The sequence below is a fragment of the Tetrao urogallus genome (genome assembly GCF_951394365.1).
Source record: "Tetrao urogallus genome assembly, chromosome: 2".
In the NCBI taxonomy this organism is placed as follows: Eukaryota; Metazoa; Chordata; class Aves; order Galliformes; family Phasianidae; genus Tetrao; species Tetrao urogallus.
Genome location: NC_136814.1, coordinates 7717614 through 7789702, shown reverse-complemented (window position 1 = coordinate 7789702; position 72089 = coordinate 7717614). Strand labels below are relative to the sequence as shown.

Below are 72089 nucleotides of genomic sequence, written 5' to 3'. Positions count from 1 at the left end.
TGGCTGCAGTAGCTTAGTGCAGCTCTCAGATTTTTCATGACCTGTACGGTCTTGGCACAGCCCAGAGTGTAGGCCGAGGATGCTGAGATGAACTCTACAGAGGTCTCTGTCAGCAGCAAAGACCTGGTGATAACCATCCTGCCTACTTTCCCACCTGCTGTACCAGGCACACTAGTTGGTTCCTGCTCCAGTAGTTACCTGGCTCAGCAAAATGCTATTTGGAACCTCGTTCTTGTTTTGCCTAACTCAACTGACTGTGGCACCCACCACCTGCTTCTGCCCTGTCGTGGTTTCTGAGCAGGGCTTAGAGGCAAAAAGAGCTGTAAATCCACTTTTGCTGGGCCGTGGTTTGGCTGAGAGCTCAAGAAAGGGCAGAAAGTCACATTTAGAGTTTCCACATCTATTTGTGTGTTTAACAGAATGTTGGAAGCCTTTTTCTTTTGCTCTTAGGCAGTACCAGGAAGGATGATGGCTCTGTAACCAAGGGCTGTCCCACGTGTGCTTGGTTTACTGCATTCAGAAGCTGGTGCAGTGCAGGTCAAAGAAAACTTGGGCCTTAAATGTTTCTGTTCAGTTAGACTTTGAGTTAAACCCAAATGTTTAAGATGGGAGACTGCTGTAAAATTTATATCTGAATTCTGTCTCCAGAATTTAGGGATTACGCATGTTCGTTTGGGGTATAGGCCCTACTAGACATGAAATCAGACTGTTTCCAAACTGGGACAGTCATTGGGTTTTCAAAATGCTTTTCAGTAGGCAGTAGTAGTCTGTGAACTACTTGGAAGCTGCAGTTCCTCAGGAGCAAGTGTGTGTGTTAGCCCACTTTTGAGATCTTCTGTTAGAATCTATGAGCTAAATATTTCTGCAGTTTCCTCTAAATGAGGAGATTATTTCTGAAATGAAAGAAGTCTTGAATGGGTAAAAGGTTTGGAGTGTAATCCCTCAACTTAGCATAGCTTTATTATTTTTTCCAAAAAGGAAAAAAACAAAAAAAATACCAAAAATATCCATCCCTGAATTACACAGTTAAATTTGGAATTGGCTGTGATAAAGCTGATGGTTATTTCTCTCCTCTCCTCTCCTCTCCTCTCCTCTCCTCTCCTCTCCTCTCCTCTCCTCTCCTCTCCTCTCCTCTCCTCTCCTCTCCTCTCCTCTCCTCTCCTCTCCTCTCCTCTCCTCTCCTCTCCTCTCCTCTCCTCTCCTCTCCTCTCCTCTCCTCTCCTCTCCTCTCCTCTCCTCTCCTCTCCTCTCCTCTCCATTTCCTCAAGAAATATGAGTTCATTGACTACTCAGAAAGAGCCTTGAAATATGCTGGGTGATGTGAGGCAGTCTGTCTAAACATATTTCACATAAATGCTTTTTCACAGTCAAGTTGTAAAAATGTTACAAAACACCTTCTTTTCGTGGCACAACTAGAAATGGCTGCCCCACCTTGAAAGAACATTTTGTCCTAAATATTCATGTGTTGTCTCTGTGAACTTGCACTAACATATATTATATTCTCCCTCCCCTCCTTGACTAGCTTGAGAAAAAATAGGCGTAATATTGCTAAACCGGTTGAATGTAACATCTGCTTGAGGCACAGCATCTTTCTCAAGGGCTGTTTTGAGTAAACAGCCTGAAAACCAAAGAGAGAGCCTGATTCACCATAATGCTGTGCCAGCTTTCCACCCTTGTCACTCTCCTGAAGTGAGGCTGAGACTGAAACCCTGAGATTTTCATGTGAGAGCACCACTGAGATTTTATCTTCTGGATTTAAAAACATTCACTATGAAGGAAATGAGAACAGAGTAGCCACAGCACTTCCAAGCTTGCTACTGGTGGTGTTGTAGCATGATGTACTGTAGTCCTAATGGAACATGAGTTTAGAGAGAGGTAGTGGGCATTTCAGAGGCCACCAAGGGCCCAGTTCTGCAGAGCCAGTAGTGGAGGCTCTGAGCAGCCTTCCAGCACCCTAGAATGGAGATGACAGTGTGAGCAGGCAGAGTCAAGCTGAGGGCAGACCTAAATGCGCACCATGACAAGCGCAGAAGTTTCAAAGAAAAGCTTTTTATATGTCCACCAAAGTCTAGGACTATGTAGTGTAGTGCTGAAATCTGTGGTCAGTCATTCTAGGCTTTGTTCTGATTTTCTCACCTGGATCAGAAAATGTACAGGTAAAAGCTGCTATACGGTGCGTGGGGTTAAAATGAAGGCCAACCCAAATGGGGAGAAAAAATGAGCTACTGACGCTTTATCTGGCTTTGATACACCCTCCCAGCTCCTCCCAGCAATCACTGCTGTTACAAATATGCACAATTACTATAACAAGGAGATTCAGCAGCATGTGCAAGATCAAAATAATAAACTCATGCTTTGCCGTGGGACTTCCTTAGCTTCTGTTGCTAGGCCTTTCCATCTGTCTGTCAACAAATAGCTAAATCCTGCTGCCTTTAATGTTCATGGCAAAACGCCTTTTGACTTCCATGAGAATATGTCTGTAAGAAAAGGGGTAATTCCAGCCCTCTCAGCTGGGGAATACTCTAACAATCTGTTCTTTCCTTTTCCTGAATTTAAGCATCAATAGAGGACTATTTCTGTCTGCGTTATTTGCTCGAGTAGAATCAATAGAAAGCACGGTCTCTCCCAGCTGCAGAAACACCGGCTTCGCAGTTGGCTGATGAAATGTTTTATGTTCATTATCTTCTGATTTTAAAAAGTGAGGATGTGCACGAAATGACGTGGCAATAATGTAATGTGTACCGTTCACCACAGATCTATTTTTATGTGTTGTGCCAATTTCATAATGAACTTTTAATAACAATAAAATGTAAAATCTTCACTGCGGTTTTATTTGGTCTTTTATAACAATTGTTAATACTTGTTACACGCCCAATTTACTTCTTTTGCCTTCTGAGTGTTTTTCAGACATAGCTAATTCTTCCTCTAATAAAGCTGTAGTGTGGCAGTTTGGAATTAGAAGTGTTTCTTTGGTAGCAGCTTGTGTAAAACTCCTTCAAAATTTAAACAGTCTATATAGAATAATGAAATAACTATTTTAGAGGAAAGAATAACTTGCTTACTTATGCAAAACACTCACTGACATCACTGAGCAGTGTAAACTGCAGGAGTTAACAGGCATGTCTCAGAACAGGACAGGACATGAGACTCAGACAGCTGATGACTTTTGATGGCATAAAAGCCTCCCTCTGCAGCATAACTGCAGACAAGATTGGTGGATATGTGGTGAGCAAAACCACAACATCAGCTCCAGAAAGGTGGTATTATGGGATCCAGTGTTTCACTTGTTGATGTGATCCTAGATGAAGCTCACGTTAAAATCATTAAGTGCAAGAGGAAGCTTCAAGGTCTCAGCTTCTTCAAGTTAAAGCTTTTGGGAAAACTAGAATCATCCAAGGGAAAGATTATGCCTTCCATCAAGTTGTGACTGTAAGAAATAAGCTAGATTTCTGAGAGAGATCTCAATATCCAAAGAGCACTGAAGTAGCAGATGAGCAACATTTGACTACCACCAGCTGCATTTTTTTTTCCCAATAAAATGATAAGGAATCAGAGGTTCGCCAAGAACTTGGATCTGTGGCCATCCTTGCTCACAGGCAGCCTGATATTGGCCCTTTGTTGTTACACACGATCCTAAAAAGAGGTATGTTAAGAACTCTAGAGAAACAAGATTCAAATAGTATTAAATACAAACCAGAAATAAGGAGAACAGACAGAAATACAACAGGCAGAAATCTGTATGGCATCAAAAAGGAACACTGACTTGGTTCTGAGCCAGCAGGAATTTCCCAGTAAGCATGATGAACTTAAGACAAGATTTTACATTAGCAAGTGTCTCCAATAGCCCCACTATAGTCTCAGACTTCATCTTTCCTTCACAGGAGTGGGGGTGGCAATGCTGCAAATACATACATTCACCTTGCCTTCCCTCAGACCCCCTCTGTGTCAGGAGTCTTGGCAGGATCCATGCTCTGTGACTCCAGCCAGCCCATGGCAGGGGGGTTGGAACTGGGTAGGTTTTAATGTCCCTTCCAACCCATGACTTTCTATGATGATTCTATGTCCCAAAGAGTTCTGGTATAGGTTGAGTGCGAGCCCCAAGCCTCCACTGCTACATAAGTTCACACCCATTTGATATCTTAAGGCATGGGTATGTTAGAAAGGCCTCTGCACAAGAGGAGACTTGGCAGAGCACCCATCTCGTGTAAAGGCAGCATTGAGTCCCTGCCAGACAGCAGAACAGCAGCAAAGTATCTGGGCGAATTTCCAAAAGGGGTGTACATATACCAGTGTCACCGCTTGCATTGGCTAACCCTTACAGAGACCCTTGAAAAGCTCTCTCCTTGATCTGTAATACTGAGTAAACTCCAAGCATGAGCTCTGAGTACCTGTTGCAACAAATGCCATGGGCACTTCTCTCCCATTCAGATCTGCACTGTGTATAAATCACAGTTGGGCCTTATTTTGGTAGAGTGTTTCTGATCTTGAAGCCAAGTCAATTTGTGCTGAGGGATTTACTCACAGGAATACCACAAATACAACTCTGCTAGCACTGCAGTGTATTTTATTTTTAAATGATGACATTCGCCATTCTTCTAAGAATAGAGACTGGCTCCAAATCATCTCGTCAGCTTCAGCATGCTCCAAGGGTTACGTATTTCTCATCCTGTTCAGGTTTTAAAGCTTCAGTTTCCACACTGCTGCCTTCCTAGACCAGGGCTGTGATGCAAGATGGGCCATTTTGTGAAAAACACTGAGAAGGATGTGTCTTTCAACAGCTCTCTATGCAGCCAGCTGCAGGAGATGCACAAGTCAGCCTTGGCCCTCTGAAGAGATGGTGAAACAGAGCTGTGTTGATACGTGGCTTGCAGAACAGGGCTTCCTCATGACTCAGAAAGATATGAACAAAAGCCAGGTAAATTTAGAAAAAACATCACAGAAGCAGAAGAGCAAAGAGGAGGATTTTAGTACTAAACAATCTGATATTAACAGCAGAGAGATTCTCCCTTGGTGCTCCAGAGGCTGTGGGCTGGTGTAGCTCCAACTGAGCAGAGCCAAAGCTCCGTGCAGTGGAGCAGGCAGCCACCAAGTGCTGATGGAGATACCAGAAGTTTTTGAGATGTGCTTTGTCTGGCCCCAAAAGCCCTTGTGTAAGGAAAAAAAGCCAATGCTGACAGTACTGTTATGTATGACAAGCTACAATAGCTGTTCTAGCTCTGCGAGACTGGAGAGGCAAAGAGGATTCTTTCTTGGCTGCTCTCTCAGAAATTTTGTTTAATGGGAAAAATAATCACTTTCTAGAAAAGAGTCAGACCAGAACTAAGGATAGAATATGGTTATTGGTAGAAGAAACATTCTTTGGTAAGTAGCAGATTAATTACAATCTCCTGAGGAAAACAAAATATTTGAATTTAAAAGTAGAAGGGCCACATCAACAACAACATAATTCCTTTCATGCTCCAGCTTTATAAGAAAGACACAAAGAGCTTCAACAACTAAAATACAGACCCTGAGGGGCAAAGCTGGGAGAAACTCTGGATTACTGAATGGATGTGGAACACAGCTTCCACATCCATTCCCCATCATTTTCACTGCCTTTTCTCAGAGGTGGCAGTTCCTCTCCGTGAGAACCATTGCTGGAAACCTCACAGCCATAGCATAGAACTGCAGATCCTTACTGCACAGCTTTATGCATCCTTTACAGACACCAATGTGTTTATTTAGCAACACTGACTGAAGAACTTCAAAGAGCTGACAGACTTGACAATTCACATTAATTCCTGAATGCTCCTTGCCATTTCTAGTATTACTGCTGTCATTCTCTCGGCACGGAGACTTAACAGACTTCCTCAGAGATCAGTGCTGTAACTTGAAATACGTGGATCTGTACATACCTAATGTTACATTGCTTTGATTTCTGGCTACAACAGGGAAGTATTGCTCCCAGGTCCTCTCTTCACCCATCAGACAGACACACTCTTTTGTGCCAAATACACAACAGTAAGGTGAATAATGCCATACACAACTTCTGAGATGAGATGGGTTATCCGTAATGCAAAATCTTTCCAAAACTTGGGGTTTTTTTTAATGGTAAAGATTGAGTGGCATTATACTATTTTTTGCAGTCTGCACTGCCTCACAGTGCTTTTGCCTGCCATTTAAATAATGCAGAAGAGAGACTGCAACATGATGAAGATCAGGTTTCTTAGCAGGCAGTTGTTCGCTGAACCTTGAGCTCAAAAAATGATGTGCAGACATTTTTCCCTACACAAAACACAGCATCACATCCTGTGATGCAAGCAGGTATTTCTCTTACTGATTCTGGTGGAAGTGTACACTGATTCATGGCAACTGAGCACCTACTAAAGAATAAACTTGTATAGGATTCCACAATCAACCTGTCTTCTTCAAACAGTGCTCTCAGAAAAGATAACAGGATTCTAATTAGCATATGCAAAGAGAAGTGCATAATCATTTTAATGCATTGTACAGCTGAAGCTGTGATAATGCAGGCTAAAAGATGATGCTTTTCAGTGAAGGGAATCAGTTGTAATTTTGCTTTTATGTATTGATTACCTTCCTCCTGTCACCGGTAGCTAGGGAACATGACACATTATCTCGTGCTGCATATTGGAGAGCAGAAGAGATTGTATTCTGTATTTTGTATGTTGCACTTTTTATAAATCGATTCCTACAGTGTGATGGTGCCAATTGGAAGATCATACCTGTGCATATTAAAATGTCAGCACATTAATTACTGGATAGTGCCAGCAGTCATTTCACTGTCTGGGGTGGGAGGAAGGGGCAGAAATGAACAGCTCCAAAGTTTAGCAACTGACAAGAGCAATGTTTTTACCTCTAAGGGTATCCTCTGAAAGCTGCATGGCTCATACTGGCTTGTGTGGAAAGGAAGCCAGTAAGAAGAAAAACTTCACTTTCCAGGATGAAGAGCTGATGCATTTACAGACCAAAGTGTCCATCTCTCTCCTGCCTTGCCTGGTCCTGTAATGCATGGAATTACATCTCTGTCAGTAAAGAGAACAGGTAGCCATCTACAGACATTCTTCAGGGGTTCAGTCCTAAGTCTCTGCTGCTGGTGGACAGTGTTTGCAGTGCCAGTGCTGCCCAACTGCTCACTTAATCCCAATCACCAAATCGAGACTGGGAGGTAATCAGGAGCTGCCTGTGCAAAGTAGGTGTGCAGCAGCATCTGTTAGGAATTTATGTGTCCTGTAAAGCATTTATATGTCTTGTAAAACAGAAGAGATTGTTTAAGACTATCTTGAAACAATATCAGCTGGGTTAATAGTCCTCTCATCAGGCTCGTTTAGGCAGAACTTGCATAGGACTGACCAAAGTCTGAACGTTTCTAGTAAAAATCAACCCAAGTGTCTCTAAGTAGAGCACAGCCCAGGTTCACTTGCAGAAGAAATAACTAATGCATACTTGAAGCATTCAGCAGTCAATTCAGGTAGGTGACAGAATGCCAGAAATTTCCTTCTACATTCAAATATCCACCCTCTGTTAGTTTTCAGCCACATCACGACCCGTGTCCATGGTCAGGTCATAGACTGTCACACAAATTCAACACAAATAGACCAGGGATCACAGACCATCACAGGAAGACAGTGACTATTCCTCTTGATACAGCTGGTAGCTCAAACAGTTCACAATCATTTGGCTACATTAACTGGAATGAGGATGCTATCACAGAGTTATAGCACAACTTCTGGCAAACAGATTTTGCTTTCAATTCCTTTTAAGTAGAGTTGGTTTAAAACCTATTTGGTACTCTTGAATTTTATATATTTATTGTTGCAATAGGACAACAGGTGTTGGGGGCTATGAGATGCTTGGTCTTTTCCAAAATCCTAAATTGACATATGCTGGTACTGCTCAAGAATGGCAAAGAAAACTCTGCCCAACTAGTGTACTGCCATTCTTTCATCTTTCAATAGGTGGGTGAGTAAACAGAAGACTCTAAGCTACCTTTACAGTAGCATTTAGCTTTCCCTACACTTTCACCATGTTTATTACCACCTTCCTGAAGGTACATAGCTCTTTTCAGCCTAATAACCAAATATCAGACGGGAAATTCTCTAAATTGTTTTAGCATGTTGCTTCAATCCACACTTTGAGAATTAGCAGTCACCATATCTCAAGTACATTGTAGGTGGTGGCATATTGCCTAACATCCTGATGTGAATGTGAGATAAAGGCCTATTCCAGGGGGTATAGTGCAACATGAAACCCAAGTGTACAGACTTTGTAGATCAAGTTTTATCTTAATTTCAAAAAGCCTCTAATTATGCTCAAATATGTTCTTTCAGGCATTCCAACATCTGGCCTTCAGGAAACCCCACAGGTAACTGCAGTCAATGATTCTATGTCATTCTCTCTTTGCAAGGGATTTTAGATACTGAATCTATACAGCCATGGCACCTAACCAAATGGACTTCCACCTCAGGCTGTTTCCAGGCTTTTGGTTTCCTCTATGTTCAAGCTGCCTGTCTTATTTTACCTGCAGTGCTGGAAGGGAGGAAGAAGATTTGGCCTCTAAGAGCATACTGATTCACAAGGAACATGCTGTTCTAGGGAGGGCACAACAGGAAGAAATGTCCTTCATGGCTTTCAGGGTTTTGTCATCTAGGTTTCAAATATGAGGCCACAGTTCTTACTTCCAGAGACTGTCACCTATTGCCAGCACGTAGGAGCTCCACTTGGTTAAGAACTCAAGCAGCTCCAAAGGAAAATTCTGAACACCTTCACAGGTGAACTTCCTTATACGGCCACGAAGCCATGGGTTGTGATGGTTGGCATGCAGATACATATCAGCATGCCAAAACTTCCACAGCAACATGTAACTAGTATACACAAACACAATTACACATACATTTATTGGGAGAAGGTAGTAGAGTGATTCAAACATGTGTCAACAGCTTCCCAGGGTGAGGATTTAAAAGAGCTATTTGGTGCAATAAAGACTGATGCTTAATACACAGTTTTCCACAGGCTGCTTTTTTGCTTAGGCCAGCTGACTGGCTACATTAGTGGGAAAACTGGAAGCCTTTTAATGGGTGAGTAGTAGCTGAAACTACGGGGGCATTCACGCCACCTTCTGCAGCGTCTAACTTCAGCTGCAGTAAGTGAGTCTGGTCTCTGTGGATTTCCTATACATGCAGTGGAAAGAGAGGCACTCCTCCAGAGGATGATTTGTCAGTGATTATTCCAATGCCCTGAATGGTCTTCCAGAGGATTTAGCTCTAGTGTGTACAAAGGGCTCCCGAAGACGTTTGCCTTCACTTCATTACTACACTTCAAGTGTAGATACCTGCCTGATCTCCGTTCACAAGCACACATATCCCGTGTTTGAGGTCTAAAAAAAAAAAAGAAAAAGATAGGAAAGCAACATAAGACAGATACAAGACTTCTTCAGCATCTGTTAATAGGAAGGAAACTACCACCCTGAGAGAGAGAACAACAACAAAGGCTTTCAGTGCTGAAGGCAGAGGGGTTTGCATCACTCACACCATAAAGAAGACATTTGCAATTCTGCTTCCAGAGGGGTTCACCTGTCCTGCCAGGCTTAGTAAGAGCTCTAAATAAAAAGCTATAGTGGTGGAGGTGCTTGGGGCAGCATCTGCACTACATCCCTCTTCAACATCCCATGAGTAATGCAAGCATCTTCTACATGTAGGAATAGGAAGCACAATACACTCCAACAACTGGGAATGCTAAATAATGTGAAAAGTGCTCTATAAACATGTAACCCTTTTTTGTTTTCGTAACTTTCCATATTGCTTAAAGCAGAGTTTCCTACTAGCTAGATCCAAAGTAATTAATGGTTACCAGAGCTTTCAGAGGCTTTCAACAAGGTCCTTCCTGGATTGCCAAAAATAGGTCACAATAAGAAAAAACTGCGTGCCTCTCCTTCCATTGAAAGTAAAATCAGATAAAGCAGAATTGTATTTCAAGAGGGCAGATTTTTGCTCTGATTGAACAGGGAAATTTTTTATCCCAGTCATTTTTGAGTTTTCAGCAGCAGCACCTTCTCAGAAAGGGAGCTATTCAGAAGCCTTTGGCTGATGGGTTGCAAGCAGCACAGGGAATGTTGACGTCGTAGCATTCAGCCCTCATTTCTGGGTGGTCTCCTATTCCTAAACAAGAAGAAAAAAAATGTAGAGATCTGGATTCAACCTTCCTGGTGCTTTACTGATGTCAAGGAAGTTACAGTAGCGGACAAATCTGACCTGAACAGTTTGGGACCAGCAGTTTTATTCGTAGTTTGACTTCTATCACTGCAAAATGTCTGAATGCCAGAGATGGTTGAGTGATCACTGGCTGCACCAATCTGTAAGTCTGATGGACACGTGTTTTGGAGTGCTTTATCAAAAGGTATGAACTCAAGGTACTGAGTGCCCTCCTCCATCTGTGGGAATGAGACAGAAATAATTTGCTTGGCTCAGCCTCAGCTAGCACCAACGCTATGATGTATGTGAACATGCTCACCCTCCCATAAAGTTGCAGCCTCTACAAAGGAGAGAGAACGGGCAGACTGCCTGGAAACAGAAAAGGGAACAGGCCCGTGCCGCTACACAGAGATAACAGCCCTCCAGCTGCTTATTCAGCCTCAGTCAGAATACATTCAATTCTGTGAATCTGCCAGCAGCCAGGGAAAAACCATGGGCATGAAAGCCCTTGCTCAGCAGATGCAGGACACATGCTTTTTGTTTTCTAAGACAATATTATTTTTTATATGCAGTCTCAGGCAAACTCAGGAGTCCTGACGTGTCCTTACGCTCTTCAAATTCCTCGTCTGCTCTGCCTAGCTAAAGACTGAGCAAGGCTTCAGGATTATCCTGTGAAGGAGTTTTATACAAGGGCAGCCCATTAACTTTATGAGACCATACACCAAAAGCCTCAGAGAAAGCAATCTTCATGCAGACAAAAATATTAATCACCACAGAACAGGCATCACATCATTATTACTTTTTTTTTTTTTTTTGCCCTTTACAAGAAAAGTGTAAATGCATGCAGGATGCAAACACTTCAGCTTTCACTACTGTTTCTCCATTTTGCCAAAAGAGCAATTTGCTCCACACAGTCCTTCAGGAGATCCCTCCCTTCTAACAATCTTGGCAAAACAGCGGTTCTGTTTCTTCATACTTGAGTGATACCAGTGCAATGGGAAACAGGAACAGCACTGTTGTGCACTGGAGGAGGCCACGTGGTGGTGGTGATGTTTGATTTCTGGGACGTGAAATGGTTGGATTCAAAATCAAGGTATTCAATCATCTAGAAAGAATGATGGGAACAAAACAAGTACTCAAAAGCTCACATAAATGCTGTCCATTTCCCATACAGTATCTGCTACAGCTGCAGAGATCATATTCTGTTCTTCCCGGGATTCACATTCACTACCAGAATCACTGCCTATGACTCTCAAGGGAAACTTGGAGGCTGCAGTGGAGCCTTACTTTGGGCCTACGCTAGACTGAGGCCTAACACAGCTCTGACCTACTGCCATCTGCCTCCTTGCATCGGTCCCTGTGTAGGAAAAGGTCCAGCCTGTCCCAAGGGCCCGACACTTTCCATACATGAAGCTTTTCCATAGGCAGAATGAATGTCAAGAAACTGCAGATGTAAATTTGTAATGCTGCTCTGTCTACACAATCAGAAGTGAAAACCTTACCACATATACTGCATGGGGCCCCGAGGCACACTTGTAGCTGTGTAATGCTGGCATAATGCACAATAACAGGGCAACAATAAGGTGGTAATTGTGAAGGGAGAAAAAAAAACTATCTGATCCACTCTTAACTGAATTGAAGGCACCACAATAGCTTGCACATAACAGAATCTGACTCAGGAGAAACTGGTCCAGCTCTGTAAAAGCAAACAGCCTTAAAGCAAACCTAAGAATACAGTGACTCCTTGTCACACTTAACAGAGGGCTAGTGTCCTGGGCTTTCTAGGTAGCACAGAGGTGTAGTTCTGTCTGCCCTCATCTCTATCAGATTGAGAGGCTCTCCAGAGAAGTGGCCCAGCTATATAAATAGTCAGCCAAAGCCAGAGATGTGCGAGTAACATGGATCTCTCTAATGCATAGCCTGTAGGGTAATTTAAGAGTCGTCATGGCGTAGAACTGCAGAGTGGAAAAATCTCGGTGTAACGTGCTGTCAGACCGCATCTGACGATGTTTATATAGAGGAAAAAAGATCAGAAGACTCATAACTTTGCAGCCAGGAAACAGACGCCCCATCCACCTTAGAGTGGCTGGCTACAGACAAGAGGTTAACAAGTCAGTTTGTAACAGCTACCCCAGCAGGTTCAGTTTACATGTTCCTCATCCCTACAGCGACCCCGCATAAGGACATCTGATAGCAATTGAGCCACATCAGCACAGCTCAGATTAAGTGATCCCAGAAGGTACAAGAGGACGTGCTAGAGGGGGAGCAGTCACGTGCTGAAATGTCTATGTTATTTTTGAACGAAAGCTTCCTACCACCTCTTCAAACAAGCAAAGGCAGCATCTGACTGGCAGGAGAGCTCTGCTGTACCCCTGAAACTCCTTTCTGCTCCACCACATGAGGAACTAGTTGCTCAAAGAAGTGCAAATGATCTCACAAGATACAACATTTCGTAAGTGAGCTAGACTGCTGAGAAGACAGAAGTTTGACTTTTGGAGATAGCTGCATTACTAACAAGGGTCATGCATCTTGGCTTCTCCACAGAGGAGGTTTTATTGGAAATTCCACCCAATATGGAATAAACAGTGAGACGCTGAGATATGCTCTTGCCCAGGGGATTTCTTGGCAAAGGAGACAAGCCCCTCTGCAGCAGAATATGGATAAATATGGATAAAATATGGATTGTAGCCAAATTTGGATATAATTATATCTGCACTGATCATATAACATTCCTCAACTGGGCAACTGGATCAATGCCATTTGCATGCAAACTGATTGTGTGTCGCCATCAGTCTTTCATGTAAATCCACTGAACTGCTGACTTACATCTGACCAAGTAGACAACAAATACCCTGTGGCCTACGTTATAAACAGTTCCATAAATGTAAGAAAATTGAGACAAAATTGCTCCTTTGGAATATTTCACAATCAGCGTGCATTAGGAAGACAAATTTTGGCTCTTCATGCTGTTTGGAGCCACATTTCCAACTCAGTAGCAGTGGATATGCAGAAGAACAGAGGCATGAGAATTCCTCAACATCTACATTGGATATGTCAGATCCCAGTTAGGCCAGATGAAGGCACAGAGCCCAGTCTACTACTCTGAAAATAGCTCTCTTTCGGCTACAGTGGGAATCTAGCCTCTTTCCAACAAAGGATAGACCATATAAATTTATAGAATTATTATGCTTGTTAAAATATTTTTAGTTCATTGCTTACAAAACGAAAACCATGAGCCAAATTCACCAGTAACTCAAATCTCTTGGCTACAATAGCATTAGAGAAGGGGTGGCTGTAGCTCATTGCTCTAAGATGCACATACATCTCCCCTGAAATAACGTAGGCTGCACTTAGATTGAGTGGTGGTGCAGAGATGAGGGGAAGCACATTCTGGCAAGGATGCCTCCAGAGCACATCAGTGACACCATTTAAGCCTGCTGGGATTGTATTTGTTTACTAGAACCAAGGAACTAGCTCTGAGAAAGCACCCTTTTCCCAGGGCTGAAATGCAGTTATCATAATTTAAGAGAAAGTTCCTACATAAGAGCCTGGTGAATGTTAAGATGACTCAGGCACTTATTCTCATCTTCCACAGCTCTTCTTGCAGCAAGAGCTGGTCCAGCCACTCTCCAGAGGTCTCCCTGTCATGCTGCATATTGAAGGCTGCAGGGGCTGGGCTTCTCATCTCCCGGCTGTTTTTGTGCTTGCCTTTGTCACCGCGCTGTTCCCTTCACACACCAGCTCTCAGTGCACTCTTCTGCCTGTAACTTCCCACAGTCTGCTCCCACTATTGACCTTGTTTGTGCCCTTTTCTTGCCACAGATATGTAGAATTCAATTTCACTTTTTTTCTGTTTGTGAAAAAATGATGGGACATCATAGAGATCAACATTCCCCTCTGGGTGAATCTTGTAAGCAATTTAAGGAGCTGCCTGACTCTCACTACTTAAGGCCACTTGATCTAGAACAAGCTGGAAGACTGACTGCAACACTTGGCTCTTCCCTGCCATGGCACATTATTTTAAGTCACCAGCAAAGAGGGCTTTTTGCAAACACATTCTGCATTGGAGTCATCGAGACACAGGAACCACTTCTGCCTCCACAGAGGAGCAATAAAATCAACTAAAAACATCCCAAACTACCATGACACACCCCAAAGACACATGCTAGGGTCTCAGTCTTGCAGAGCAAGTCTCACTATAACTGCTGGTGCAGCCTAAGGCCCTTATTTGCAGTACTCCAACAAAACTGGGGCAGACAAACTTCTTGTTAGCATTCAAAAGCAGACTGGCTGATTGGAACATGGCATATTCTTTTAAGTTTTGTCTTGCTATTCATTATTTCCCTATGACAAAAATTCTGACAGTTAAGATCACCTTTCACAAATCTCATGTATTTCTCTGCATGAAATTCCCAGCAAACAATCCTGTTATTATGAGATCTGCCCCTGCTACGTGCCAACCTTCCAGATGTGTTGCAACTCAATGCACAGCGATCAAAAAAGCAAACCCACTGCATAAAGGTACAAGGATAGAGTTAACATATGTGATACTGGAAACAAACATCAGACTTGAGCCTGACAGTGAGGAAGATTTTGACAAATATTTGGAGGACCTGCTCTTCTTCCATGGAAACTGAATTTTTGAGATAGCAGTTCTGATTAACCCAGAGAAAATTTGGTCACTTCCATTTTAATAGCTGGAATGTAATCCTGTTTCCACTTACACTAATGGACACGATGGACTTCCAGGGACACAACATTGGTTCATGGAGAAAACTTGTCCAAAGCATCTGAATTTCACTAACTGAATTGATATGCATCTGAAAAGACCTTGTGCAATTATGGAAAGATATTACAGGTGGTCTTATTAAGTACAGGAACAGCAATATATTTTTTAAAAGCAGCTGCAGAGGTATATTTCAATATTCCTAAATATTTAAGGAAAGGTAAAATGCCTTTGGAAATGAAGAGGTCTGAAAATAGATGTTAAGAGATTATAGGCATGAGTTGCACTACTCCAAACAGCTCAGTGTGCAAGAGAGCACTGTAACAGTGCTCATCACAAACACAGGCTTGGTAATTTGTAGCTTAGAATTTTCTATCAGCTTATCTGTGAGGGAATTTGATGACCCTTCACTCCTGTCATCAGAGAGATGCTAGCACACAAGGAAAGAGGGTGGCTATGGAAATCAACTCGCTTTTATCCAATAAATAAATTGAATCACTAAAACAGAGTAATGATCTCCAATCATTTCAGCATTTTTTTCAACTTAAATTGTACAAAATTCACAAGCCAGGCCTCTTAAAGACAAAGTACTGCTGTTCAGTGAATAATTTTGAATTCTCTTCTGAGAATTCTGTTTTTTTCCTACTGACTCTCTTCAGAAACCTTAATGAACTGAAATTGAAATGCATAAAAATATGTTTTGTTTATACTGCTAATGAATTACATATATAACTAGGTAGAGACCAGGTGCATAGTATGACCTCACTAGTACCACTAATTTCTGCTACTTTGAGGATATAGTGTAAACCACGGCAGGAAGAATGAGGCTGGTTTGACATTCATGAGCTGGTTAATCCACTGGATAGCATTCATGTGGAAAGAACGTGATTCTCAGAGTTCACTGAAGGCTCCAAAACAGCTGAAAACATGATTGAGACCTAGAATTGAGCTCCTTGAGAGACAAAAACCAACAAAACACACACAAAAAAAACCAACACAAAACCCCATACTTCCCAAAACCAGTATTGAGTGTCCTCAATGCTATCGTTGCTCAAAGAAGCCTGAGATAAAAATGAAAGAACCTACAGGCCCTTTGGATATGGGAGATTTCTAAGGCCCACCTGATATAACTGCCATTTCTTCTTCCACCCCCCCCTTTCTGTACACAGGGTTCCTTGTATTTAACACATTTAGAATTGTTTAAAGACAATTTTGGGATTTTTAATGGCTTGTGAGCCACAAGAGATCGGGCTGCTAATGTAGCAATGCTGTCTAGCTTTTGTAACTATGACTCCAGTAAAGACAGCTAGGGAGATCTGTGTGATTTGTATGAAACAGTAACAAACGCACTCCACAGTCTTTGTGTGTTGCATGTAAAGCAACAGTGATATGCTCTGTATTTTATGCCATTAAATCTAGAACAAATGGAGGCAGTCCCTCGCAGATCTGGAAAAACCCGAGGCACCTGTGGAATACCTAAAACAAACTAAATGAGTGCCTAATTATTTTACTTGCCCACAGGTCAATGCTAACAGAATTAGTAGTGATACAGAAGATGCAGGCATTCAAAACATTCTGAAGAGTCCCTCAGAAATCTCTAAAGAGATTTGAGAAGTATTACAGCCCCGGAAGAAACAGGGATTGCCACACAGGAGTAGTTGTAATAGCTAACTCCCAGCATGGAGAGGCCAGGCTCAGCAAATTCTTTTCTCCGTTAGAAGGGAGGCAAGACAACACAGAGCAAGAATTGAGACACTGTCTGAAGTGCAGGGCACATGGATCCTCAAATTCCTTGCTGCAGAGCCAGCTCACAGACAAATAGGGTACAGCTGCTGGGCTCTTCACAAGGGGATCCCCATTGTAGTTGAGAGATGCCCTGGGACCAAGAAGTACTACTGGCTTCCTGAATACAGAGAAGAGGCTTGCACTGTCATGTGGAAGAGCCAGGAAATTCGCACTGATTCTGGATGGATCTCAGGGCACCAACCACTGTGTAAGGTAAAAAGCAACAACTGCACACAGGTCTGTTTCACCACCTTTTGATGCTGAAGGACAGATTAGCAGTGCAGTTCAGTAACAGCTGCTAAGTGCATCCTCATACACAGCTTTGTTTAAGTTAGCTATCAGTGACAGTTTTTCTGTCACTAACTCTTGCCTACACAGAAGCCAGAGGAAAAGACTCATTATTCACTCAGACAGCTTTGATAATATCCACCTTAGGAAACCACAGCCACAAACAATTTTCACGTAAAGCTTTCAAGGCTGATTGGTGAATTCAATCAGACAAGGTTTTTCTTCTTGATAATGTAGTAGCAGTGGTTATTTCAGCTATAAACGCAGCTTTGCTAAATTAAAAGCATTTCACAGCCTATTCAGTTTCAAATCGGGATGGAAAAAAAAAATCAAAACATTCTGTGAGGACAAAATGCAATGCCTTCATTTCCTGTTTTCAATCTGCTTGATTTTCTACTTTTTAAAATCATTTCCACAGGAAAAAAATATTAAATTAGTTAGCATTATACTAACAATAGCACAGATGAAAGACATTAGTGAAATGAAATCATTCCTGCAGGTGAATAACATTTTAAATTCATTCTGTAGATAACCTCAAATCTTCAAGTGTCTGATTTAATTGTGAATTAAAAAAAAATAAAGAAAAAAATCAAGCACCACATTTTCTCAGGAAACAGAACGTCTGCTTTCTGATCTACAGCACTGCCAGCCTCAGCAAAGAAGGAAGCATGCTGTCTGAAGTTTAAAGACTTGAATAAGTCTTTGATTAGAGCAAGCCGCTTCCCCATACACTAGGCAGTGAAATCAGAAAAAGCTTTCACTGCCAGGAGCCATGTTGTACTGTACATATTTTGCAAATAAGAAAATAGTACTAAGTTATTAGAGAAAAAAAAAAAAAAAAAAAGACAACACTGCTAGCAAAGCAACATCTTTCAACTAGAATCATAGAATCACTAAGGTTGGAAAAGACCTAAAAGATCACCCAGTCCAACCGTTCACCTATTCCCAATAGCTCCTACTAAACCATGTCCCTCAACGCAACATCCAGTCTTTCCTTGAACACCTCCAGGGTCGGTGATTCCACCACCTCCCTGGGCAGTCCATTCCAGTGCCTGACCACCCTTTCTGAAAAGTAATACTTCCTCATGTCCAGCCTGAATTTCCCCTGGCGTAGCTTGAAACCATTCCCCCTGGTCCTATCACTAATGACACGAGAGAAGAGGCCGACCCCCAGCTCACTACAACCTCCCTTCAGGAAGTTATAGAGAGCAATAAGGTCTCCCCTGAGCCTCCTCTTCTCCAGGCTGAACATTCCCAGCTCCTTCAGCCTCTCCTCATATGGCCTGTGTTCCAGACCCCTCACCAGCTTCGTTGCCCTTCTTTGAACACGTTCCAGGGCCTCAATATCTTTCTTGCAGTGAGGGGCCCAAAACTGGACACAGTACTCGAGGTGCGGCCTGACGAGTGCTGAATATAGGGGAACAATCACCTCTCTGCTCCTGCTTGCAACACTGTTTCTGATGCAAGCCAGGATGCCATTGGCCTTCTTGGCCACCTGGGCACACTGTCGGCTCATGTTCAGCCGAGCATCAATCAATACCCCCAGGTCCATTTCCTCTATGCAGTCCTCCAGCCACACCACCCCAAGCCTGTAGCGTCGCCTGGGGTTGTTGTGGCCGAAGTGCAGGACCCGGCATTTGGCCTTGTTGAAACTCATCCCATTGGCTCCAGCCCAGCTCTCCAGCCTGTCCAGATCCCTCTGTAGGGCGTCGCTACCCCCAGGCAGATCCACGCTTCCAGCCAATTTGGTGTCATCTGCGAATTTACTGAGGGTGCAACTAAAACCAAAAGACAGTTAGGAATTACATACTAAACTCCAAAATGAAAAATAGAAAGCTACATGACTTCCCAACAAACATTCAATTTTCTTCAGAATTGCTAACAACCGAGTTTTATGAAGAATGTGGCTGCAGATCATAAGTCCTCCCTGTTATCCTCAATTCCCGAACCAGTCTGTTGAACATAATGGTTTCTGGGAGAGTCTTCCTGAATCACCTTGGCGCACCAAGAGTCCCTTTTCCATCTAAGACTTGTAGTAGTGCTGCGCCCTCTGCTGACAGTTTAGGATTCAGCAGCAGTACATGATAAAGCTGCTTTGCTCCTGCTGCTAAGACCAGACCTTGGAGTTTACAAGGTTAGTCCCACCTGACTTAAACCTTCTATTGCACTATGTAAAAGAAGCTTCACATTGAGACGAACATCTCAAGATTACGTTTCCTTTCTATGCTGAAAAAAAATTATATGAAAGACTAAAGATAAGACTAAAAAAAAAAAACAACAAAACAACTCTTTAAAATATTTGAAGATTTATAGAACATCACTCAAGACTAACATTCAAATAGCATAGTGTCCATAATCCATACAGTTCTGTAAAGAAAGCTTTCTTACATGGAAAACATGACCTTGAAATTAGTGTTGTAATTAATGGATTTCACTTCATAGCAAACACTTAACATGGCTAATGCTATTATAAAGAGTCAGTCTGCCTTCGTCAGTAAATGTAATCTCCCTCAATCGGCAAAGCTTATGCAGGAGTGACTAAAAAAATCCCACACACCTTGCCAATCATTCACTCTATGCCTAAGTGAAGATCACCTTCACTTTTTCATGTGGAACACTTACCTCCCATCTGATCCTGGGTTCAAGTTAAATGAATTGTACAGAAGCAAAACTGCACACCCATTAAAGCTTCTAATCCTGGGAACTACTGAATACCACCAAGAAACAGAAGGAAGCTTCCCTCTGGTCAAACTGGCAAAGACCATTTGGACAGATTTTCTGCCTTTCCTTGTAGCTTAGGATATGATTCACTTCCTCAAATCTTCTGGGAATTTTACTTAACCATTTTCCTTCTATTCTAGGACTTCATTTACTGACACTGCCAATCTTTCTAGCTCTCTTCCTGTCATGCAATTAGGCTCGTGGGTTTGGATTTTTCCACAAAAGGGCTTTACATTTGTTTTAGGGTGCTGGGGCTCAGGTTGCTGTTTAGGTTTTCACAGGGCACAGTGTTTATCTAGTATACTCATTCACACCAGTTGTAGAAGAGAATTATAAAATTAACTCCCCTAATTATGTTATTTACAAGGTTGCTGTAAAGGTGGTGAACACTCACAGCCAATGGCCACTAACCAAACACAACTGGTATGGAAAACTGAAATATACTTTGGGCCCTTGCAACTTAAAGCCTGCTGCCCGATGTGGAACTGACCTAGTTTATCTGGTGCTTAACGAGCATTCTTCTTTTACAGATTCTTCTCTCCACCCTTACAATTGTATACCACGGTGCTATATATTGGCTGAAGGTCAAAGTTCTTTGACTGCTACACTGCTTACTTCCCAGCTCCCTTGTTGCTTTTTCCTGTCCTGCCAGGTCAGCACAGACTTTACACCGTTTCGGATGCTAAGCTGAAAAAAAGCTGAAAAAACAGCCACCAGGTGGCAAAATAGAAGTCACACAGTCTCTTTTAACAGTCACCTATGATTGTTTTCAGCTATTGTACCAGGATTCCTAATGCAACTGAAGTAGCGTATTAACAATATAGTTCTCCCATGCTTCTTAGAGGACTCATGTGACTTATTAAATTAGCATATTAATTATAATTACTCTTTGGAGTATTCAAGGCATTTTTATTCACAAACCTATCTCAAACATGAAACATCCTATGTATAACCCCTTTTTACGCCTCCCTCAGGAAAACTGCCTAAATACATGCTCAAACCTCCATAGGAACAAGTTATATTTATACACTACTTAAATATCATAATCTGTTAGTATGCTTTAACCACTGCAGTGTTCAGTAAATGTAGCAGGCATTGCACTTTATTTAAAGCAATATTATTCATTTTAAATACTTGATGTGTTTGCAGTTCTAATGCTTTTCACCAATACCATGTAAACAGGTCATAGAAAACAACAATAACACACTTGAGGAATAGAAGCATGAATGTATTATTTCTTGTGATTTCACTGAGTGTTTTTGCTGTCAGTGTTCTTTCATCTGTGAGGTCAAACCACTGTCTACTTGGGAGAAAAAAAAAAAAGCATATAAAGAAAGTATAAAGAACACAGTATTTCCCTGCATGCTTTATTTATCGTGTTTCTACTACTTTCTACAGAGCTTGCACAACCCACAAGCTAACAAAACCATGAAAACACAAGCTTGAGAAAGCCAGTTCAGCTACAGCACGATTTGGCTGATGTTGCACGTATCCTTGCCACCAGATGTACGCACTTAAAAATCTCATTTTCCAGAAACAAGTTTCTACCAACCTACTCTTTGAAGGAGGGAACTCTGGCAGATCCCGACGCTTAAGAACTGAGGTTTCAGCTGTACGCAGACAGGCCCTGGGGACTCCCCCGGGATCAGGTGGCTTGCAGACTCTGAAGTTCAAGATGTTTACCCTCTGGTCACACAGAGACGTGAAAGGTGGAACGGTGATCGCCCCGTCTGTTCCAGAGACGGATTTGAAAACAGGATTGTGGGATCATAAATACAGGATCAGACTGCTTCCCCGTAAACTTCAAAGGAGCAAAATCTTACGATAAACAATTTCCTATGCAAAAAAGCGTTACCCTAGCCCTCAAGAATTAGAAGTCGAACCACCTCATAAGGCGGCACCACCGAGATCCTGTCGGGCTGCCCTCACTCAACATGGCAGCCGTAGCCTCACCTTCCTGCCAGCCGCCTCACCCCTCGTCCAAGATGGCCGACCTACAGCGAGCGAGGCAGTTTGCCATCACTCAAGATGGCGGCCGCTTCCTGTAGCGGGGCAGCCATTCCCGCGGCAGCGTTCCTCGCTTATTTATTTCTTCGCGATCTCGCGGCCGTTGCTGGGAGTGACGCCGGTTCCAAGGGCGGTGGCAGCGCGGGGGCTGACGGGAGGAGCGGGGCCAAGTGGGCGGTGGCGGCGGGGCGGGAGGCGGTGGCCGCCGGGAGGGGGCCGGGCCGCCGCGACGCGGTTCCTGTCGCCGTGACATGGGTTCCCCCTCGATGGCGGCTGCCGCGGGAGGCCTCAGGTAACCGGCCGCGTCCCCGCGCCTCTTCCCCGCCGCCGCCATGCCCGCCGGGGCCCCGCCGCCCGTCGCGCAGCCCTCAGGTAGGACGCGAGGCCACTGCCGCGTTCTGCGGGTCGCCGCGCCGGAGCGGCTCGCCGCCTGCGGGCCTGGCCGGGAAGGTACCCCCGTGCCTCGCGGAAGCGGACGGGGCTTTTTCTGGTGCCTGGCCCCGTGAGGGCATCGCCTCTTCGTCCTTCTTTCCCGCGTCCGGGAGGAGGGCGAGGAGAAAATCTCCACGGTGCTGCCCCGTCCTTCGCTCCCCTCGGGGGACGGGACCGCCTCGGAGCAGGCGGCCGCCTCGGGGCTTTGCCCTTCGCCGAGCCCCGCGGGTGCGGAGCCGCCGGGCCGGGCCCGTCGTGAGGCGGCTCCCGGCCGTGTAGGGTGTGTAGCTGGGCGCCGGGGACCTGCCTTCAGCCACTAAGGTCACTTTTTGGAGTGTCAGTCGCTGAAGAGGATGTGCTGGAGGGAAGTTATCTCGTAAGATTTTTATTTTTATTGTAGTGCTGTTTTAAAATGGGGCAAAATTGGTGAAGCTCCAGTGCTGATGCTTCGGTTTGCTGCTGTAAGTGGCTCCCTAATAGACCGCGGTGTTCTCAGAGGGGACGATTCCTTAAAACAGGGATTACACCTTCAGGCGTTCCTTCAGGGTGTCACCGAGGTGGCAGCCCTCCATCCAGCTTCAGCACTGCGTAGAAACTGAAACTTTAGCGAGTTTAATGCTCCTTGTGAAGTGAACCTCCGCTCATTAGGTAGTAGGAGATGCTTCATCAACAAGAGCTGTGCTGTGGTGGTCGTGTAAGTTCTGATTTTGTACGTGGCTTACAGCATGCTGTGCCTCATCACAGCAGATTTCTTCAGCTGTGAAGTTTGTGGCAAAGTGAGTGTGATGGATGTTGCTTTTTAAACTGGGCTCGTCCTCAGAGGTTGAGCACAATTAGAAGTACCTCCATCTTGGTTTGTTCTCTGGATGCATCAGCCAGACTTGGAAAGCCAATTAGTCTGTTTTAAGCCTAAAATCATTTTGTTGGTGGTGCACCCAGAAGTCTGTATGCACACTCCCATGCCTAACACTGTTGGAGGCATATGTGGAGGAATGTAATGCGAGCTGGGGGAACAAATGAAGTACCTATGACAGCTAAGGGGGTTGGTGTGCTTTGTTTTTGTTTTTCTTTTTTTTTTTTTTAAGAAAGCATCCCTTTCACGTAAGTGAAAACAACTAGCACAAATTTGAGGGTAGGAGGACTTAAATATGAATTTACTGTATAAAAAACAGACTTCAGAAAAAGTAACGTGCTACGTTGGCTCCACTTCACATGATATTTGTATAAAGTATGTGCTACGTGACCTTCTAAGGTCATGTGAAAGTATGGCCTCTTCTCTTGACTTCCTTAATTTGTTTATTAGTAAGCAGCTAAAGGATCTCAGCCTGAACGTAAATGCTGTCTAATTCTTTTCTTTTAATTTTATTGTTGCTGTGATCATGGTTTCGCTTAGCAAAAGATTTCATGAATCTATGTGACTTAAAATAATTCACGGTGAATTGATATCTGTGATATGTATTTCTGTTGATTAAGGCAGGACATGATTTTATATTTGTAAGTAGGTGTCAAACTAGTGAAGCAATTTTTAAGTTAATGGCAGCATTTTAACGCCTTAGTTACATCAAAATAACTCGTTCTGAAGCTCTCAAGTACTTTCAAAAGACTTGTCTTTCAGAGCAGAAATAATAAACCAGCTTAGACAGACTTCAGTCAACTCTTTGCCCTTTCCTTCTGAAATATTCATAGAGCTGTCCTTGCAGAAAGGTAGCAGTATCAGTTGGAAAACCTGTGGTAAAGAAACTAATGCTAGATCTGGTTTTCACTATACTCTGCAGCATAATCATCTTTCAGATACTTATTATCTTTTCCTACAAAATGTTCATTTCTTTCTGTGCCATTGTATTATCTGACAACTTAAACTATGTCTTTGTGAATGTTTCACTGTGATGGCATGCTAACCTTTTCACAGGGATTCAAAACACTCATTTATGACTTTTCTGGATAGTCCTCTTCAGAGAATTGCCTTCCTCAGATCCCACTTACCATCAAGTTTCCTGCTATTTTGTCTGTTAATTTCATTTTTCCTTTTTATAGAAAACACAATGCAAGCAGCTCCTTATGCACAAAAAGAAAACCAACCGAAAAAACCTTGAAATGTGCCTTGTTTGAAAATTCACAGTCTTGTTTGCAGTAGACTTTTTCCATTAGACTCTCTTCTATGCTTATGTCTTCATCAGTTAAAGCTTTAGATTCACATGCAAACGTCTCTAGTGGGACTGGTTGCAAAATGACTTAACGAGTCTGCTTCTGTACAGCAAATAATTTTGGGTTTTCTAAGTCCAAGAGTCCTGTTCTGGAAGAGCCACAAGGAAGGCAAATCCTCTTTTCTCTTTGCTATGTTACAAAGTTATGAGGAAAGGAAATGTGAAACCATAAGTTCATTTATCTGTTGAAACATGATGGAAAATAGATCTTATTCTTTTGGAGTATTAGATGCCCTTCATGTATTGTATTCTTAATATACCATAATATCAGTGGGTGGGATAAATGACTGATAATGTCAGTTCTTCATAAGTGCATTTAACTTTTTTGCCTGTTTTTCTCACTACTTATGCTATTTGTGTTGAAGAAAACAAGCAGAAGTTAATAGTAATGGAGGGGAGAACAGTGGTTGATCCGCTTGTGCTGGCGTGTTCCCCCTGCTGAGCTTTGTGAGACCCTTTTCTGTAAGAGTGCACCTCTGGGCTGTAGTAATCTGCTCTTTATTGTAGTATCGATGAAGTGTGAAGGTTTTAGATGTAATGGAGAACGTATTGCTCTGTAAATAAACCTCTAGGAAGAGTTGAGCTTAGGTAATTTACTTTTAATACTTCTTAATCCAGTGTCTTTTGATCTTGATTTGGAACAGGTTCCCAAAGAACATATTACAGGGTAACATCCAGAAACACATTTTCTCACAGAGTTGAACGCTGTTAAATGAATTTGAGAAATGATAAGAATGAAAACATCCCAGTTATGTGTGACTTAGGCAATCTGTCTCACTTTACACATTCTATGGATGTGTACAGTACATTGTGCACAAATGCAGTGTTCCCACAGCACCAGATTTTAAATTTGATTGACTTTCCCAGCCAGGCATGTTTGCTTACATGAATTGAAAGCATGTCTGTTCTTAGAACATCTTCCCCAATGCATGTTTGCAGATTTAGATTCAGACAGTGTCTTTATCTGCAGCTGTTGAAGCAAAATCAGTTGATTTTGAGTGGAAACATTACATGGTTTTCTTGTGTATTGTAATTTATAAATGATAACCTGGTCTTTTTGTTTTGGGGAAGCAATGCTGTTCTTGGTTAAGAGGAATGTCATGAACGAACTCCATGTTCATATTTTTCAAATGTTTCTTGGATTCCATAGTTAAGTCTAGATGGAATATGGAGAAGTGAAACAGCACAGCTAACGAAAGCTGTTTTTTAATCATTTCTTAATAAGTCTTCAGCATCTGCCTTATTTACATTTCATATCTGTATCACCTTCCCTGTTCTTATCATCTGTGACGAGGAGCAGTGGCCAAGAGGTTTGATTCTGATAGAGGCTGAACTGTCTGAGGATGCCTTGTTTTCACTGCCTGCTCGGGGAAGGCAGGAGGTCAGGAAGATTGAGATGAGTGCCTGAATCCTGATGGAAGCCTCCTGAGTTTTGCTACTTCAATGCTGTTCTTACATACAGTGCTTTCTAATAGAAGGTGTCTGGCGTATTCAGTGTTTGTTGAAACTGCAGTAATGCATAACGGTATTGATTAATTCCAAATGTTGGGTGATGAGAAATAAGGCTTATATTTAGATATCCAGGATGGTTTGGAGGTGGAGAGCGTTGTTTTCTCAACTTATATATGTCCGAGCAAAAACAGAGTCCTGAAACTCTTGTGCTGGATAATGGACCTTTTGGCTGTAACAACATCGGATTCAAAATTGAAAGCATTGATTTCTAGAGGCTTTATGAAGTAAACATTTTCTTTCTGTATGTTATTTGCTGGTAAGTTATTCCAAAAAGAAATGTAAACTTAATAAACCAATTTAGGAACATATTGACCGCAGCTTGGAAAATGACTCTAGATTGGATTCTGTTTGTAGGAATGCTAGTTTAACAGATTTCCCTCATTTACAGCTGCCCTTCTAGAAATGAGTTCTCAGGTGCATTACAGAAAGACCGGAAATCCATTTTCCATTGTTAACAAGGCAATGAAAAGGCAAAGTTATAAAAGAAGACAGCTTTTCCTACTGCAAGGCAACATCTTGCAAAGTCTAAATCTAGTCTTTACCAAGATAGTTTTGATATTTGTTTGAGGAATTCCCTTGCAGAAAGGAGCTGAATGTTCTTGGAAAGAACAGATTCTAACAGCTGATGACTTGAACCCACCTCCTTGGCATTGCAAGCTTTTTACTGCCAGGCATTTCAAGTGATGTTGTTTCTGTCATGAGGATCTTGCTCACGCCATCTCTTGTTATTTTATGTTTCTTTATGGGTTTTGATGGGTTGCTTAACTCAGCTTTGCTTTCAGAATAAACCACAATTGAGTGGTTATTCATTGTGTTGCTAATGTGCCCCTTAAGTTCAAGGAAACATTCTAATCTATGATGACCTTATTGAAATTTTACAAATCTCAGTTATTTCTTTACTTAGCAATATTCTTTGTGGTCTCTCTTTTTCTTTTTTTTTTTTCTTTTTTTTTTTTTTTTTTTTTTTTTGGTTCTATAAAAGAACCAAACATGCTATTTCAAATTTTGCCTTAGAAAGTACACAGACAATGAGCTATTTAAACCTGCTTTGGTGTAGTGTAATTACGTTGTGCTTTTTGCTGCTGTTTCTTTGTTAGACTCTCTATTAATCTACAGAAAGGTAATGAACAGTGATGTGGCTCAGTGTGAGGGAAGCAGATATTGTTCCCTATTTCCTACAAGAAAATAATGGGATACCCTGGTTTGACAGCATTTTGAAAACCGAATTAATGACTTGAGGTAAAAGCAGCGTGTGAATTTTCTTCTTATAAATCCAAGCACTATCAAAGCTTAGATCAACTACTACTGTAATCTTTTTCAGCTTTACAGAGTTCTCTTTTCTCCCTTCTATTGCATTGTTTTAAATTAAGTCAAATTACGTGCTGAAATGCTTATGTCCTTGGTTTTAAACCAAGAGCTGCTGTAACAGAAATTAATCTGACCAAATTGATTAGTGTTGTCTTTTCTTTAAAATAAAATATTGATATGCCATTATAAGTATATTGATAAATTACATTGACAGCATGACTCTAACAGTGAAATGCTAAAACTTGTGAAATTGCTTCATAATGAGTTCTCAAAATATGAAGAAACACATAAAATTAAGGAGTTGTGTTTCCAAGCAGGTGGGTGGGTTTTTTTTGTTTGTTTCTTGGTACAAAGTAAAAGATAACAGAAAATGGAGAAGACGATTCTTTATGATGTTGGGCAAAGTATGGCATGAGAAATTGATGGCAATCCATTATCACTCCAAGAATGTAAACTGTATGATTCAGAGAAACTTGCTGACACTTGTCAACACTGACTGGGAGTAAATGAATCCCATCTAAACAGGAACAGCTGGATGTGTTCTGATTCTTTGCTTCTGTCTGTGGGGTCTGCTGGCTAAAATCTGGATTGTTGCATGTTACAAACAGGAGAAATATAGCTGCTCTCTTATGTGTAGATAAAAGCTGTTCCAATTTCCCTCAAAGGATAATCCTTACTATGTCGCATGTTGGAAAAGTTGGTGTATCCATCCAGGTAAATACTGAAGTGCACATTAACTACTTAGCTGACTTTCAGATCTGGGAGCCAGTTCCCTCAGAAATATGGAGAAAATAATGTGTCACAGTCGTTGGGATTGTTGTCATTGTTTCAAATTCTGCTTCTTGAGTAAAACACTTTTGCAAGTGAACGGGTTAATCACTTGAAATACTGGTTTTACAAAATGCTACAGCCTAGCAGCACCACTGATAGAGGTCTAAGTTGGGTGCAGAGTTCTGCACTACAAAAGATGAAGCCACAGTTCCAGCTTTTAGCCCTCAATTGAGATGCCAGACAAAGCAGGGATTAACATAGGGAATTAAGGAACAAAGTCATTGTTCTATGAGACCTATGGTTTATCACCAAGTTAATGTTTCGGTGAATGGTGATGAATTGGATTCATCAGTCTGTGGTTGGTGGGTGGAACACTTTAGAAAGTCAAGAAAGGGGATCATAATTAAATCCTTTCTGAAGGAAACTACATGAAGGCTAAGAATTCCTGTGCTGTTTTTTTTATGTTGTGTGGAGAATTGGGAGTATACCCCCATATAAAAAAAATCATCAGTAATTAGTCAGCCCGAGGGCGGGGGAAGACTGGTCTGACTCTTCTTCCTTCTGATAAGCATGTAGTTTGATAGTTGTTCAGGTGCAGTAAACATCAATTAAATTGTATCAACGTAACCTTATGCTCGTGCATAATACAGATTCATACAGACTCTTGAACATGAACTTTTAGAATGCATCTGCAGCATCATGGCAAGGAGATGGCTTTCAAAAAGCATTTGATAAGCAAGGCCATGCAAGTGGTTGATCATTTGGTTCATAGGGGTTAAACTGATTGAACTAACAGAGGATGTGGATTTGAAAATCTCAGAGCTTTGATGGTTTAACATTAACATTAACACTCCTTGCAGATCCTGTTTTGGCAACTGCTCCTCAAATGTGTGGAGCAGAGTGCTGTGCAATGAGACTGCTGTTGTGTAAATGATGCCCGTGATGTTTTCAAAGTGCTTTGAAATGAAAAATTGAAGGAATTGTCTTCTATGTGGCAGAAGGTGCAGAAGGGAAAATGTTTGGGTGATCGGAAGTCTTCCTGCAAGTTTAATTGGCCTCTGGCAGTCTGCTTCAGCCCCAGGTCACCTCAGCTGTGCTTTCCCCTGGTATTGCTCTTCTTTTCCTACTTTTTTTTTTTTTTTTGTCATTTTAACTTCTTAACTTTCTATGTCTTGTAGGTAAATTCCTGTCAGTGGTGGTGCTTGTTGCCCCCATGTTACTCATTTTGTTTCCTGAATGTTGACATGTTTTTTTGTTTTTTTTTTTTTTGTTTTTTCTTAAAGTTTATCCTCTTCCTTAAGGATTTTCTGAACTCTTTTATGATTTATGTCTAGGTGAGGTGAACAGAGTAATAAAGTAAACCATCAACAAAAGAACATGGGTAGAGTTGTTACAACAGATAATGCATGGAATTAGTTCCAGTACAGGCATGAGAACTTGTGATGTCAGATGGTGAAGCAGTAACTAACACAGAATTGACCGTGATATTTCAAATAACACAAGTGACAAGCAACTTGTATATGCCTATAAATGTAAAAAGGCTTTAGAAGAAGAAGAAGGAAAAAAAAAAAAAAAGTAAACTTACATTGATACAAATTGTGATACCTTCTCTTTTTAATGGGTAAGCTCCAAAGTAGTTTTTCAAGGTCTCTGACTCACTGTGTTATGATACGACTTTAAGCTTCAGTTGTCCAGGCTTCATCCTGTACATCCTTTAGCCTTGGGTTATGATTGGTGCTATTTAAGTGGGAGGGAAGGGGGGAAGATATCGGCCAACCTTTTTATGCATAATTTAGGAGGTTTCTCAGCATCTTGCCCATCTAATTCCTATACATCAAGCTACAGTAATCTGGGTTGGCCGCTGAGCTACTGACATCTCTTAGCTAAGCAGATGAACTGCAGCTGAACCAGGTCTCTTCGGAGATTTCTGAGATCTTTAATCCATGACAATACAATGTGAATTTGTTTTATTACTGAACCAACAAAACTGTACGTTGGCATCACTGTCTATGAGCTCTAAATGCGTGTGTTTGGTAGCTGGAAGCAAATTCCTATTTGTATTGTGTACTTTCTCCTGCCCTACTTGTGACTTCTCATCAGTAAAAGTAAGAGCTCTGGGACTGGGAAAGCTGGCCTGCCTGGATTTATGTCCTTTTTACTTAGATGTAACTGCTTGTGTGATTTGGTTATTCTAAAACTACTTCAAATGAAGGAAAGTCTGGGATTGTATCCATTTGGAGTTCTTTAATGTGTATGATACTTGGTCTTTATTGCTCCTACCACACTGAAAACTTCAACATTGGGTCTTGCAGACTTCAGGAATCTGGTTTCTAAATCAAGTGAGTTGTCTTTCTAACTTCAGCTTGTGTTAACACAAGCATCTGACCTTTTAAAACACGTTATCTTTTATAGACTACCTGTTTGAGAGTAATTGAAACATCTAGAGATTTTGTTTGGGTTTCTGCTTACATTCCTGTGGATTTAGTTGCACACATAAATCTTTATTTCCAGTATAAATCAGTGGTCTGTAGAACACTCATCTTCTGTTTTAAAATCTGTTCTATCTTAACAAAAAGCTTTAGAGATGTCTTTTGGAGGGCTGGTGAATCTGCCTAATAAAAAATAAGACACGTGACGATGTGATAAAATTTAGTGGTGAGGCTGCATTAGCTTTAGTGACACTAATTGGTCTTGGACATGGAGCTCAGAAGCAGATTTCTTTTTTTTGTTTTTCTTTTTTTTCTTCTCTCTGTTTGTTTGTTTGACAGAACTGTTATTTTCACCTTCCTTTATTTCAACCATTTCGTGGCTTCTCTGCTTCTCTTCCAGCTCCTTTTTCTTTTGGTTTATATCTCATCAGCACCATCCCTGGAATAACATTGAGGATTTTTTTCATTTCAGTAAGTGTTTTCCTGCTTTTGTAGTGTCTTCAGCTTTGTGTAGAATAATAAATGCTATGTCAACTGAGTTTTCCAAATAACTGTAAATACTCTTGTTAAATTCCAGGAGGTTTGATAATGAATTTCTACTGAGATTAAGCTGGATGCTTGCTAGCTGAGAGTTATGAAAGATGATTTCACATATTCCTATACACTTGTGTGTGTATATAACCAAATCAATCTACTTTTTTTAGTTTAAAAAAAAAACCCAAACCCTCCTTTTTCCAGGACCAGTGGCAGGAATTGGGATGAGGGAATTCCATTCCAGATGGACGCCATTTTCTGTCCCTTCCTGTTATTGTCATTGTGTTACTGAAGAGCTACTGATTTGTGACCCCAGGAGTTGCAAGCTCCCAATGCAGTGCTGGTGCACTGTGTCCCCTGCAGCCCTGAAGAGCATTTTCCCCAAAATCTGGTGCCTTGAGATGAGTACAGCTGGTAAACCCCCACATCTTTTGCCTACAATAGAACAGTCAGCACTTCCACTGCCCAGGACATTTCTTTGTGTGTAACTGACAGCTCTTCCTCTGCAGTAAAATATTCAGGATACAGTCGTAGTCTGGGTACACTGGGTGTTTAATCTTGGGGCTAATGACTGACTGCACTGCGGTTTGGAAATGTGGAAGTAAAGAGGGAATGACTGCTTGGATAGTTGCAAAGAATAAACGCTGTTATGGTATTTAGTGGATGGGAAACCCAGAAGTTTTAGAAGTAAGCAGGTTAGAGCAATCTCAATGTGAACTCAAACTCATGTTCCACAGGCATCTTGGAATGGATCTTTATGTTCACGTGTGACACTGAACAGCAATTGCTAAAGCTTGATGTAAAACACAGTGCTTTTGGCTGCTGGAGCCTCTGAGATGTGAGTGAAGCTCCTCACAAATACCTTGTTGAGCAGCTGGTGCTGAGTAAGCCTATGTGGGAGCTTGTTGACAACTTAAGCTTTATTCCAAACAACACTTCTCTGCAGTCTTCAGTTTCCATGTTATGTTACAAATTACTTCTTGGTTTCGTTTTGATAAGCAGGCTGTTTTATAACTTAAGAGAAAAAAAAAAAAAAAAAAAAAAAAAAGGAAGACAAAACACAAAGATAGGATAGATAACCTTAAAGTTATCGGGCCTCCTTGACAAATGCACAGAATTGTTGGGCTGAAGTGCTGTGGCTTGTTGTACTTGAAAAGAACTGCAGAGCTTAATTTGTTGTTGTTATGCCCTTGGCTTGCTGTTGTTTAGGTTCTGTGCTAAGTCCTTGGCCAAATACTTTGGTATTGAGGATTCTTGTTTTATTTTCACTTCAGGAGTGCTGTGAAGTCTGCACTTTAGTAATCAGAAATTCAATTACTTGCTATTTATAACTGTTTCATTTTCTTATTTTTCTATAGGTATTCCTTAGTATGTTGTTGCAATTTATTTATATGAATGTCATTTGAAATGGAAAGAACCCAGTTGCAGATCTCCCTCTATGGGCTCTACCTTATAAACCACTTAAGTGGTGTGTACAGCTGGAAATATGTAGATGATGTTACTTAGTCATTAATCATGTGCAATAGTGGAATAAGTCCAGCCTATTTTTTGGAGGCTGGGGGAAAACAGTTCATATCTTGACTGTGCCTGGAGTAGTTTGCAATGTTGAGTCTCCATCTGTCTATCTAGGCCACGGGAATGCTTTCATACTTTGTTTTTCCTTTTGCATTTAAATATTTTATGGGAAATCTTGCTCCATTCTGCTTTGGAGAATAAACTTTGCTGGAGAAGTTAGCTTTGCTCTGGGCTTGGAAGGTGCTTATTGTGGCTTTTTCCAACTGGGGGTTTGTAGGACAAAAGCAGGCGGGCGGCAGCAGTTAGGGGGCAGCACGCTTTGGCTTGGAGTTATGAAATCCAAAGAACCTGATAGAAATCCATGAACAGGTAGAGACTTAAACAGTCAAAATCACAGCTAGCAATTATAATGGTAGCTTCTCCCAGTGTTCCTACATTGTTTCATTGCTTGTGGAAATAGCTTTAGGAATCTTTGAAGCTGCTGTCTGAAGGTGTCTTAAGTACGTGATTGTTGGCTGTCCATCAGGTAGTTTAATTACTGTCACACAGTCAACTGAGGGCACAACTGTGTGTGGGAGAAAGTGGACCAGGGCAAGTGGCTATTTCATGAATTGCTGGTGACAACAAGTTGGCAACTGGTGGATTAAAGCTCAACTTGGTTGCATTATTATACTGCACAACAGTTTAAGATAAATATATTTCATGTTATGGTGTTTCAGTGCTGTCTGCCGAGAAGTGCAGTCATGTAGTTGTTTACAAGAGTCTTGAAACATCCTCGGTAGTTTCCTTGTGGCTTCTAAAACAGGAAAATTGCTTAAAAATGAGTCTGAGGAATTCTTGGCACCACCTTTATAATGTGCTTTATGTATCCTGTAGAACTGCTGCTGAAAGATAGTTGTCCTAGGCTTGAGCTGAGGCTGCCATCCTCTTTTTTTTTGCCTGTCTTATGTTGTAAGCCTTGCTTGGCTTCTTTGTAGAGAAGGAAAACAGTATCTTCAAATATTGCAAGTTATGCATAAACATTCTGCAGATATTTTACATAGTGGTATCTTATCTTCCTTTCTTGTCAAATATGAATGACATTTACCTACACATGAACTTCTAAAATGTGAAACATTTAACAAAAAAAAAAAAAAAAAAAAAAAAAAACCACATCAGAATTCCAACAGTTTTTTTTTCTTTTACAGAAATATATTGACTTTGGACTGGAACTAAACAATGGAACCAGATATTATTCGAATGTACTCCTCATCCCCTCCACCGCTTGACAATGGAGCTGATGATGATGATGAAGACGAATTTGGAGAATTTGGAGGATTTTCTGGTGTGAGCACTGCTGGTGTAGCTTTTGCTGATTTTGATGCAGCAGACTACAGCCATCCAAAGGAGGAATTTATACCCACAAATCATTTTATACCCCTTCATGATTATTCTGACAATGTAGCTAGCATTGCAACTTTCACATCTGTTAAAAATGTTAAAGACTGCATTGCAGAGCTTCCTACTTCTCCTAAGGAACTTTCTGATGCGTTAGCTACTAGTACCAGCAAAGAAAAATCTAAGTTTAGAACTTCAGGTACTGCTTTTGATGTAAGTTTAGAAGACGTAAACAAGAAAGGGGAACAAAGAGAGAACACTGGGAAGTCAGAGGGGTTTTCTTCTGATGTTAGAACTGATATAACAGTTGAAAGCCAAGATGAGCAAATAGATGCTTGTAATGGTGAAAAACTTTCATGTCTAGAGATTCTAACAAATGGATTTGCAGCATTGGACCCTGTAAATCCTCAGGGAACAGAAGATCTAGACAACATCAGTGATTCAAAGGGACTAAAAACTGTTAGCAGCTATAGTACTGAGCTAAGTTTGAACTCAGTTCCTAGCTCAGGTGAAGGTTTTGCAGATTTTGCTACATTCTCAAACAGAAAAACAATCAATGTAGGGGGAACAGGGCCTACAATATGCACCGTTCTTAGTGAAAGAGACTCTCTGAACATTCAGGAAAACAACAGAATAAACAGAGCAATTCATACTGAAGAAGAGACTTGTACTGCAGAAGTTAGCTGTGAACAGGATTCCTCAGCACTGGAAAGTAATCAATTTACTATTTCTAGTACGTTTCAAACAACTGGAAGTTCAATATGCACTACTGAAAATGGAGAAAACAATGGAAGGAGAAAACAACGTGATGAGGAAAATGGCAAAGATTTTTCTCAGCTTGATGGTTTTTCAGGAACAGAGGACATCAAAATTGGTGAGGCTGAAACCTTAAGCACTGATCTCCAAGGAGAAAACGTGGGCGATTCTGAAGAAGTTAAGAATGGTGGAAGCAGTGCTGAAGTTGTAGCTTGCTGCATCACACACGATGATGACTTTGGTGATTTTGGTTCAGTCAGCAGTGCGTCTTCTGCTTTCATTAATGCTCAAGAATCAACAAATGCTTCAGCTTTAGAGGGAACTTCAGAACAGCCTGCACTTGTTAGCCAACGTAATGATGCATTTGGTGAATTCAGGGATATAAGTACTGTTTCTCAGCTGCCAGTGGAGTTGGATCAAGCTAACCTAAATCAGACTGCTGACACTTTAGAATGTGATGCTACCAGTAAAACTTCTGGCTTAGACTTCCAGCATACTACTGAGGTAGAAAATGGCGATGATAGTGAATTTGGAGACTTTGATTCCGTGCCAAAATCTCAAGATGAGAGCCTTGCTTTTCAGGACTCTGACGACTTTGCGGACTTCAGTTCAGCAGGTTGTAACCAGGCTACCGATTGGAATGCTTTTGAAGATGAAGAAAAGGACAGCTGTTCTTGGGCTGCCTTTGGAGATGAGCAAGCTGGCGAGTCTCATCACAGAAAAGAGACGTGGCAGTCGCATAGGACAGATACATCTGCAAGGAGTGATGGCCCGGTATTGCACAAGACTGACAGTTTTGCTTCAGTGTCTTTCCAGGGAACTACCAGTAAGCAATCTCAAGAACCAGCACCTTCAGTTCAGGTAAGGGTGTTTCTGATTTTGCTTGCTCAGAATTATTCTGCTTTTCTGCATAAAGCTCTTCCTGGTTCCTGCTTCTGCAGAGAACAGATGTTTGGATAGTCCTTATTTGTCTTGTGGGAGAGTTTTAATTTGGTTGGTGAGAAAGGCTGGCACGTAATAGTATGCTGCATTTACTTCTTTTATCTTCTGCACTATTACTTCCTGCAGGAAAAAAGAGCTGGGTCTGTTGAAATTTGTATGCATTTGTTCTGAAAATTATACGCAGTCCTTATATAAACTGATCAAAGTAATAAGCCATCATAAGCATTTCAGAGTCTGCGATAGCTCTTCCTTTGCTTCATAGTTTATGGCTTTTTTGGGAGTTCTCTGATGTTTCCTTCTCATTAAACAGACATAAAATAAGCGTCTGAAAGCTGGGGCAACTAGTTCCCAACTTTTTTTCAGCACCCTTCTGTACTGTGTTTGCAAGTATCTGATTAAAAATGATGATTCAATTTCTTAATAGTTGTGCTTATTTGCTTAGAGAGCATGATCAGAAGGCATCTGACTTTGCAGGCCAGCACTGTTGCTATTTGTTTCAAAATAGTGAGGTGATCATCAAATATGGCCTCCTGTTCTGTCCCTAATAGTCCAACTCCTGGGAGACTCTGTTATGTCAGTTATGGTGAGCTCCACAACACTGCAAATCGATAACTTCTTGAAGATGCTGCTGAATCCAGAAGTGAAGTAGGATCATTTCTTACCTCCTAGGTTTTCTGCCTTAGCTGCTAAATGTGTATTAATTCCTTCTTAGGTCTTTTCACAAGTCGTCTTTGAGATCTGTGCCTGTTCACTGATAGATACATTTTTATAAGGATTTAATACTACCTTATACAAAATTTAAGGCAACTTGGCTTTAAAATTCTGGTTCTTTTTAATTAAGTCAATCCAGGTGAGTAGTTTAGAATATATTCTCTTTCTGAAACATGTAGCAGCACCAGCAGTAAGGGGCTGGTGATAGTAAGTATCTAAGTTTTGAAACTTCTCTGACAACAGGAGAAAATGAGCTAAGTCCCTGTAAGGCTCCTGTAGACTTGATGACAGCCCTCTCTCTTTAGGTTTCTTACCAATGACAGACAAAATGGGTTTTCAAAGGAAGGCTGTGACAGCCAGAGCTTTGCAAACATAAGCAAGTAAAACAGCTTCTAGGGCTAATCCCTGAGTTCTTGTCACTTTAAAAGGTATGAGTCTCAGCTCCTGGCACTTCCTGCTTCCTGTTTTGTTCAGTGACTAAGACTCCAAATTTCAGATTGAGTTTGAGACACTAAAAAAGGGTCTCAAATGAACCTGCAGATGGATTCTTGTGTCTGTACAAAACTTTCCTCATTGCAGGGGGCTACCTGAGTGAGGAGGTCCCGTTCTCAAGACACAAACCTATTGTTACCTGCTCTGTTGTTCATTCACCTATTGTAATTGTATTGTAATTGAAATTGTAGAGTGCATGTGTCATTAGTGCACAATTAATCTAACTTGTTCCTGTTTCCACTTGAAATAAGTCGTTCTGAATCTGACAAGGGGTGGGAATGTTATTCTACTATCATGCTTTCAAGAACTAATCAGAAAGTTTCCAACATTTATTTTTTCTTACAGTTTTCCATACTTTTATGATAGAGTTTCAGTTGAAAACACTTCTGAATGCTGATGCTTATGAAAAAGGAATCTTCAGAGATTCTGTAGTGTTTTTTTCCCTTCCCCACATCTATGTTAGCAACAAACAAGCTCAGCTGCAGTGGGAGCTCTTGGGTGGGCTGTCATGAAGTCATACAGGAATTTGGTTGGACTGTAAACCAACTAAAGATTTTTCTCATTCTTCCTCTGGGCAGCCTGGTCTAGTGGTTGGCAGAACACAGCCCACAGAAGGGGGGTTGAAAGTAGAATAATCTTTGAAGTCTCTTTCAACCCAGACTATTGTATGATTTATACTTTAGTCAGCAGAGACTATTTGGTTATGAAGTGATATTCTGTCTTTCCTGCAAGTGAGGCAGTACAACCCAGAGCTTACTGACTTGCTCTAGCAAGCTGCAGAGGAAGTTGAGCTGGATGAGTTTTCAGTGATGCAACAGTTACCTCAGCCTTGCAACAAATCTTAGTTGCTACATTATTTATGCATTAACTCTAAAAAGCAATAGTTAAATGTTTTGAAAGCTCATTTTGTGTTCTGCGATCTCTTCAGGTTTTCAAAAGGCCTTTCCAAATCTGCCTATGTTAAATGCTCTATTTTAATCCAAAGAGCTGCAGTTTGGTACTTTGGAACTAGAAACACTGCCTTGCGTGTTCTGGCTATTGGAATGAATTGAGTCAACATGAGCCAACATGCAGCCCCAGTATTTGGAGTGAGGAATAATAGAAAAGTGATCAAAATCTGAGTTTAATTTTTCTTTCTAATGATTAAAAGATGTCATTGAGGTCAAACCACAAAACAGAGCCATTCTGAACTGCTTGCTAAGAGAGAGAAATAGTGCATGTGCTGGATACTGGAGATAGATGTGAAAATTGAAACTTTGGCATATGCTGCAGGTGAACTGGGATCATTTACAAGATACTGTATACACTTAATCTGTAATGCTGAGGCTAAAAGGCTCGTTGTGGTGTGGTAGTGTAATAGTGCTAAACAGTGTATAAACAGAATGACAGACCTTTGCAAAAGCAGAAAACTGAAAAGTATGCTTAATCAGCAACATTGCTGTATAAATGTGGAAGTGATGTACACAGCAGTGTTCATCCTTCCAGAGAGCAAATGAAAAGAGTTTACCAGTAGCTGAAGTTTCCTCATCGTTTGTCTCCACTTATTTTCTTTTCTGTTTATGCATGGCTTTTTTGCTGGATATGAAGGATAGAGCAGAATGTTGTGTTTTCTGATAATAAGGTTCATGTTAGTCCAGCTGTTTTAAAAACTGTAGATTTTGAATAATGTTTAATTAATAAAGTAGACTTTGCTTGAATTCAGCTAATTAACCTAGTTTTTCCTCATAAAATATAGAAAATAAAAGAAGAAAGTAAGGGGAAAAGGTCACAAGTAACAACCTAATGTAGTAACTTCTAGTGGCAAAGAGATCATTAGTCTTTTCTCCTTTGCCTTTGGACTTAGAGGCTCTCAGAAACCTCCGTATGATTGGAAATGTGTTGTATGTAGTGTGCTGAGCTGCTCTTTTCCATAGCGTTAGGTAATGGTAGGGTAAGTAATAGTATAGGGTCATAGAATGGCTTGGGTTGGAGTTCCAGACAAGTTCCAGTTCTCCTGCCACAGGCAGGGTTGCTGGCTGCCAGATCAAGTACTAAATTGGTTTGCTCAGCGCCCTATCCAACATGGCCTTCAACACTCCAGGGATGGACATCCACCACCTCTCTGAACAAATGGGGTTATCACATTTAGTTAGAATTACAGAAATATGTAATCCATTAGATTTCAGCTTCTGTGGCTGGAGAACACAGATATTGCAGTCTGTTGTTTGAAGCCATCTTAATACTACTGTGTACCTACTCACACAGTGTTTTTCTTCAGCTGAAGATAAACATTAGTATGTTCCAGTATAGCTGCAGGCTTGAGTTTAGTCTAGGCCTGCTATTGAGTTTGTTAAGACTGATTTAGGATGTAGCTGTGGGTGAATTGGTTGATGCTAACGAGTTTTGAGCAAACCTATACTGTACTTTATGCATTAATCTCCTTTATGTGACCACGTAGCATGTGTTTGCAGGGAACATAAAGCTCACAGTGCAGCTTCTTGCATGAGATAGTGCTGAGCATTAGTCAGCTGAGGGGGTTATTCTGCAGTACTGTGTTAACAGTATATATAGGATTAAGCAAAGCACAAGAACAGTTTTTACCTACAGTAGTCATGGGGGTGGGAGAAACGACTGCACAGCTATGTTCAAGGAGTACAAACATTTCTAGTGGAGGAGGAGATGAGCAATGGGTTCGTTGGAAGACTGAAAGTCTTCCCCGATTCAGCTGAGAGTTAACAAATCTAGAAGAGAGAGAAAAGGAAACGGCCCTTAAGTGAGGTTTGAGAGCCTGTGTGCTGGAGCTCTTCCTCTTCAGGTTGATCAGTGTGGGTGATGTACAGTTACTAAGCCACAAATGTACTTCAAGATGAAGCAAACTTTGGATCGCTGTCGTGTTGAGATTACTTTGTGTTGGCCAGTGAGTGGAGGGTCGTCCTCTTGGAGAAAAGTAACTTCAGGGCAACTCCAAGCCTGGTTGAAAAATGATGCTGCCACTGGATCAGAATAGCAGGACTGACTGAAATAAGGAGTGAGTTTTATGCAGTCTAGTGAGAGAACCATTAAGCATTTTCTGCATTCATGGAAAATGCAGGGCTTGCTCCATTCCTCAGCTGAGGGAGAGGCCTTTCAGCCAGGGGAAGGAGACAGATTCACATTTCTACACTTAACTTCCCTGTGGTGTATAACTCTTGCATCAAACAGTAAAAGAGCTGAGAAGTCTTATTCTTCCCAAGGCCACTAAAATTTTACATTAGCTTTGTAGCCAGGCGAGGAGCTTTATAGTTACTGATTAAACATGTTTTTTGGGGAGTTACTTAGAACTGCCACTCTTATAACAATATAGTTACAATATAGTTAACAATTTACTCCTTTGTTGGTGAGTTTGTTTGTTTAGCTCTTGTGGCAATATACTTGATTGAATAACTAAGTAGCATTCTCATGCTGACTTGTAAATCTTAGCTTAGGACCTCTATTTCCATTATAAATTATCTAGTAATAAATGAATAATATAAATGAATAGAAATACAAATGAAAATAATTCCCTTTGGTTTTTACCTTGTAAGAAATTTCTGGCATTATCTTAAACGTAAGTGCTTTTCGAGGGGAGGAGAGAGAGAGCAGCCACCTCCTTGGAATCGTGAGAAGTTAAGCTGGTGTTCTCTGTAAACTTTGCGTCTCGTGGCTCAGGACTTTTTATGCCTGCAGCTCTTCTCCTGCTGCTCTGTGAAGGTGCTCTGTTTGCTAAGCAGATCCTTCACGTTAGAGAAATGAATGTGACACTTCATCTGGAGAAGTATTCAAGTAGTTGTGTGGTGAAAGCTTTGATTCATGTTGACTGTTTATGTAGCATAACCCAAATATATTGTCTTTACAGTAAGCTGCAGCATCTCTTTGCACAGCTGTTATCACTGCTGAGTTCATGTGCAGAGCTGGGGGGGATTTATGTTGCTCTGTGGCCATGTTAGCCTTAGTATGTTAAGGAATGCATTGGTTTCATAGTCTTGGAGAGGAAAAACAAATTCTGTAAACCGTGTACTTTGGTCTTCCAGCTCAGAGGTCTGGATCTTATTTCTTCTGTTTACACAGCATAGAAGATAAGTTCTAACCCTGTGGCTATAGCTTTCACCTGAAAGTTTGTTATGTCTGTGATATTTTGATTGTTTCAGGTGTCGGCTACCAAATAGCTTACATATTTCTCAAGAACTTTTGTGCAGTCACAGAAACTATGGATTTTTATATTTGTCACTGGAGAATCACAGTTAATTTTTAGAATGGCTGCTCTGGCCTTCATTTACACCTTTAGTAGGTGCCTGTAAGAATTATTCCTGTCAAACTGCAGTGCAGAATTCTCAAGTATCAAATATTTCAGTACCTCAGAAAGTGCAAGAAAGCTTTTTCTTACAAGACTATGACTATATCAGCCTAGGGAGAGTGCTCTTTCCCTAGTTAAGAAAGCATATCTGGAGAGTTAGTTGGTGATATGGTGTGTGGGTACTGGAAGTTAGAAGTTTCCTCAAAGTACACTGAATTCTTACAAGATTTTTCTTGCTGAATGTCCCGTTCCTGCTGTCCATGACACCAATTACATTTTCTTAGTTTGCTTTACGCAAACAAGAGAATGAGGTTTGTAGAAGAGAAATGTTTAAATTAATTTCAAAATCTTGCCAATGCTGTCTGTAGCTGGGCACTGTCAGCACAGTATTCCCTTAACAATTAGAAGAAAAACTTCCTTGAAGGACACTGCCACTGCTGGAGATACGTGCGTACGTACACCCATCCCTCTGTCTATTTGCACACATAGAAGTAATTATTCTGGTTTGCTATGGAAACAGTTCTTCTCTACTATATATAAGTAAGGGCCAAGTACTTCTGGAGACTTAGAAAAGATGAAGGGAAGTGCAGAGAATGCTATAATTAAACTGCTTGAAATTGTGGCACAATTTTTGAGCTCAAATTTGAGATTGAGTTCTGAGTTGGTTCATGGAGACTTTCTCTTAGTTCTTTCATTATCTAAGTCTGTTCTTGGTCACTAGTGTGTTCTCAAATGTCTCTCCTTTTCAAGAAACCTGATGCCTTGCTTTTGTCATGATACAGTGCCTTTCTTCTGACTCTTCCCTGTCTCTAGGAATATATGTCTCTGCTGTATTATTAAATGAAAGGAACTTCACCCATTCATGTGCATGAATAGCAACTGACTCATTGCAGACAGTTATAAAGAATAACTTAAGGAGAGCGTGCTTTTGTATGCTGAAGCATTGAGATAGAATCCAGAATGATGTTTAGTTATACTAAATTACTGTCTTTGTTTTGATCAATAAATGCAAAACAGTCTAAGGGTATTGTAACAGATAATGTGACTTGTACTGTATGGCCAAAGTGGCTGGGCATTAAGGCATGACTACACTTAAAAGGAACGTGCTACACTGTGGAATGTGACTCACTACAGTCAGAAAATACCAGTGGGATAATGAAGAGGAGGGGAAAAAAATGAGTCAGGAATGCTGTGTAATTCAGATCATTTGATAATATGTTAATAGTGGCATTTTGGTGTAATGCTTTGCAGATGTCTTATAACTGATCTGCTGGCTGTCCCTGTATGTCAGGCATATGCACATGTATATGATACGAAAACTGATGAGGTGGTAAGCAAGTTAACTGTCCTGCTTTCTGTGGAAAGCTGGATAGGGAGCTGGATAGGGAGAACAGACTTCTGAGACCTCATCTTACTGCAGCACAAAGAATCACCATGTTCTGATTGTTAAATCTTTGCACCTGTATTGTTTGCTGCTGTATGTGCTCAGTGGTTTGCTGCTTTGAGACGAGATGAGGTAAAAAAAAAAACAAAAATTCTGATGGGAAATACTGTAGATGCTCACTGTGAAGCTGATGTTCTGTGTGCCTGAACGTGTGTCCCAGCTGTATTGGTTGGTCTAGTCAAAATACGTAACTTCCTCCTGCAGCCTTCTCATCTCTGAACCTTAAAGAAGTTCAGTTGTTAGAGGAAACCTCACTGAGGTCTGTTAGCAAATGTGGCACTACTGCTGGAATATGCTGTGTGTCCACGGGAGGGCTCTGCAGGCACAGCTCTGCTGGCACGTGCTGAAGGATGGATGCCCGTGGGATTGCTGCCTCCTCTGCTCCTCGTCCACATCCCCAGCAGAGCAGCAGGGCGTTGGAGCTGCTGGGTGCTGCCCATTATACAGGGCAGCAGATTATCACAGAGTGCCTGTTGAGGAGCTCCAGGTGAGAGTGAACAAGAGAGGGAGATGCCAAGCTTGCATCCTAGCTAGAAGAGCGATTCGTGTTATTCTGTTAAAAGTAAGTACGTTAAACAAGAGGCTTAGGGTTCATTTTAGAAGCATACGTTGCAGTTGGTACTTTTTCTTAAATGATGTCCTGAAGACATTACTGGTTACCTGTTTCTAACTGGTAGAACAGGGCTGAAAAAAACATGTGCTGTTTTAGTGCTCCATCTGCCGTCAGTTCACACAGCTGTAATGAAGTTGAAGTTCTGAACTTAAAAAGAAAAGCAGCTTACTGTGCTTGCCAAAAAAAGAGGGCTTTTAAAAGTGTTTTTTATTGGGAGATTTTTGTCATGGTGAGAAGTGCAGGGGAGATGCTTCTTGTACTGGGAACAGTTTCTGTCTTCCTTGTATCCTGGAGCTTCCTTCCCCCAAACAGGCACTGAAATGATGGTGATATCAGGACACAGTTACAACTACTTTTACAAGTACATTGTGCAAACCATGTGCTGCTTTCTAGCTGGCTTCTTACTTGGCTGAAATACAACTAAATGGGCTTTTCTGTTGGGGGTGGTTTGTTTTTTGTTCGTTTAAAGTTATTTGGCTGGGACAGAAACATTCACAAAGTTGGTTTTTAAGCCCTGCCGGATTGCAGCATTCAGCATCGACTGTCTGAATTGTGAACACGAGGAAAGGGAAACTGCTGGGAGAAAAGTGATTCTACATGCAAATGATTGATATTAACACATTTTTAGGAAGCATGCAGTCTTTGCATTATCAATGTTCTTGGTCATTATTTTCAAGCTACATTTTGTGAGGCTTTCAACTACATACTTCTTGTAACAAGTGAGATTGTCTTCTGAATCCCCATTACGTATCAAGTTTGGATGGAAAGGCACCGACTTTAAATGAAATGATCTGTTTTCCAATTTGCATTTCAGGTAACACTGAGTACCAAAAATGTGTTTAGTAAAACTCTTAGAGTGCATAGAATTTGAGATTTTTGCATATTTTAAGTAAATACAGCTTAATACTTTTTGCATCTATATTTTTTGCTAACTTATAACAAAGAGTAACTCTAGCAAGATCTGTTCTGAACTCTTCTGTAAGAGCTCATTGTAGAGAGGATAAGACCCTTTCTCAGTAGCTAACAGCTTGTATTTAGTGGTAAGAAAGTCCTGTGGTTCACTGGTGTCTCTATAGCTTGAGGTAAGTGAAGCTTTGCATCAGCTACCAATTGTTTTCTGTTGTAATTTTGTAATTTCAGACTAGCTTTCTTAATAACAGTTAACAAAAGTCCATGTAAATATCTTTCTCTTTGATATAGACAACGTTGTTATGTCGTCTGGAACGAATATTTGAAGTCTGTTTTCCTTCCATGCCTGTTCTTGAAATTGAAAAAGAAATAACTTCCTTGAATCGTTTGCTGGAAGCAGGTGAAAAGCAGACAGCAACTGAGGAGACCTTAGCAAATACTGGGTAAGAAACTGCTAACACAGCTTATTTGAAGTGAATTAGAAATATGTCTTCTGTGGGAGCTTAAAACACGCAGTAGTAATTCGAAACGAGTGGTTTCCATTGATTATTTTGAAAAAGTATTGAGTAAGATTAGCCATCCAGCAGAATGGTTGTTTGCTGTGATTACACTATAGCAGGGTGTTTTACTTAGTCAGCAGCATCTCTTCTAAGTGATGTCTCTGTTAATCAGAAGATATCTTATTAGTTACACTTGCTGTAAAGTGCTGTATTTATTTGTATGATGGTGAAATCTAAGTAGGCCTTGTTCTGCCAGCTGTGGACATCATTTTCCAATTAGAAGTCTGAAATATAATTGTTACAAGAGCTCTGTACAGCTCTGGTTCCCCAGAGTGCCATGCTTGGGTATAAGTTTAATTGGAATGTACATTAAGATGCTTGTCTTAAAAATGAGAATCCAAGCTAAAAGCTGGTAAGGTGCTGTTCCTGTTGGTGACATTTGATTTCTGATGGGCCGTGTAGGGAACTGAGGGATGTGTGGACAGAGCTGCAGGATATCCACGATGCGTATGGACTGCGATACCAGTGGGGAGGCTCCCACAGCAACAAAAAGCTTCTGTGCTCCTTGGGAATCGACACAAGAAATATTGTGAGTCTGTCAGTAAGGCTTTTGAAATAACCGACCTGCTTTGAAGGCAGTGTTAAATTGAAGTGGTTCTGTATCTTAATCTTCTGTTTCTTAATTGGATAGCTGCACTACGCATGGCTTTTCATGGCATACTGTCTTACAACTTAAAGTTCTTATGCTTCCTGTTAATATTAAAAGCTTTATTTGTTTTAACCATTGTGTTTAACAATGTCTGTTCTCTTATGCTAGTCTCAAGTAAGTTTGAAACAACATTGAAACAATATTATGATCACTGAAACAGCATGGCAAAACCTCTTAAGAAAATTTTCTTGTTGTTTTCTCAGCTCTTTACAGGCAACAAGAAACAACCTGTCATAGTACCCATGTATGCAGCAGGACTGGTAAGCTTTCTTGGTGTTATGCTTTTTTTATAATTGCCACAGCACTATATAGTCAAATACATTAAATAGCACTAAGCAAAAAGTAATTATGGAAACTGTCTGTAAGTCCAGTTATGGTTTAAGCATCAGTTGAAATTGTACAAAAGGATAATTAAATGCACAATTTTTGTGATGCATGCAAGCACATATTTTAAATTTTGAAATGAAAAAATATTGATTTACTTCATAAAGCAAACTATCTAACATGGTAGGCTAGCTATTCTAAGGGTTTTATAAAAAGAAAAATTGATCAAAGTAGTATACTAATGTGTAAGTGGCAATAAGTTCTTAACTATTGAATACAAAGGGGAGATGTAAAAGATGTCAGTTGAAACTTGATGCAGGAAACTAGAGGGTTAAAGAGTAGCTAGAAATAATGAATGAGCATGACAATAAATCAAGATGTCAATTCAGAGCAGCAGTTGTGGGGAGCCCTGGCACTGAGACCAGATGCTTTAAAGAAAGGTTAAGAATGGGTAGGTAGCTACAGTATTGCATTGCTTGTGTAATGGAAGGAAATGTTCTCAACTCTCTGTAGCATTCCTCTTCATGCAGCTGTTTCTCTGTGAGACTGTTTATTAATTACTTGATTGCATCTTAATGCCCCCCGATCAAAAGAGAGGCATGGTAATGCTTTACAGTGTTACTGACATATTAATAAAGGTCCTACACACGTGTTAATAAGGGACCCACATATGGATGTGTATATAAAAAAAAAATTTGCAGGGATGGAGTCTGCAGTTCCTAAGAATTCCAGTTCTTCTAAATTATGTTTTTCTTCTGCTTTTCCTACCTTTTCCACTTCTTCCCTTTTCCCTTCCTGCCCCTAAACTCTGCTCCAAGCCAATAGACTGTTTAGGCAGGAAGACATATCATATGGAAAGTGTTGTATTGCCCCTAGTGTTAAATAAAAATAGCAAGTGTAATTTACATTTGTGTAGACTGAAGGAAAGCCAAGTAACCTGCTGTAGTAGAAACAGCTGTTTGCACTGAAGTTGTTGCTCTGCAGTTCTTGCTTGGCATTTCAGTAACAGCAAAATTATTCAGAAGATAAGATTTGCATTTTTTGCTTGTTTGTTTAGTACTACCTATATATTTTATATATGTATGTTTGTGTAGCTTTTCAGAAAAAAAGTGTGTGTTCTTTTTAATATGATCATTCACAAATTGAATATAAAAGGATTAGTTTTCTTTGGCTTAGTACAATTTAATCCATGGGTCAATTTTCTAGAGTGACTTCTGTACTTAATTCCTAGAGCAGTTGTTTTCTGATGTATCAAGGTCACCTCATGCACTTCTTTGGATGTAAGCACGGTATCCTGTTAAAGCAGGAGATAACACATCTCTGAGCAACTGCTGTTCTTTTCATGTAACTGCTTGAATGTGACATGCAATTTTTTTTTTGCAATGGATTGTTGTTGCTGTTGAATTATCTCCTTTAAAATATGCTATTAACAAATGCAGTGGTTTTATTTTCTCATACTTCCTTGTTCAGAGGTGCTTTGCCTATCCTGGGGTGGACCTTTGTCCATCTATAGATCATCTTTGCTTTTTTCAATATAGATCTTCTTTATTCAGGAAGATCAAAGATCAGTCACCATCTGTATAGCTCTTCTTCAGCTTCTGGACAAAAACCTGAAGTTTGAACCACTTAAAGCAAACAAAAGAAGTTGTATTTGTTTATTTTCTTAATGCTTTTGAAGGCATTTTGTCTATGTCAATAATTACAGTTCTTAGGATCATTCTCCAAACTGATAATTTGACTGGTTTCTTCTGAATTACTTAATTGTTGAACCAGAATGAATGCATTCCTTTCCAGTGTCTGCAGTTCCTGGAATCTACATGTGTGTGCGTATTCATGCCTGCAGGCATCTGAGCTTCTATTTTATTTTATTTTTAGGGTATGCTTGAGCCTACCAAGGAACCTTTGAAACCAATATCTGCAGCAGAAAAGATAGCTTCCATAGGACAGACACCTCCTGTATCACCAGAGATGAACACATGTCCATCTGATCAGTTCCAGGTAAAAACCAGAGAGGGAGGGAGAGAGAAAAAGAATGAATGAGGGGAATAATGGAATGCCTTGCCTCTTCCTTCATGTTTTAATGAAGTTTTCAAAGGCACCTGTATCAAAGGCAGGTGTTCCTTGCATCAGATTGAAGACATTGTGTTGGATCTACTCCTCATGTGTGACTGGAAGGGAGTCCCCATGATAAGACTACAGCATTTGGTGGCCAAAATTTAAGAGTCCTGATGATATCTACTGGTATATAGCAAGTTAGTTTAAAAGTCTTTCCTCTGGCTGATGTTCTGTCTTTCCTTTATCTTAAGCTTATCATAGTTTGGCAGTATTTGCAGGTACACTGTTTATGTGTTTCTTTTTCTGTTCACTTTCAGAGAGACATAAAAAGCCCAGTTGCCTGGAAAAGGGATTCTGGGTACAATCATTACAAGCACCTTGATTGTACCTTGAGTACCTGATTATATATATATTTCTCATTCTCTGAGTTCTGTGTCAGATTTTTGTGAACAATTATCCGTTGAACAGCTCAAAGTACTTCTCTTGTTTCTGTTGTCTGAGCTTGATACAGAATGAGTTCAGGGAAGCTTAGGAGTAAGTTTTGAATCCTCTGAATTCAAAATTTTGTGGCTGTTTTTTTTGTTGCTGTTGTTTTTCTGGTATTCTAATATTAGAAGACCTTTTCTGTGGTGTGTTGTAGTGTGCCTGGTTGGCAGCGAGCTAGCAAGATGCGCAGAGACATTTGATTATTTTTTTTTCCATGTTGCTACAATCATGCTTGGCATATATTCAGAGAAAGTCAGCTGTGTCTGTCCTTAGCACAGGTTTTGTTTAATCTGCCCACCATTTGGTTACTTGCTGTGCTTGTGACTTCTGTTTGAGGGCATTCTAGAACGAGTTATCTACCTAACCTTAATTCTGGGTAGAGTCATTTCCTTGCACTTGCTTTGCTGTAGTGCAGAGCTCTAACTTAGATGCTTGTAATGGTGGAAAAATCTTTTTCGTTGTGGAATAGCAGTGTGTCAGTGGGCTCAGTACTGAGGTTGTTTATAATCAAGTGCATGTTTGGTGACACTTCATGACCCACATGAATTCTGTAATTGAACTGAGCAGCTGAAGTATATATTTAAAAAAGATAAGATTATTGCAACCACTCTGAGCTGAAGGAATCACATCTAGCTTCTATATTGGAATGGATTTAGAAAATTTCACTGGCTCTTTACAAAGTTCAAGTTTTTACTGGGAAAAGCATAGATTAAACCCTATAACATAGAGAGCTGCAAGAGCCTGGGAGATAGCAGTATCTCTGAGTATCCCATCTTCTTCATTGCCTGGCAGTCCTTGTGCTGAGTGCTGAAAACATGAACCTCTGCTTATCAAAGTCCATATTTTCCTTAGTCGTGAGTGTTTTGTACTTTTGGATACTTCTGTAGCAGATTGTCCAGATACTTGTCACAGCTGCTTGATTTTCTTGTCCCTTAGCTTACTGTTCTGACAAGTACATTTCAGTTCAATAGTTGTGACCCATCAATACATATAAAAAGCTTTCATGGCATCTGTCTCCATTGCTGGCCTTAAATTATTTTCCTTCATCAGAGACAAATACTAAAAAAAAGCTTCTGGAAAAGAGAAGATTTAAAGCTCTAACCTTTAAGAACACCAAGAGGCTGCAGTTAAGTGGCATTAAGCTTCTTGGTGTGGACAATCAGCAGTGATCTCAGACATTGTGATTCTGTCTTGGCATTATATTCTCCTAACTCCTGGTGGTTTTAGCTTGCTTTTGGAAAACTAAGTTTGCTTCACATCATACAGGCTGCTTTTTAGGAATATTCTGCATTTTAATGATATTGAGAAAACGTGCCCAAATTTTCCTAAACATTTCGTTATGAACTGTGCTATAAATATTAATTAATATGCAATGGAAATATAATAGGTGATTTTAGTGGACCCCAAAATTACTTATTCTTAACAGTGGTAATTTAGGTACAATTGTATGCATCTTTAAGCTCAACTGAATAAATACACATTATTTTGGTGAAATGTCTGAATTGTTCCATTCTCAAATGATGGTGGTGGGTCACACTCGTATGCAGAATCTTCAAAATATTGGCTTCTCATTTGAAAGAGATCTTAGTTAATAGATTGTGTTTTTCTTCAGAAAGTAGAAAAGGTCTCTTGTTGACAGCCTTGTATTTATGAGGCTTGCATATAGATCCAGTGTCTGCATGTGTGTATGATACTGATGAAATAAGATTTTGGAAAAAAATATTGTGTTGATGAATAAGTGGAGGTGGGAGGAGCATTTGTAGAAGCATAGGGATACCTCCTTAGTTTTTTAGGTAATGGATGAATGGAGGAAAGCAAACCAAAATTAAAATAGCATTTGAAATCAAGGAGAAACCTTGATTTCATTTGACTCATTGAAATCATTTGACTGAGGAGAAATGAAGCAGATTCAGCTGCAATAATTTTTCCTTGTTATTATATAAATTCCATATATTCTGGCCTCATTCCCTACATCAGATCTCATTTGGGTTGTTTAGGCCATGGAAATACAGTGAGCAAATCATCATCTGGGCAATTCAAGCTGCAGTGACAAGGCTTTGACCTGTCAAATGAGTATCTGAGGGAAGTTAAGGTACTGATTGATATATCACATTATTTTATTTAATAAAGATAATACGTAAACTTGTTCTGTTCTGTATTTGAAGGTAATGTCTAGACGTGTTTTTATCTGTTGTTTCTCAAGACTTTTGGGATTTTATTTCTCTGTTCATCTGTTCTGTAAGGTGATGAACAGCATGTGAAATAAGTCCAACTGCTTTTACCTGTGTTTAAGAGCACAGTATCCTGCAGACATTGCTGGTCTGAAATACAAGGCCCCAATAAAGCACAAGTGTAAGAAAAAAAGACTGCTCAAATAGGCCAACATTGATTGTGAAAGCCTACAGACAGGTGCCCTTCTCTTTTGTTTCACAGCATCTGCTGAAGTGGCCTTCTAGTCCATAACTGTCTTCAGTCAGTGCAACTAAATTATACTCCAGTGCTCATCAAAGAAGTAATTATCTGGGCTTAATGTTCTCTGATTTCTCTTGATTCAATCTTGTTCTCTAGTTAGTGTAATTGAAAATTTTATTTACCACCTTCTCTTGGTTTTCTTGCAAAAAGATATATAAATATTTTTGCTCTTTTGCTATTGTTTCGAAGCATCCTCTTTTCTGTTTGAAAATACTTATCTTTGGTAGAGCTGAGTGGTAACTTTGTCCCAGCATACAGGATAATTGTGGTTTATTACCTGCTTAGTTTTGCTTATTAAGCTGAAGGTTGGAATAGAAATCTACGGTGACTCAGTCTTTTCTAGAAGAAAATTACCAGTAATTCTTTTCTGTAGGTGCCTATTACAGCACATCTGCCTGCATGTAACATGATCTCTAATTCAGAAGCTTATAACAGAATATGTGTCTTACACTTGCTGGGTATTAGGGATTGAAACTTAATTAAACCTCATGGGGTGACGGTCTTTAAAAACACTCTTAATTACATAAGGGACCATCAGGACTTCTAATAATGACAGATGCAAACTACCATATAATTGGCCACCAGCCAAAGACTCCATCATGGAGCTGCTCTCCAGTTACACATGTGAGAAAGATCCAAGAATATATGTAACTCTGACTGAGTAAGAGAGAAAAAATCTGCAGGTAAGAGATAATACAGGACGTAAATATTCTATTAGAGGCAACTAAGTTGCTCAAAGGTGATGTCTGAGGAAAGATACATTTCAGAGCTCTTGTAATTGTGCCAATGGCTATGTACAGCAAAATGTATGAATTATGTCTGTGTAAATCTTATTCTGAAAGCCATGTTTATGGTACTCATCTATTTAGAGATTGGTCATACATCTGTGTTACAAGTCTTCCTTCAGCTTTAAGACAGCAAAGTACTTCCCTTTAGATGGGGGGAAGGGGCAAGGGAGGAGTTTTCTTGGCTAATCATTGACATGGAAACAAACACATTTTAGATTTTTGAATGTTGAAAAAAATCTTAATGCTATTTTAAAATGACTGTGTGAAAACATCTCTTCCTTTTATCCAAATGAAATACGATGCAGTAAAATGAAAACTAAAATACCTGCTCCTTACTTTATCTGCCAGAGCATTACTTGGAATGTTGAGTGTACTTCTTCTGTACTATGTCCTGTAATCTAAAAAGGAGGGAGGAGTGAGAGCAGTTTTCTTTGAATCTCAATATTCTTCTAGGTTGGGTGCTTTTCTTTAAAGTGTTATTAAAATAGTAGCTGTGAGTACAGTAGTCTAGCAACCTTGAAGACTCTGAAAGACAGAACATTTATATTCCTGTTTGCAGGGCATGTTTCCCTTATCTGAGTTTAGGTGCCTCAGAGTAGTTAATTTTATTAGGGCCAAGGGCATTAGAAGCAGAAAACTTTCTGGTTTATTGGCTTTTGTTTCTGTCCTCTACTTCTGTTTGTTTGCTGATGTGTGGACCAGGGCCTGCCAACATCCTATATAGATGAGGTCTGATTTACTTGTCACCCTCTTTTTTGCAAGCAATTGAAATCAGTGTAATGGCTTCATCCCACAGAACAGAAGGGTTAATATATGCAGTACACTTACTGATTTGGAGTCAGATAAATTTCTTATCCATTTTAGGAAGAATTCATCATATCCTTTGCCCTCTCCTTAGCAAGTCTGACAAACATGCAATCATAAAAATGAAAAGCTGAGCCAGCCATTGGTATCACCTTTTCCATGCAGTGCTGCTGTGGGCTCATCAGGACTCATCAATCCTGACTCATTCTTTTGACAGGAAATGTAGTGGGTGTTCCTCAGTAACTGAGGATTGGTAGGAAGCTACTTTGTTTCGCTTGGAGTTTCTTCTGTTCAGTCCAGAAGACTGCTAAATTATATTGGCATCCATTTCTTTCTTAATTTGATTAAAAAAAAAAAAAAAAAAAAAAAAAAAAAAAAGCAGCCTCTTTTTAGTGGCAATATATTATTGTGCAACAAACTTTATACAAGCTGCTGATCATAGAGATCGTAACTTAATCTCAGGTATAGCTTCTACACTAGTAACATGACTTTTCCATCCAAATCATTTCAGTGCCAGTAATTTCATTATCAGAACAAAGTTTAAAAAAAAAAAAAAATAAATAAAAAATAATTTTAAAAAAGTGGTATCAGCTCCTTAGGCTCCTTGGAGTGAATGTTGTTCTAGTTGTGTTCCACAGTATTGGAAATAATTCCAAGTAATTAAGTAGGAAAGGTTTTTCTAGGCAAGGTTTTACTCCAAGTAAATGCAGAAGTCTTCAGTTCCCTTCTCTTCCTGTAATCACCTATCTCCTAGCAAAAACTTTTATAATTGGCTTAATTGTACAAAGCTAGCTCAGGTTGCTGCAGTCTCGATTCTTGAATCTGAATATTATTTCAAAATTGAGTAATATGAAGTTTTGAAAAGAAAATAGTTCAAATTTCTACAAAAGCAAACAGGAGGCACATATGTGTTCACAGGCAACTTGTGATGCGTTCACAGGAATGTTGTGGAGAAATTCAATTGCTTTTCTTCCACAAGTGTTATTTTTGTGTTTGTTGTATCAAACTTGTGAAGTTGAATTCAGTGGGGAGAGAATGGAAATGAAATGCACAAAGAGGTGCATTAAAAGGAAGATCTACTTTTTGAGGAATTTCTGATACTATCCTATTGGTCTGTGTTCTGAGAATGCAGGAGGACAGCACTTGCAAGTTGCAAAACATGCCTTCCTTGTAAAATACAGTCCCTGCTGCTTGTTTAATTCACGTGTGTGTATGCATATGCAAAAAGACTGAACAAGAGGAAATGGAAAGGCAAGGATAGACTCACAGAGGAGTCAGATTCCATGTTCCTCTCGTTCATCTTACCGCTGGCTTGTTTAAATATTGAAATGGTTTTATCACAAAAGGGTAATAAATCACAAGGTGGTGTGTTTTTTTTCTTGTGAGGGTTTTCTTGGGTAGTTTCTCCTTCATATGTAAGGTTTCTGTCCGTTAAAACTCCAAAAAAAGCCAAAACAAAACACCAAAAACAATCATGCTGTTCTATAGTAAATAACTGGGTTTGTCTATAATTGGGTCAAAGCATGGATATAGACAGCTTTCACTAATAATCCTTTTCTAAAATTGTCCTCTAAATTGCATATACACCATTCTACGCACAGTGCTTTGTCTTTTGTGAAAGTAATATTAATTTAATGTTCAACTATGCCTTACTGGTTATCTAATTCATATGCTTTAGTTAATTTGAGAATCCTGTTTGAGTGACCTAATCTGTACTGTTGAGAACTTACTGAGACTTGCTATAGAAGAACAAATCTTTGAATCTCTAGCATGTGTTATGAAAATTCACCCCTTGCAAAAGCTGGGGCTTCCTCGTACAGTTGTCTCTTTAGTATTTAGATGCCAAAGAATCTGTTGTTTGAACTGCTTTGCATTGTTATAACATGAACTGACTATAAAATCTGATTTCTGACTTTTCAACTCTAGGAATCTCTACCACCTGTCCAGTTTGACTGGAGTAGCAGTGGCCTTACTAACCCTTTAGATGGTACGTCTCTCCGTAGAGCCTCTAGCGCCAGAGCTAGAGATAAGAAAACTGCAAAGTTCAGACAAACATCTATCTGCTGATTATTTTTTTAAATATATACACACACATATACATATATAAATATATATTATTTATTTCTTACTCTTAACTTTGGAAATTCAGGCTTTCTTTCTGATTAACTGTGCTGCTATGTGAAAAATTACGTAGTCTGAAAAATACCGGGTGAAGTATTTTAGATTTGTGCCATATGCCTACGACACAGTGGCAATATTAACATTTCATTATAAATAACTGCTGATTATAAGGAAACCCTGAATAAATGAACATTTTGGAGTGACGAGTTTTCCTTTGTAAAAGTATTTTTCACGGATGAACTCTCCTTAGGCATCCTTTGAATGACAAACTTGTGTATAGTGGCTACTTCAAAGCACAATATTTTAGCTGCAAACTATTTGCGAAAGATGCACTTCTTGACCTGAAAGTTTTCAGATTTACAGATAATTTTTTATATTTCAAAAATGTGACATCATCTGTTGTGCTTGCACTCAGTAGTTAATTAGAGCTAATATATTGAATAGGTAGCTACAAAGTTATTTCTATCTGTAAATGTATATAATTATCACTTAGAACCCTTCACCTATCTCTGTTTTAATAGCAAAAAGGGTTGTGCTGCCACCTCCAGTCTTAGAAATGTGAGTTTATGCAAATTTTGGAAACTTATTTGAATGATAGACTAAAGATCTTGAAAGAAAACAATACCTATCAGAGGAACCTGCTAACAACGGTTAATTTACAACGTGTAAGTTGTTCAAAAGCAGGCTGAAAGAAATTGCATCTCTTGCTGCTTTGGTGATGCCTCAAGTTTCAGAACATGCAGGTTGAACCAGTTTGGATAGCAATATCATGGTGCTGAAGGAAAGCCTGGATGGACCCTCTTGCTGTTGTCTAGTGTCTTACTACTTCAGTCAAATCATCATGCTTTCTTTTTAACAAGCAACTTCTTTAAAATGTATCTTGGCTTAATTTCTGTTTCAGTACTAAAGGGGAACAGTATAATTCACCAGTGAGGAATTGGGTGTGAGAGTGGCATTAATTAAGATGTGTTCGCATTGTTTTAAAATAATCATAATCAATTGCTTGGTTCTTTGCTGTCTGGGGACCTGCTAAGTCTCCTTGATGAAAGAATGGCTATCAATGTCATTAAAGGGAGGAGAAGCTCAGTATTTCCTAGCTATCAATTGATGCATATATTGTTTCCCTTTAATTGATCACATCTTTCTCTCTGGGTCTTGCTGGTTCTCTTCCATTTTTAGATTGAAATAAATGTTTCTATTTTGAAGTTACTAGTGTTGATTTCCTTGCTGCATTGTACATGAGGAAATGTGCACTGAATTAAGTTGTTAACGTTTTAAAGGTACAAACTAATACTGTAAGCATTGTTTTCATGTCAATTTTTAAATTATGTACTGAGTACTAATTATAACTTGCATGTTCAAGTGTGTGTCTTACCCCTTTTTACACATAAACCCCTCCCTTGGCTTACCTTCTATATGGCTGCCTACCAACACGGTCACTGAATTTCAAGCTAGTGGAGGTTCCACTCTTCTGAACCTTGATTTCTTTGGGCCCGTGGATGACAGTAGCTCTAACAGCACCACCACAATCCCAGGTCAGCAGAGTGTTAAAACCACAACTGTAGTGTAACAGCTTACTAAAAGCATGAGCACATCACTTGACTTTCCTATAAACAAGGAGAAATCTTACTTTCTGTTCCTCTGAAATGTCTCTCTACTGCATTTTTCCTTTAATCTGTGTTCTATTTTCTGATGTTTGATATCAAGTCGAAGTATTTTAAAGGTACTGTCAGCTCTGTATTGTCACACTGGAGGAATGAATGGCTCTTTTGCTTTTGCAATTAAGATGTTAAAACACTTGTTTCAAATGAGAAATTTTGAAAGTTAAATTTTCCAAGTACTTAAGAATAACTGAAAAATGGATGTGGATGTGACTATTAAAAAAAATAACAATAAAATTAGGCTTGTTTCCTCTTCTAAGTGAATGTCTCCAAATTACAGAATTGTAGTGTCAATTGGAAGTCATTGAGTACAAAGGTATAGGGCTTAACGAATCACAACCTATATGGTATTGTCTTCTACCTGGAGACTAAATTTTGTCGTGTCTGAAGTATTAGTGTTAATGATAGGAGGAGAAAAAAGTGTTTTAACAGCATTCATAGTAGAAAAATAAGGATAGCTGCATGTTCGTGGGGTGTTAGAAGTTCATAAATGCTGATTACAAAACTAAAGCTCTTCATCTGCAACTTAAGGAGGAGATGAAAATATCACTTTATCTTTTGAATAAAAAGTGAAGTAATTGAATTTGGTTTTCGTATGGTTTTGACATGCTTTCAGTATTTTATGTGAGCTTGTGAAAACCTACGGTTGGAATAAATTTCTTCAGGAATTTAAGGGAACCCTCTGGAGATTTCTCTGGGTGCATAGTCCAAGCAGTTGAGGCAAATACTCTTTCAATCCAGTGCCTGTCAGAGTTGGGAAGCCATAATAATCAAATTTCTTACAGGAATGGATTGTTAGTTAGTATTGCATTTTTCGGGGTTTTGGTGTTTTTCTGTCTCAGTGGTTTTAATTTTAAGAAACTAATTTTTCAAACCAATTTTGAGGCTGTCCAGTATTTTTTAGAAGTACTTTAATTATAGTTGTATTTTCTGTTTTTAAAGAACTGCCTTCCCACTTTTGCCATTTGATCATGGAAGGCAGTTTTGTGGCACCCCACCCCAAATGTGGTCTTGTTCCACATGAGAAATGTCCTTGTCAGGTGAAAGAGAGCAGCAGGTCTGTCGTGAAAGTGACAGGTAGCAGATTGGAGATTCTAGAGTTTGAAAGGTTCTGTCACAAGTGCGTGCAAGTCTATTGACGTGTAATTCATCAGTACCTGGCACACGTGCTGCTTGCGCAGTCACATATGTCCCACTATCCTGCTGCTGCTGTGCACACATGAAGTCATTGCTGGAGGACTACCATATCAGCCTTTTATTTCTTTAGTCTGTTGTTTCATCGGTTGCAGGTATTATCACCTTCCCTGGTATGCCCTATAGTGCCTGTTTTTAGTTTTTCCTTTTCTTTCCTCCTGACTTGTTTCTGGGAAAGTCATTTGTTTCTTGGCTTGCAGCTCATGTGTTTGTGTGTGTGTTTAGGAGCTTTGTGTGGGGTTTGGTTGGCTAACTTTCCTTCAATATCTCATTAAGGTTTCGCAGTGCTCTCCTTAGCTATTCTCTGATTGCTTGAATAAAATGGAGAATATGCAACTCTTATTTAAAACAAAATAAATTAAGAAGCTATATAAAAATCAAAAGACAAATTGTTATGGTCTTTTAGCTTAAAAGTTTTTTATCAGTTGTAGAAGTTTGTTACATCTCTGAAGACCTTAGTTTTACTTATACTAGAGCTATACTGTATTCTTTTCAGTCTGATCTAACCAGTAGCCAAAATAACACTTCATAAAAATTTGCATTCTATGTCTTGATCTAGAAGTTACTCATTTTTCATGTGTTCCCACAGATTTACTGTGTTGTTTTATTTTTCACGTTGAAAGTTTAACATCAATGTGGCAGAGTAAAAGGTGTGTAACGGAATAGTAAATTGAGCAGAGGCATCACATTGCAGTGAGGGTGAATTCAGGACCGTAAATGTCTGAATGATGTAATTTATAAGGTTGCATTTAATGCCTGTTTCAGAGTTGCATGTCAAAGAACTCCTCATTTCATTTGTTTTTACAATTTGTACCTTAATGGGATTTCGCAGGCTTCTGCAAGTCAAATGTATATCTTCAAGTCTTCCTCTCCCTGTTTGAAAGTGGATATTTTATGCAATTGTTGCTTGTTCCTTTTTCCATGTTCTGTAAACATCTGACAGTACTTAAAGTCATGGTATCCTGGTCTCAGTACAGCACAAACTTTGGTGTTTCACATGAAACTGGTTGAAATTCATTTTTGCAAATCCAGACTGAAACATGTGGGTCGAAGGGAGAGCTGATTATTTTCTCATAAACTCGTATTAAATTGACCAAATCCTGCTTCCACCTTCTCAGCTTAACCAGATTATTTTCTTAATTTTCCTTTTTGATTGGCTTGGTTTTCTCACAATTAAGAAGTATGACCACGTGTATAGAAATAAGGAATGCTCCCAACACTGCTTGTGAAGCATTCGTGTAAAGCAGGCATGAGGGTTATTATCCTCATGGTGCTGTATTTACCGGGTGGAAAAGGAAGGGCAGCAGGCACAGGACTTTTTTGTTATTCAGTCAGCTTATGATATTTCAGGAATACTTCTAAATATGTCTTAATCTGAGCAAGCAGACTGAGAAAATCACCACCGTACCAAGTTTTATGTTAGATATCTACGTGTGACTGTCATATCCAAGGGTTTGCAACATTTGTTCTGCAGCAGTATAAAATGCTTCTGTGTTGTCCAAACCAACTGATACCAGCATTATACTTTTAGAATGCAGGTGTCTGCAAAACGAGATGTTTCTGTCCAAATTTGACACTATTTTTTAAAGTTATTTGTAGTTGAGGATGATGCATACGTGCACTTCATTCAAGACCAGAAAGCACAAAATAGCTGCAAATGGAACTAGAGCAATACCAACAAATTTAAATGCTCCTGAGCACCAAGATGTGGTACAGCGGTCTTGAAATATTTTAGTAATTTCAATTGTTGACATCTGGTGACTTTAATAATACAGTTTTTAATTGAAATGAATGTGCAACGTACATAAAGTCAAAATGTGGCATCTGATCTGAGACAGCTGAAACTAGAAAATCCAGGCTGAAGTGTCTGGATACATGATGCTTTATAAATGAAAGATGAAAAGGGAGCACAGGCAAACAGTTTTGGTAGCTGTATAAATATGGTTGTGTACCTTTTTTTAAACGCCATTCCACTTGTATGCATCATAAAAGCTGTTTTTCCTCACTTAAAAATAAAATAGATTTATCACATCCTCCTGTAAAAAGCAATACGCTGAACTCGCTGTAACATGTGCCAGTGTTGTGTAATCTGTCACTAAACAGCTGGTCACTGTTAACCATCAGCATTCTTTTAATAGCAGCAGTTGAGCTGAAGTAATTGAAATAATCCCTTTTAACGCAGCTGGCATTTTACAGGTATTTCTCTATAAAAGGTAAATTAAATCAGTTTGTTTACTCTTAGACTGAGACTTTGTATGCCAGACTTGATCCAAGGTGCGTGTACTTTGCAATACAGCTTTGAAAGCTACTGAAAAGGGTGGGGAGAAAAGATGCTGGTTTAGAAACAGACATGTTCTGTCAAGTTCTTTTCATATATCTTGAAATTTTAAACAATTCAGATGTTTACAGAAAAAAGTCTCTAGCAAGCTGGTCTGTGGCTAGTTATGGCTATCCTTGTCTCCAACCATCACTGATTATCATTTTATACTATAAGGTGTGGATCCTGAGTTGTATGAATTGACAACGTCAAAACTGGAAACTTCCAATGCAAGCAGCAGAGTGACAGATGCATTTGCAAGACTCATGTCCACAGTAGAGAAAGCAAGCACGTCTACAAGGTAAATACCATGGGTCATGCTTTTTTCTTTTTTCTTTTCTTTTTGTCCCTGAGGAGTGAACGTGTGTGCTGTTCGTGAAGGAAGAAAATGTTGAAAATGTAAGCCAAGGTTGCATGTTACAAACATTACATCTGTACTACTGTACTTTGAATTTTGTTTTATCACAAGACTCTAAAATAAGATGGGAAACAGCTTGTGAGCTGGCAGAAGTCACCACAATTAACTTCAAAAGGTAGAACCAAAGACTTAATTGGAGGATAAGACTTTCTGAATAACAGAACTGATTCCTAAGAGTGGAAGAGTAAACTGAAGCTTCCAGTTTGGGCTGCTAGGACTTTGATGGTCTCCTACATAGTTGCTAGATACAGATACGGTTCCAGCACCTGTAAAAATTTTGATGACCAAACATCAGATTTGTTTTGCTGTTGCCAGTTACTTTTTAGGAGCTAACATATAGCTCATGGGGCTGGTTCATTATATCCTTTCTGCTTCATGGAGCTCATGCAAAATTCTTCTGTACGTAGAGTACAAGAAGGCTTTATACGTCAAATGTCTTCCTTGACGTCTGGCCTGGTGAATAGGTAGTCTTCCACTTCTTAAGCTTGAATACTTTGGTTTATATCTTTAAAATGCATCTTAACAGTAGAATTGTGAACGCTATTAATATACAGTCAGCAATCATGCCCATTAGAGAGGCACTGATTCTTAGCAGTGAAATGCTTTTATTGTTGAAGAGGTACATGTCTATTTTGTAGAAGTATATTTTATAGTTGCTTTGCAACTTACAGCAAGATGTCTTCTCTCCGAGCTTCAGCTCTCTAAAACGAAACAAATAAGTTTCTATGCAGCATAGCACTTAAGGCACACGGGTGTAGTTGAATAGAACTGCAGCATATGTAAGGAATTCTAATGGTTGGATACAGCAGCCTTGTGTAAAATAAGTAACGCTGAAATTTTCACAGCTCTTTTAGAACATATTCTTTCACTGAGGAAAGTCTTGATAGTTTTCCTGCAGTGAAAACGTTTGAAGTGAATGCTGAATAAAAGACCAACACACTGAAATTTCAAGAGAGAACCAGTAGAGGGAACTCCATACCTCAGTGCTGATTTTTCCTCCACTTTTGGATTGCCTGTTTCTACCCACGCAGGGCATATACTTCTTGTGAAGATAAGGTAGTGGGAAAGTCTGACTTTAACTAATTAGCAAATGTAGAAATAGTTAGTTGGAAATATTTTTGTAGTATATTCAAAAGTCTAACTTAAAAGTAACCACAAATTTGCAGCAGGATACACACACTCCAAATACTGTTATCTATTCTCTTTATCTCCATTCTTAGATTTGTCTGCTTGCTTGGCAGACTTTTTAAGATATGTCTGCTTTGTATTTACAAATGAGCAGCACAGTCTGCTTAGCTCAGGAATGCTGACCTTCATTTTTCTATGTTATTTTCTTTGGGGGTGAGTTTTTTGTTTGTTTGTAAATGCTTTCACAGAACACTTGAAACTTTCAGTTGCTCTGTTGAAGCTCGATGATTAGATATCAAAGCTCTTAGTTCTGGAGGTCACTGCTTGGTAACGGGAAAAGGTTCTAAACTGGTACTATTGAAATACAGCTGGCTGTAGGGAAAGTTGGAGGCCTCAAATGTGCCAGTTATGTTCAGATACATGCAGATGAGCTGCTTTAAAGCAGCTGTTTTCAGTGATAAACATGATTTGTGTGTTTCTGTCAGCTCTGAATCTTAAATTTTTTTTTCTTTTCATATGCTCTGAAAAAAGAAACGGTATCTTGAAAACCTAAAACCTTCAGAGAGATAAGGTCTTATCTCAGCAGTATGCTAGATATGTTGCAGTGTGTTTGCTTTGTCCAGTGGAATTGCTTTTCTTTTGAATATTTTATTCATAATGAACCTATAGCCCTGGTAGCTGGGCAAGGGCGGCTCAACAAAGATGGCCCACATGCACTAAAATGGAAACAAACTTCACCACTCCTGGTGAATCAGGGGAAGATGTGGCCTGTGACACAGCACTGCTGTGATGGCGATTTCACTTGCTCTGAGACTACCCCGTATTTATCTGTAAATTGTCTGAATTCAGGATCTTTGAGGTTAAAATTTGGAGGGAGGTACCAGTTCAGCTATAGGAAGCCACCTTTCTTTGAAATAGCTCCATCTTTTGCTTGTGAAATGATCGCCTGAAGTTGGAAAATCAGTTTCTCAAAAGGAAAGAGTTGGGAGAGGAGGGGGGGAACATTGCAGCTTGAGTATGACACCTTGAAGGCAGCAGTGAGTTTTGAATGCCATCGCTACGGGGCAGCATTCCACTGAGACTGCGGCCTTGCCCAATCTAAAGTTTATCTGCTGGCTTCTGGAAGGAAGAAAGAGCCCTGATACCATTCCAAGAAATAGCTGAAACCCTCATTTAAACTGGAGATACTCCATGTGGGTAGTGTTGGATGTAGCAGGCTAACTCTTGATTAGAGAGCGATTTTTCAAGTCTCTAATTGGCTCATTGTTGCTATTAGAGCCTGGCCTTTTTGGTGACATCCTTCAAACCTTTTGCAAATGCGAGTGATCACTGAAATCCTGAAGGACTGAATGCTGCACAAAGGGGTTAGAATGTAAACTGGAACAGTTGGCTGTTAGTGACACATCAGCAAAGCATTACGTGTTTCTTGCTGAATCTTCTTCCAGCAACTTTTGTGCCTGTCAGTCTGGCTAATTTCTTGCAGCTTGGTGTTAATGTGCCATTAAAAAAAGAAAAAGAAAAAAAGAAAAAAAAACTTCATGCCAACAGGTAGAAGAACAGGTCTAATTGCTTGGGGCAAGGTATTCCCTCAGTTCCCTGTCTTGGGAAGAAATGTAACCTGATGTTAGAGAAGAGGTGGAGAGGGCAAAGTGTTTTCTTAAAGGTAGTTTTAAAGCGTTGATGATGTTAATGTAAAACTAGACTGCAGTGATGATGGTGCTTTAACTCTCTATAAACTTAGATAATGAGTAATTGTGTAGGGTTGCCCTGTGATATTTGCTACCGAAGGTGTTGACGAGTCTGTTAGCCAGAAAGGCTAATTGCAGTGCCCAGTCTCTTCTGGAGGAGCCTACACCAAATCAAACGCAGCACTGCCTCCAAGACCCAGCAGTGCAGTTTCTTCGCATGACACAGTTGTGCAGAGGAGGAAGAGGCATATAAATAGCAAGGAGTGTGTGAGCTCCATCTTGGTGCCTGATTACAATTGCAGGAACTCCTTTTAATGCAGATCTCTGAGTCAGCCCTCTTCCTTTGGCTTCCTCTGTCAAATGCTCCTTTGTTAGCTGTAAGTCCTTGATCACCAGGAGTTTGTACCTTTAAGAGGCTTGTGGTAAGTGATTACTAATAGTGGCACCAGATACTGATAACACAGTGGTGGGTGACAAACACATTTCAGCAGCTCAGAGATAGTCCTTAGAGTGTGTGCAGCACTGACAGTGAAGCTGTTAGAGAAGGCTGCACATATTGGCTCTCTGCTTCTTCCATCAGTAAATCCAGCACACAGCTTTGTTTATCCTCCAGAATTTGGTAATCTGCCTAGTCAGTGGCTCATGAAATTCCACTGCAGCAGAGAAAAGAAAATATTGCTATTCTAGCAAAGAAAAGTCAGATTTAGTGTCTATAATGCCTCATCTTGAGATCTTTCATCAAGTAGAGATTTCAAGTAGCAAACAAAACTGATAGCTCTGTGTCAACACAATGATCAGTGATGTCAAGGATGAGTTTAACTCCAGTTTTTTCTCTTGTTCCTTTAGCCAAGAAATTCTGAGACTGCTGCTGAAGGAAACACGTAGCTTCTTGCTTTCTCCTGATCTCTAATCATCTTAGGGAACCATCCTGACAAAAAAAGATGCATGACTATATGTTGCTTTCTGATTGGAGAAGTGATTTCCCTCTCACAGACACAGCTGAAAGTTTGTAGCATTGGATAAGATATGAAAAGGAAATTTCTGAAATGCTCTATGGAAAGGCAGTTTGTTTCTAGCCTTTTGTCTCAGCTTCTCACTCTGTGGCAAAGGAGCTTCTTCAGCAAGGATTTCTAATGTCACTGTAGGGTACAGCTAGTGCCTTTCTTGGGATTATTTGTTTTTTTAGTGATGGCCAGGGTTCTTCATGATAAAGCACTACGTATGGCCCTGTGGGCATTGGATGGGATCTTCTGTGGCTGTTTGAACCATTTTACTTAAGAAGTGCGAGTTCCTTGTGAAGAACAGTGAGAACCAAACTGTGGGTTTCAGATTCTTCATTCATTTGTGCTCAGTAATTCTGGTGAATAATGCAAAAGGCAAAGTAAATACCAGCAGTTCCCCCAGCTGCTGTGTGCATCCTTATGGCTACGCATGCCGCTGCACTTCAAAGCAAGTTAGCTGCAAGTTGTGAGCTACCTTCTGCTGATGGTTGAGACCCTGGTGAGGGGGAGAAAAGGGCTTGTGGATCACACAGCAGAGAAGTATGGTATATAATCTGAGTGTAGTTGTGTTGGAAACACATCTGAAGTACACTTGTATTACTTTTTATTTTTAAAGCAGTATGCCTGGAACTTCTTAATGAACTTTCTAGATTTTTCCATTTGATACTGAAAGATTGTGCTGAACTTAGGCAGTTTAAAGCTTACGTTCCTTTTGTCTTAGCTCTAGAATATGAGCATGGCAGTTTGTTCAAACGAATAGTCCCAAAATGGCACACTGGAACTTGCCTCCCCCTGGATAAATTAGCATCTGAATAGGAAATAATTTCTCCTTATTGCAACAGTATTCAGGAACGTTTTGCTGACTTCCCATTGAATGTTCTGTTGGTAGGCAGGTATGTATTATAACATTAGCCTAGCTTCAAATAGCTTGCAGAAGTGCCTGTCTGTGGGAGACAAACTGACAGAACATTGCTTCTATCGGCGATTCTTTCACTGATCTGTCGGATTGCAGATTAATGCACTTTTTTCTTTTCTTCTCAACAGGAAGCCTAAAAAGGAAGAACATCTTAGTGAAGAGGCTGCCAAGGTGATTTCTAGCCTTCCTGACTTAACTTTCATGCATGCCAAGGTGTTGATGTTCCCAGCCACATTAACACCTTCAACAAGCTGCCAAGAAAAGGTAGACTAAAGTGATGTGAATTGGACGTTTTCTATTGATTTTTTTTTCTTCCCTCTATGGGTCATGAAAAGCAATCTTGCTTTAATTAAAACAACAACAACAAAAAAATCAAGTTCAGATGATTTGTTGGTAAGCAGCACTAGAAAGGTATACATAGTTATGTATATTTATTTACATACTGAAGTCCTAAATTTATATTAGAGAAAAATGTAAATAATTGGGGGTAAATCTTTTTGAAGATCTATTCTTTTTGTTGTGCTGGGGTGTATACATTTATGTCTTTGTGAAATACACTGGTGGTGTCCTTCTTACAAAACTTTAAAAAGTTTAAAATATATATATATCCTAGAAACACATAATGAAAAAACTTCAATCTTCACAATGCGTGAAGTCCCCTTTAAAAGTTTTCAGATTGCATTGAGTGTCTTTTTTCTTTCCGGCCATATATTAAAATACTTTTTGATGGGCAAACAGAAGGTTGCATTGAGGGGTTTCAGTTGTTTTTTAAAACTCAGTCTTTTCTGTTTTAACAAGCTTAGGATGTGTTCTTCCTTTTCTTCTCCCCCTTTCCTTCCCTGGTTGATTGGTTGGCTGATCAATTTTTGTTCTTAAACTGGAGTGGTATGGTTCTGTCACTACGTAGCCTTTTGAAAGGTGTGCTGTCAGTAACTTTTCGTTCCAGTTACGGATCCTTGTCTAAACACTTGATTTTTTGAGTCATTAGGAGGTTTTCTGCTTTTAATCAGTTTGATTTGGAAAAGAAGGACCAAAACTATATGAATGTCTTACAATGAAATTTATCTGTTAAAAATTCTTATGTTTTGTTGTACCACTATTTCTGTTTGATTTTGCACAGTGTAAAATGACATAATCATAGATTGCTATGGTTTTAGGCTGTATATACAGTAAAAACTATGGGTTGTAAATGTTTGGGGAAATTCCTATGGAAAAAAGAGAGCTATGTAGAAGAACCTCTAAAAAGGTCAATGTGCATGCCCAAGGTCTTTTGAGATTTAAGTGTGTAAATTTCCTTTTAGCTTACACAAAATAAAATAATTTAAAAGATATATATGTATATAGCCTGTTTTCTTTTTATCCAGAATATGTACATTATTCCTGATGCTAAAATTGATGTGCTGCATTAACAGCAGAACCTTTTAATTTTCGTTGTACAGTCCCACAACACACATTTATCAGGGTCCTGCAGAAGGAGAAGCAGACTTCTCTTCAACTGTCCTCTCTCTCTCTGAGTATGTAATGGTGAAGTCTTTTATTCCTGCCTCTGACTTAGAGGGTGCTATGGCTTAAGACATGTTGGTATTTGAGATTAAAGACTTTTTCAAAATAACTGGCAGTGCTGAACTGCAAGAAACACAAATGCAGGTGATGTGGGAGGGGACGCCTGGTTTTGCCTGTTTCCTAGATAGAATTAAAATGTAACTGTAGCATTCACTTAAGTTTCCTAATGTGTTAACTTGCACCGTAGCTCTTTCAGCAAGTCCTGTTCAGAGGGCATCGTGAACTATTCACAACAGAGAGTCTGCAGGTAAGGCCTGCTCTGGGTGCAGATTTCTTTGATGGGGCTTTGTGTGGGCAGGGAGGCTGTGCATCTAACCTTTTCTATGCACACAGCTCTTTAAGTGCTAGTCACCAGCACTTCATCAGCTGACAACTAGTTCTGAGAAACCTCCAATGCATTTTTTTTTTACCTCTTCTTTGAATTCTTTATCCTCTGGCAGCGCTTGGATCAGAACAGGTAAAGTTGGAGTTTGATGTTACCAGCTGATAAGCTGACATGTTGTCCTCACAGACTTTTCTCTTGTAGGAGCCCTCTTGAAAGATTAGTACTGGATGGAGTTCTACTTTCGTGAGCACAGGAGTTCCAGTGAGTGGTGGCTGCTCAGAATTGAAAGAGCAGTTTATACAGTTGTGATAAAGTTAATTTGTAAAGGCGAAATCGACTCTTGCCTCCAGTCAGCGATGCAATGTCCAGTGCTATAGTAAAAAAAAAAAAATAAAAAAAAAAAATAAAACAAAAAACCACACATACAACCAGCACTCTTTTGTAGTTGGAAAGATTTATGCAACAGCCAGCTGCTTTACTGTATACATCCAAAAAGCTTGCATTTGCTTTAGCAAATTTTCATTGCAGCGCTCACTTCATGCCTGTTTCACCACAAAATTTGCTTTGCTGTTCTCACAGGTTTAGCATAGTATTCTTCAACGCCTGCTTATTTTATTGTTCATTTCTGTTTGGCTGCTGTAGGTTAAAAACGGCCCTTTTGTTCTTGTAACTGTAGCGGGTCCCTTGGAGCTGGAGCAGTGGTATAGCTGCAGCAGAGAGCTATAGCTATTGTTCCAAGGAGAATATGTTTAGGAGCTGACTCATGATCCTTGTCTGGCAGCGAATGGACTGAAGTATTAAGGAGAGGTGGGGGTGGAAGTGCCAGCTGCAAGTTGATCTTTAGTCTCCTCACAATTGCCTCTAGAGGCAGCTGCCCATTTGTCTTACCAGGCCTCAAGTGCGGTCCTAGTGGCCTGCCGTAAATGGGGGAAGGGAAAGAAATGGCAGGGGAAGGGATTTCTGCTTTGAGTGATGAACCAATCTGACTCTCTGTGAAACCTGGTGCTACCCACAGCGTGTTTATGGGGGTTTTATGTTGTTTCTGCCAAAAATGAAAAATAAAAGATTACCTCTCACAGACCTGCTCTACGCTGAAAAAATAAATCTTCCATCTGAATTCAGCTTTTTGAGACGGATGCTGTTTGCCTTAAAAAGCAGTGTTGCTTTTCAGCTGCTTGTTTAATCTAACCCCATCTTTCTTGTCAATTATGGGATGGACAAAAAGATTCTTCTGCCTCTCTCCTGTCCTTTAAAGGCAGTTTTGTCTAGCATATCTAGTTGACATAGAGGTGCCCTTCCGTGCTCTTCCCACTGACAAGATGGCCCTTGTCTAATTCAGTCTGGCTGGTTAAGTCTGTGGGCAGTAAAGTCATTGGTACTTTCTGCACACGTGTGTTGCTGTGCATTGCCTTCTGACATTCACTTGAGAAGCACTGTCATTGAGCAGCAAGGCACTTCTGTGCTCATCCAACAGAAGCAGCAAAGGACACTTGGTTGGGATGCAACCAGCAGAGTTGGAACGTGGCCATAAAGCAAAAGTCCAAAGTTCCCAGTGTGAAAAAAGCTGCAGGACCCTGAATAACTGCAAAGAAGAGTTGAACTCTGCTGCTGTTATCCACAAGACTGCACTCTGACACTCCGTGGTTCAGTGCTGACTTACCATGAGCTTTGCCACCTGCTGCACTGCCTCCAGGACTTGAGGCTGTAAGTCTTCCTCAGAATACTGTTAGTTTGACAGGTTCACTTTGAGATCCCAAGAATGAAGCTTATGAGTAATGTACATAAATGCCCTCCTGTGCAATTAGTGTGTACAGAAGCCAACCTTTTGTCACGCTGGATTGCTGAACAGTTTTACATGATAGTGAAATCACTGTGACTGTTGTTGAGTTGTTGGACTGCACTGCTCTTCAGCTGGATATCCAGAGATCTGTATAGGATGGAAGGGAGGTTTAACTCAGTGTGTATAAGGGGGATCAGCCCAGGTGCAACTGCTTATCTCCAGGTACAACTCTTCTGCTACACTTCTGTACCTATGTATAATTATCTTTTAGATTTCAGAGCAGTCTGAAAGAAGGATACCTAGCTGCAAGATGCACTTGAATATAATTAATAATAACATATGGCATGAAATGATGTACAGCAGCTTCTAGGAGTGTCTGCTTACAAAAGCAGAGAAGTTGATTTGTAATCTGGTCCCTGTGCTGAACAGGTGATAAAGGCAGCAGGCAGCCCGTGTGCTCCCCTAGGTGAACCTGGGACATGAAAGCAGGGAAAAAGCAGCACCTCGTTTGCTCATTTGTTATACGTTAAGGTCTCTGCAGCATCGGGTGTTAGGAGCATGTGCTAAATACTGAAACTGCTGGAGCTCTTGTTTTTAATCTTGTCATCTCACTCTTAAACTCTTAAGATGTGTTGTTATCCCTGCACTGTGGCAGGGTTGTGGCAGAGACCAGCTCTGTTTGATGTGCCGTGATCATCTTTTGAAGTTTGCCAGTGATACCTAGGAAGCACTCAACTGATAAAAGTGTCAAAAATACCTCACAGGCATAGTGGATGCTCACTGTCTTCCATCTGGATTTGCTGTATTGTCACCCAAGGGATTTATTCCTATATTAGAGATTCGGAATCTTCATCTGCAGATCCACTGTTAATCTGGACTCTACTCACCTAATTTTAGGGCAAATATCCCCCAGAGGTCCCTAACATCACACATAGGAATTGGGCTGTGTGCCTTAAATAAGGCTTGGGACTACTTGTAGAACGTGAAGGGGCAGAAAAATACTTCTCTTTCATCTGGAATAGGCCATGGTCCTGCAGAAGGTAAAATAATGAGTAACTAAGGACTAATTCAAAGGAGAGTCGGGTACTGTAGATACTTTGAATGTTTGGTTAAATAGACTTAGTCCTTTTTGTGTCGTTTTCCCTGTGCTTAATGATACTTTTGCTGTAATTTTATATGTTTAGAATTTGTATGCACACATGCAGAAAACCAAGCCTGAGGCATCAAAATGAAGCTGACCCTTCTGGCCTGCATGCCTCAAGGTGCTCTGCTGGGCTGCCGCCTGTGTCCCTGCTGATGTATGACAAAGGGAGAGTTTGCTGCTAACCTGCTCCACCTGCGTTGATGCAGTTCAGCTGTTGTGGCTGCTCTTTACCCTTTAGGGCTACAGCAGCAGGGGTTTGTTGGTAAATATGCACACACAGTCCTGTGCTGTGAGTGTTTGCTTAGTTTACTCCAGCAAGCAGACCTGCTCCTAATACACGTGGGTTACCTACTGGTATGGTTGTCGTTGTGTGAGCCTTCATGTGCATAAAGCAATTTAAAGCAATGAAGGTTATTAGATGGGGAAGGAGGGAAGCAGAGGGGCAGTTTCAGCCCTGCTCAGTAGCCCTGTCTGTGCCTTTGTCTCAGCTTTTCCAGTCAGATGTGTCTCGATAGCTTTTTTTTAAACCCACAAGTGATCAAACGTTCTGTTTCCTTCAGACAGTGAAGAACTGCAGTGAGCACAGCTACTGAAACCAGGTGTGGTTTGAAAGATGGCCTTAATCTTATAAATGGCAGGAAGTATTGTCTCATCTGAGCTTGTCTTCGGCGCTTGGGAGGCATTAAACAAAGGGAGAAAAGCGAGTGCTTTGGATCAGACCTTAATTTTTGACTGGCCTTCTACTGCCTGGGAGGCTGGCTGCCTTTTAGCAAACTGTCCAGCACGGCTCAGGTAACTGTGGCCTCAGGCTGTAACGCAGAGAGCCTAGCAAACCTCGCTGTGATGCAAATAGGGTGGATGGTGATAGGGCGAGGGGGAATGGTTTTAATCTAAAGGAGCAGCCATTTAGATGAGCTGTCAGAGGGGAGTTTGCTGCTGAAAGTGTAGCTGCACTGCTGACTTTCTTAGTCCTGTAGGTGCACCAGTGTAAGGACTTCACAGAAAAGAAGACCAGTTCAGCTGGATCTCCCAATGGCCCTTCAGCTCCTCATTCAGCTTCAGAGGAGAGAGCTGGGAGCAGATTACAGGGGAGTTGAGTAGTGGAAAGTATCTAACAGCTCCTTCAAAACAGACAGAGGTTGGCTCGTGATCCGTGGGATTTTCTGATCCTGTTTGGTTCTGACACTCCAGGAGTCATGGTACAGATACAAAAACTTGGCTGTTCAGGAAGGAAGTTGAAAATAGACATGAAGTATCCCCAGCACGTGCCTTCAAACTCTCCCTTTCATCACCTTCCCCAGCCTGAATCTCATAAAATGTTTTGTGCCAGTCTCAGCAACTTGGCCTTAAATCCTGTTTGCACACGAAAGCCAACCTTCTTGGTAGATTTTCTTTTTTTTTGAGCGTGTTACTCCACTGAGTGCAGGGACTGAGTTTTCATTAGGAGCTCTAAAGCCTTTTGTCACTTTGTTAATGCTGGATTGAGTTAGGAATCACCTGCAGCTGGTAACGGGTGTTTTGCAGCTGTTTAAGGCTATTACAGGTCACTCTGCTGTCTCTTGGACAAAGCTGCCCTGCTCTGACAGTGGAAAAAAGCAGCACATATGGCTGCTTTTAAGGACACAATTTTCCCTCCTTTTCTGTTGTGGGTTTTTTTTTTTAACCCTCTCTTTCCTTGTCCACCTACATGAAGCTCATTCTGGCAACTTTCCTCCTCTTTTGGCCAGGCAGGAGGAAGCAGGGTGGAAAGGGAGGAATTAACAGCTGTCCTCTAGGTTTCAAATCAATGCAGCTCCTTAGCAGGCTGGCAGTGTGAGCTCAGTCATTAGGAAAGCTGCTCTTTCATTCAGGAGGCAGCCTGAGCCAACTCTCCCCAGTCCAGGACCGAGGAGGTAGGGAGTTCAGGCCTTTCCAGCTTGTAGGCCCATTGCAGCTGGCACAGGCTCCTCTTCCCAGTGTTTCATTTCTGCAGTCTGCTGGAGGACCCTGCTGGCACGAGAGATGAGTCTGTCTCAGGAAACGAGCAGCATTTTGCACTGGGTGTGCTTGAGTTTTCTCCTCATCATAAAAGCCTCCTTCATCTGAGATTGGAGTGGATGTAGGATGGAGATCAGGACTTTCCTGTTAGCAAAGCTCTGATTTGAATGGGTTTTTTCAGAAAACAAGCTGGAAAGGTGCTAGACATTCCCTTAGGTGCTCTTAGCACCATAGCTGTCCTTGACCTGCATGGGCAGTGCTGCCCCTAGGGGTAGGGTTGGCGAATACCTGAAATCTCATTTGTGAATTATAGCACTCGTGTCCCAAAATCTTCCTTTCTGGTGCCTCATTTGGCTGCTTCTGATCAGGAGAGTCGCAATTTGTTTGTGAGTGTGAACAGAATGTCACTACCCTGGTTTATAAGGGGGAGTGAAAGAGGTTTGCAGCAGCGAGGGGGATTTTATGATGTCTCCAGGGAGAATTTTACAGATCTCCCAGTGTTGGTACCAGAGAATCCTTTTGGTTTGTTTGAGGAGACGAGTGTTGTCCACAGCTATGGGACAGGGAGACAGCAGGCCTCGTTTAGCTGCAGGAAGCTTGGTGAGTGGGAACAGTGCTTTTCTAAGGTGTTTTGTTGTTTTCTTGATGAGTTTGGGTATCTAATACCCATTTATTGCTTCACAAGCCTCCTGGCACAACGCTTGTGCTTGGAAGAACTAACGCTGCTGAAAGATGATAAGCAATAATGCCATTTGCTCCTG

General features: G+C 40.3%; 1 protein-coding gene across 1 annotated transcript; it reads left to right on the top strand.

Annotated features, from left to right (window-relative positions):
- Positions 1–33640: 33640 nt before the first annotated feature.
- AFTPH (aftiphilin) lies at positions 33641–64812 on the top strand (the record flags this gene model as incomplete). Its single annotated transcript, XM_079532831.1, has 9 exons — positions 33641–35416; positions 44249–44400; positions 44920–45046; positions 45370–45426; positions 47366–47488; positions 54022–54082; positions 55668–55751; positions 59566–59689; positions 64668–64812. 9 exons carry the CDS (start codon positions 33641–33643, stop codon positions 64810–64812), a joined length of 2649 nt encoding a protein of 882 aa, XP_079388957.1.
- Positions 64813–72089: the final 7277 nt, after the last annotated feature.